Genomic DNA, 72089 nt, shown 5'->3' with positions numbered 1-72089 from the left:
GTGAGGCGGCGATGTATCATTTTCTCTAGGGTTTTGCTTAGACAGCTGGTAAGGGATATTGGTCTGTAATTTTGCGGAACAGAATGATCTTTACCGGGCTTTGCAATTGCTAGTACATAAGAATGACTCCAGGAACTTGGGAAGGTATGTTCGGAAAAAATGCGATTGAAAAATATGAGCAGTAATGAGAGTGATCTCTGATCCAAATTTTGCAACATTACATAGTATATCCCATCTGGGCCAGCAGCACTGTTTCTTGAGTTGTTAAGGGATTGTTGCAGCTCAAGCATGGTAAATGGTTTGTTATAAGGTAAAGCGGAATTGTCAGTGAAATTTAGTCTGGATTTCTCTGCAATTGTTTTAAGTTTTTGAAATGTTTGATCATAGGCGATAGAAGAGGACAGCTGAGAAAATGTGGTTCCCAGTGCATTTGATATTTCTGTAGGGGTAGAAAGCTCCTGTCCATTCCAGTTCAGTAGTGGGGTGGATAAAGGAGGAAATTTACTGTTTAAACATTTTATTTTTCTCCAGATTAATCTAATATCAGTATTTTTATTCACTGACGAGACGAATTTAATCCAGTTTTCTTTTTTCGCTTTACGTCTGATGTAACGAGCTTTTGCTCTAAGACGTTTATAACTAATAAGATTGAGGGTGGTTGGGTGTTTGCGGAAAAGGTTCCAGGCTTTGTTTTTCTCTTTTTTCGCATGGTTGCAGTCCTCATTCCACCAATAATTTGTTTTTCGTCTATTTCTTGCTTGATATTGAGGAATGGTAGCGGATGCGGCTGACAGAATTTCATTTGTGATGTGCTCAGTAACACTGTCGATGGAACAGGACTGAATAATGTAGTTGTCAAATGATATTTGCGTTCTGTATTTTGTCCAATCAGCTCTTGAAAATTTCCATTTCATTGGATTTTTTGTTGGGAAGGAACAGGATGTTTGAATTTTGCAGATTATGGGATAGTGATCACTGCTATAAGGATCGCTTAGAGTTACCCACTCTATACTTGGAAAGAGGATTGGGGAACAAATGGTAAGGTCTATTGTAGAGGTTGTACCTGTAGGGAGATGGATATATGTGGGAGTGCCAGTATTTAGTAAAGTTAAATTTTGCCTGTCTATCAACATTTCAATAAGCTTCCCTCGTTTGTCTGATATAGGTGAACCCCATATTGGATGGTGGGCATTAAAGTCTCCTAGGATACAAAAGGGAGATGGTAACTGCAAGACAAGATCTTCGATTTCTTGAATGGTATATTGATGATTTGGTGGAAGATAGATTGAAACCAGTGTCAGTGTAATACCATTTACAACGCGAGTGGCAACAGCTTCTAAGGAGGTTTGTAAATGGATGCGTCTGGAGGGGATACTTGAATCCACGAGTATTGCTACTCCTCCGTGAGCACTGTTAGTGTCAGCTCTGTCTTGTCTAAACAAGGTATAATTTTTGATTTTGATTGAGATCTGAGGTGTCAAATTCGTTTCCTGCAAGCACATTGCAAGAGGTCGGTATAGGTGAATTAATTCATGGACATCATCGATGTTGCTGCGAAGGCCTCTACAGTTCCATTGGATGATCTGTTCCATTATTTCGATTTGAAAGAGGGAGATGAATCTGACTGCTTTTTATAAGTGGGTTGTTTGTGACGATCCAGCTTAGGTTTTTCTTTTCTGGGGAAATTGGGGCGTGTTGAATTATTGCTATCTTCCATTTCATCATCTGCATGTAATTCAAGGAGGTCTTGGGTAGTCGTATCGTCGGTATCCATCCTTGTTGAGGGTGGTTGATTAACCTCGACAGGATCTGATTTTTGAGGTTTTTCTGTTACTTTACCTTGGGTTATGATTTGGGTTGGAACTGTGATAGGTGTATTCATACATTGGTCAACTGTGTTTGGCTTTGATGTAGGCTGGGTCGATAGAACTGATCGAGCCCAGTCTGCAATCGATTTATCTGGAGAGAGTGACACTTCCGTCTGACATGCTACTGATTGGTGAGAGTGGATAATCGAGGCATAAGAGCTATTTGGCATGGTTAGTTTAATTTGTTTCCTAGCTTCTTGATAGGAGACTTTATTTTCAGTCTTATATTTTTGAATTTTTTTGCCTATCTTCCAGAGGTCACATTCTTTAGAGTATGCTGGATGGCTTCCCCTGCAATTAGGACACTGTGGAGTTTGTGCTTTGCATTCTAACTGGGTATGAGTTGTGGAGCCACAGTTTGGACATGTTGAAACGCCACGGCATGCTGTCTGGGAGTGACCAAATTTCTGGCACTTGTAGCATCTCAGGGGATTTGGGATAAAGGGTCGAACACGGCAATTTAAGTAACCTGCTTTGACTGATGCTGGTAGATTCGGTGTATTGAAAGTTAGAATTATGTTACGTGTTGGGACTAAGGTACCATCTTTTCGTATCATGATTCTTTTTGCTTGAGTTACATTTTGTGACTTTAGTTCTTGTACTATTTCTTCTTCAGACACGTTCAGTAGATCCCACTCAGTAATCACTCCTCTGGATGAATTCAGGGTGTTATGCGGAGTGATTTGTATTGGAATTCCGCTTAGAGTGGTGAGTTTCAGTAGTTGTTCAGAGTGTCTTGGGAGAGAAGTCTCTATTAACAAGTCCCCGGATTGGAGACGTTTCACCATTTTTGGAGATGATGCTGCATGTTCAAGGCATCGTTGGATGATGAAAGGGGAGAGCTTGCTAACAGGCTGTGCCGACAGAGAATGGATAATCAGGAAAGCTGATGATTCCTGTCTGCCTTCATCTTTTTTTCATTCTCTTAGAGGTAGAAAAGTCATGGTCGGGTTCACGATTGTCATATTGAGCACTCTTGGGCTCTAGACGTGGAAATTCATTCGTTTCAATTACTGCTCCTTTTAGCCCCGAGGGTTGATTTATCCCCCAGGTTACCGGCCCCGCCACGTGGAGGCAGGAGCGGTGCCACCAGTGACCAAGCGATAAAAGGTTAGTGGTTAGTGTGTTAGAAAAGTAGTTATATATACAAAAGAAAGGTGTCTTTCCTTTCTTGTAGGAGGCTTCCTTCTTTATTTACAAAGAGCCAGAAAATAAATAACTTTGAAAGTAAAGCCTTTGGAAATCTCTTTATCAACTTCTCTTTAGAAAAACGCTTTCAAATTCGCTTTGTAAATCGCTAGATCACTCGCTTGGCACTCGGGGCCCCAGGAATTGAGACGATCAATGGCTTTCTGCAGTTGTCTTTCAATTACCCTCATGTTGCATGACTGACAAAATATGGTAAAGTCATCAACATAGAGGGCACTGTTTACAGTTGGAGGAAGTTGTTCTATGATGGAATTTATTTTGATGGCGAAAAGCGTGACACATAATACTGATCCTTGTGGTACTCCCTCCTCTTGTCTGAAGGAACGAGAGAGTGAGGATCCCACACGAACTTGGAAAGATCGATTGGCTAAAAATTGTTTAATAAAAATGGGGAGTTGCCCCCTAAGACCAAGGCTATGCAGATCTTTTAAAATGCCAAATCTCCAAGTTGTGTCATACGCTTTCTCCATATCAAAGAACACCGACACCAAGTGTTCGCGTTTTAGGAAAGCATCCCGGATGGATGTTTCCAATCTAATAAGATGGTCCAAAGTGGACCGGTTCCTTCGGAAGCCGCACTGGATGTTGGAGAGAAGGTCATTTGATTCTAAGTACCATATTAAACGAGAATTAACCATTCTCTCCAGGATTTTGCACAGACAGCTAGTCAGAGCAATAGGACGATAATTGGTGGTGACTTTTGGATCCTTTCCTGGCTTAGGAAAAGCAAGGACGATTGCCTTCCGCCAGGAGTCCGGAAACTGCCCTTCAATAAAGATTCTGTTATATAGAAGGAGCAGATAATCCATAGATTTTGGTGAAAGACGTTTAATCATTTCATAATGGATGCCATCTGGTCCAACAGCACTTGCATTAGAAAGAGTGAGGGCTCTCTTCAATTCCTGCATAGTGAATGCCCCGTTGTAGGGATAGAGGCCCTTGGACTTGAAATTAAGTGCCTGCTTTTCGATTTTATGTTTCAGGACCAGAAACTCTGTGGAATACGAAGATGTTGCGGAGATGTTAGAGAATGTTTCCCCAAGAGCATTGGCTATTGCAGTTGGATCTGCAATAGCGCATCCATTATAATCTAGGATTGAAGAAGGGTGGGATGTATATTTTCCCTTCATTTTCCGGATTTTATCCCAGACTACCTTAGAATTGGTAGCCTGGTTAATAGATGATGTAAAACGGATCCATGATTCCTTTTGACTCTGACGGCGAATGTATCGTGCTTTGGCTCGTGCACGCTTGAAGGCTATTAGATTAACAGTGGTAGGATATCGACGGAATATCCCCCACGCTTTGTTTTGAGCCTTTTTTGCTGCTGTGCATTGTGAATTCCACCGAGGTTTGGGAAATGGTGGAAACCGGGCAGATGTTTTTGGAACAGCATTCGCAGCTGCTTGGACAATGATTTCTGTGATGTACATTACTGCGTCATTGATAGGCTCCTGACTGACTGTACTCAGGTCAAAATTTGCCTGATGTTGGAAGGCATTCCAGTCAGCCTGATCAAACTTCCACCGTGGTAACCTAAAAGGAAGACATGGTCTCCCACTGTGTAACAAGGTTATCACAGGGAAGTGATCACTTCCGTATGGATTCTCCTCCACTTCCCAAGTGAGTGAAGGGAGTAGAGAAGGGGAGCAGATAGAGAGATCAATGGCAGAAAAAGTACGGGTAGGCATGTGGAAGGTGTTTGTTCCAGTATTTAAAAGGGAAAGGGCATTGTCATTGAGCAAACGCTCTATGACCCGTCCCCTTCCAGTGATGTTAGCATACCCCACAGGGTGTTATGTCCATTAAAATCCCCAAGTAGTAAGAAAGGGGGAGGCAACTGCGTTACAAGATCATCAAGGTCTTCCTGGGAGATGTCAGTCCCAGGTGGCAAATAAATAGAGCAGACCGTTAATAGAAATCCCACTGTAAGGCGAATTGCAACAGCCTCTATGCTGGTTGTAATTAGCAAGGGCTGAACTGGGGTCTGATTATTCACAAGGATAGCCACTCCTCCATGAGCAGGACCATCCGCAATTCTATCCTTACGAAAGATTGTGATGTTATGCATGGTGGGATCATCATTTGCCTTTAGATATGTCTCCTGCAAGCAAAAGCAAACTGGCTCGTGCTTTTGCAGGAGGGCCTTGATGTCATCTGTATTTCGCCGGAATCCACGACAATTCCATTGTAGGAATTTAGCCATTATTTTGGCTTGGTGGGTCCATCAGGCGGCTTCCGAGGTGCTGAGGGCTTACTTTTATCAGTCTTGGCTTTATCTTTTTTGGGGAAGAATGGACGCTGTCCCGTGTCCATTTCCTCCTCCGCAAAGAGTTCCAAGACTGATTCATCCTGTACCTCCTTGTTCTCTACATCCATTCTTTCTGTTGTTACTTGAGGCTCTTTACCACTTGGTTTTGGTAGTGGTGGAGCACTAGGAGGTACAGATATAGGAGTGGCAACTGACTGTGTTTTTTTGGTGGGCTTTTGAGAACCCAATAAATAGCGTGCAATTGGGGTGAATGACTCTTTTGGTGGTATAGTCATCTCAGTTTGTGTCCCGATAGTGCACTTAGCAGAAACCTTCTGGGCATATGAAGGTTCCCCGCTATTTACTGGTTGGAAACGTTTTCTGGCCTCTGGGTAGGAGATATTCAGCTCTGTTTTCAGTTTTTGTATTTCTTTTTCATCCTTCCACCGCTGGCATGCTCTAGAGTAGGCGGGATGTTCTTCTTGGCAATTGACACAGATAGGTTTGGGAGCTGAGCATTCCTTGCTCTCGTGGTCTTTAACACCACATCGAGCACAGGCAGGATTACCACGACAAGATGTTTGTGAGTGGCCGTATTTTTGGCATCTAAAGCACCGCAGTGGGTTTGGGATATAAATCCTCACTGGGCAGTTTAGATAGCCTGCCTTGATGGAACTTGGAGGCCGTGGGGTGTTAAACGTTAGGATGAGAACTCGGTTGGGACGAGATTCCCATCCTTTCTCATTGATATTCTTTTGACAGCTGTCACTCCTTGTTCTTTTAATTCAGAGCAGATCTCTTCTTCAGAAACATGAAGAAGGTCCCACTCTGATATGACACCACGTGAAGAATTTAGAGTTTTGTGAGGGGTTACGATGATAGGTATTCCCCCTATGGATGTAGACTTTATGATTTTTTCCGCTTGCTTGGTGGTAGAAGCTTCGACCAAAAGGTCGCCAGAACGCAGTCTTTTTACAGTTTTAGGTGAACCTGCCAACCCTTCTAATCCTTTCTGGATAAAGAAGGGTGACATCTTCCCAATGGACTGCTCTCCGGTGGAATGGAGAATGAGGAAAAGTGGTGTCACTGATGATGATGGTGTATCCTCAGTCCTGGCTCTTTTTGCAGAGGTGTTTTCTGCGTCTTCATTTCGATTAGGTAGGGGCCTTGTTGGGGCCCCAGAAGAAAGGGGATTTAAATTACTCATATGAGTAAAGAGAAAATGTCTGATGCCTAAGTACCTCACCCACCACGGAGCCCTACGAGGGGACGCCCACTCGTGAACTAGCAGGTACTGCGTACACGAATGGGACGCCGAGTTCGCTTAGAGCACCATACCCACGTTACCAATAAGTCTTTATCCCGTCCCAGGACCATAGGGAGGGAGACTTATTGGAACGCAGTTGACCCTAGCAGTATAATACCACCCGCCGATTGATCCCAGTCGAGCCGGTCCGGGACCACCCGTCTCGTCGAAGCAGGGGCCAAAGTGGTGTATTAAGGCTGGGCCCCTCAACCACCAGGATCCCCCTTTCCGCTTCCACGGGTCGCGGCGCACGGCTGCACACTCCGGATTCCAATGTTGTAACCCTGGAACCAAGGTATGGGCGTTGGATCCCAGCGATGCTAATCTGGAAAACCAGCAGCATCACTGGGAGGTCCCCTCACCACGTACAGGTGCCCACGTCGAGGGGAGTTTGGTGGAATTGATGTGTCAGTTTGGATGGATACTGAATGAAATTTTTTAGAGGCTTCGGCATATGTACGTCTAGGCATCTGTATTTGCAGTTGCTTTCGTGCTTCTGGGAACGAGACTTTGTTTTCTATTTTATATTTCTGGATTTTTTTCTCATATTTCCACTGTTCACAATTTTTGGAGAAGGCTGGATGGTTGCCTTTACAGTTGGGACAAAGAGAAGACTGGGCATTACAATCAGTTTGGGTATGCTCTTTCGATCCACAGTTTGGGCAGACTGGGTCACCTCGACAGACTGTTTGTGAGTGTCCAAATTTCTGACACTTATAACATCTTATTGGTTGTTGTTGTTGTTGTTGTTATTATTGAGTTTAACGACACATAGGCTGCTGGGGCCATATTGTGTCTTTCTAATGGTGACTATGAAACAATACCTATATTTTGTGGTATATTCCTATCTGTTTTAAGAAAGTAAATAGTTCCTTTTTATTAGGATCATCTCCCAGGATCTGCATCAAATTTACTGATGACTGTGTATTAGATATAGACTTAAAGATGCCTAAGCGAATGGTTTGAAGGTGGGGACAGTCCACTAGCAAATGGCGAATGGTCAGTTGAATTTGGCATGATGTGCATTGGGGTGCACTGTCATTATTTAATAGATACAGGTGAGTGAGGTGTGTATGCCCAATCCTTAGCCTTCCTAAAATTGTTTCTTCTCGTCTATTTTTCCGGAAACTGGAGAGCCACAGCTTTGGTTCTGGTTTTATTCTGTACAGTTTGTTTCCTGGATAACCTCTCCAGATCAGTGACCATCTATTGTAGCATGCTTTACGAATGATATGTTTGAAATCGGAATACGGAACTTGACAATTCTGTAAAATATTGGTATCTGGTTGTTTGGCTGCAAGATCTGCTCTTTCATTACCTGCTATTCCAGAATGCCCTGGTATCCAGCAGAATGTCACTGTTTGGTTTGACTCATTGCACACAAGTAATTTGGAATGGATTTGTTTGATAACAGGGTGAGAGGAGTTGGTACTGCTATTTATGGCAGAGACAGCACTGAGGGAGTCAGTGTATATTAAGGCAGGAGAAATCAGAAGTTGAGTAATGTGATCTAGGGCCATGTTAATGGCATAAAGCTCTGCAGTGAAGATACTGCATTCTACAGGTAATGAGATAGAAGTAGTGAATGAAGGGAAGATTGCCGCAGCGCCTACTTGGGTCTCAGTTTTTGATCCATCAGTATAGATCTTACAGGCCTGTGAATTAGAAGCACAATGAGTTTCGTGTAATTGTGCGATATTGAAGGGAGACAAGGTTTTCTTTCCCCACTGTTGGAAATAATCATCATAAATTGCACGGATATTAGTCCACGGTGGATCAGGCGGTGTTATGTCCTCATATATATTGCCGATGTCAATATTCCACGTTTGAGTTAGTTCTTTAAGTCTAAGTGCAGCAGGTCTGTTTTCATTTGGTTTGCTGTTGAAGAATGACTCCCATTCGGTATTGTACAGACATCTCCAATTCGGGTGAGAGGGAAGACTGCGGATTTTTGCAGCATACATCAAAAGCAATGTTTTCCTCCGAAGATGTAAGGGAGGTTCGTGGGCTTCAATATAAAGGCTCTGAACTGGGGAGGTTCTGAAAGCCCCTAGAGAAACTCTGAGAGCACTGTGCTGGATCGTGTTCAATCGCTCTAGAATAGTTTTCCTAGCAGAGTCATACACTGGGGAGCCATAGTCTAAACGGGACCTGATGAGAGCTCTATAGAGATGGATCAGGGTATGCCGATCAGCACCCCACGACATAGATGACACACACCGGAGGATGTTCAATTTCTTCAAGCAGATGGTCCGAAGGTAGGTCACATGTGCTTGAAAGTTTAGTTTCCTATCTAGCACCAGGCCAAGAAAACGGACAGTGTGAGTAAGAGGTATTGGCATGTTATTGATCTTTAGCTCAGGATCAGGATGAAGTGACCGTAGTTTGCAGAAGTGAGTAGTGGTGGATTTCTGTTCAGCAAGACTATATCCATTGCATAAGGTCCAGGTTTCTATTTTGTATAGAGCATTTTGCAACTGTCTTTCGATAGTATTCATACTTTGTGATTGGCAGGATATACTGAGGTCATCTGCATACATATAAATTTGAATGGTTTTTGGAAGATCTTCCAAAATTTTGTTGACTCGAATCGCAAATAGGGTAGCACTCAGTATTGAACCTTGTTGTTGTTGTTGTTGGTATGAAAATTTCACGACACAAGGGCAACTGTGGCCAATATGTGTCTGTCAGCGTCATTACGTTCATTTTAATGATTTAGGATGGATATATCAGAGTGTATTTATTATTCCTAGATGTTTAATATATATAAAGAGCTCAGTTAGGTTTGCCTTGTCACCGAGTACATGAGTGAGGGTTAGAGGTGCTTGCAAGTTTGCTAATGATTGGAAGGATCTGGCTCGAATGGCTGAATATGATGGACAATCAATCAGGATATGCCTTACTGTAAGTTGTATCTGACAGACAGAGCAGAGCGGTGGATCTTCTCTTAAAAGTAAATGTTTGTGAGTAAGGAAGGTATGTCCAATGCGCAGTCTGGTTAATATAACTTCCTCCTGTCTATTTGTACGTGAGCTAGAATTCCACAAACATAGATCTTTTTTTATTCTGCGAAGTTTATTGCATGATTGGTCCCTCCAAAGTTGTTTCCAGATGGAAGTATATTTGGTACGAAATACATCCCTATAATCTGTAAATTGTACAAACTGAAAGTTATCTTGTATATCAAGATCTGGATTTTTTGCGGCGTGGTCTGCATGATTATTTCCTAGAATTCCAGCATGGCTGGGAATCCAACAGATAGACACTTGTTTTCTTGCTTTATGAAAAACTCCGAGTTGTTTTTTGATATGCTGAATCAAGGAATTTGAGGAATGTTTGCTGTTCTGCAAAGCTGCTGCTGCACTAAGGGAGTCAGTATAGATTAGAGCAGGTAGAAGTTGATGCTGGGTAATATCATCCAGTGCTAGTTTAATAGCATATAATTCTGCTGTGAAAATACTGCAAACATGAGGCAAGGAGACAGATATAATATATTCCGGTAAAACTACTGCGGCACCTACTGAGTTGTTCGATTTTGAACCATCTGTGTAAATCTGATGACTGTTTCTATTTTCAAAACTGTGTAGTGCATGAAGCTTCTGTATAACGATTGGAGAGATCTCTTTTTTATTCCTGTTTGTAAGATGTGATATGGATAAAGGCACAGTCGGAGTCCAAGGAGGTTCTGAGTTTATATCTACTGCAGAAATGTGCTGGAAATGTTGTTGTTGTTGTTGTTGTGATGGGGGTTTAATGGCGCACGAGCTGCTGGGGCTATAGTGCGCCTATTCATAGGAAAATAATAAAACTCAAATTTTGGATAAAATCAATTTATGGCTTATTAGAGTGATGTTTTAAAATTTATGATACAATCCAATTTTTTTCAAAAAAGAGAAGAATTCATTGATGTTTGCATCGTCACCTATAATATTTTTTAATGTCTTCGGTTCCGGAAAATTTTTTAGGGAAAGGAGGATGGATATTCTGTCCTGATCATAGTGAGGGCAGTCAACGAGAATGTGTTTGACTGATAAGTTTTGATTTGATTTGGTGTTTATTGGCGCAAAAACAACTAAGGCTATACTGCGCCAGGAAACGATTAAAATAACACTAAAAATGAATTCTGGTAACCTTTAAAAAGGTTACCTCGTCAGATTATTTGTATATATATATCAATGTGTAAAAGCAGTATAAGTTTAAAAATAAATGATCCAATTTATATATGTGTGTATATATTAATAGCTTGTAAAAACTTAAAAACTGCTGACACGTGGTCGTTGTCTGATAAAATCTGACTGAGTGTATAAGGCTCAGTCGGATGAGTAAAAGCGGTAAAATATATATTGCGAATATCGGTAAAATTAACGCAATCTATTAAAATATGCTTTATTGATAAAATGGTGTCGCAAGACTCGCACATAGGAGGGTCATCAGCCCTCAGCAGAAAGGAATGTGTCAGATGACTGTGTCCTATGCGGAGTCGAGCAAGAACAACTTCCTCGCTCCGATTCCTGCGCAGACTAGACTGCCATGTTTCTATTACAGGCTTTATTTGATATAATTTATTTGTTCTCTGTCTCTGCCATAGTTCTTGCCATTGGGAATATATCTTTTTGCGTATTATTTGCCTGTAGTCTGTATAGGGGACTGACAGGCAACGATTATGAGTGGGTGTTGCTGATTTGGCTGCAGCGTCAGCCAAATCATTTCCCTTTATCCCAATGTGGCTAGGAATCCAGCAGAAGCGGATATCAAACTTGCATTCATGAAGAGAATGTCTCTTCTGCTGAACCCGACAAAGAACTGGATGAGAATTATATCTCGTAGATAATAAAGCCTGTAATACACTCAAAGAATCAGAATATATTATTGACCTTTGGAATTGACAAGTTCGAATGTGATCCAAGGCTAGCTCTATAGCATACAGCTCTGCAGTGTATATGCTGGATTCGGGAGGAATCTGCTGAGATATTATAGTGTCCGGAAAGACAGCAGCAGATCCTACGCACGATTCAGACTTCGAGCCGTCTGTGTAAACGGGCAGGAAGTCTGAGTGCTCAGCTTGGTGTGCAGAGTAGAGCTGCTGGTAGACTGATGAAGAGGTCTCAGACTTTACCCATTTCTTAAGGGAAAAGTCGCACGGTGGGGGATGAGCATGCCAGGGTGGAGTAGTTTCTTTTGGTGTTTGTGCCACCTTGTCTACCATAATGTTAAACTCACTGATTAGCTCTTGGATACGAATACCAAAAGGTCGGTTGGCAGTCTGACGGTTATTGTACAAGTTTTCCCAACGTGGCTCAAAAACCGATGTCCACGTAGGATGGTCTGGCAGGGATTTCAACTTTAAAGCATAGTTTAAAGACAACTGCTTACGTCGAAGGGATAACGATGGTTCGTTTGCTTCGACGTATAAGCTCTGGACAGGAGATGTTCGAAAAGCTCCAGTAGCGATACGGATAGCCTGATGGTGGACAGGGTCTAGCCATCGGAGGACACTATCTCTAGCTGAAGAGTATACCTGGGACCCGTAGTCTAATTTGGGTCGTACAAGTGCACGGTAGAGCCGTAGTAGGGTGCATCGATCTGCTCCCCAACGCGTTGAGGAGAGAGAGCGGAGGATATTGAGTCCCCTCGTGCAGTTTGTACGAAGTTGACGAATATGTTTGAGAAAAGTCAACTTTTTATCAAACACAAGTCCCAAGAATTTTGTGTCTGACACTACTGGGATAACATTTTGTCCGAGCCGTAATTCAGGTTCAGGATGAAGATTACGCTTGCGACAAAAGTGTACGCAAACGGTCTTCTCCGGCGAGAACCTGAAGCCATTACCAAGTGCCCAGGAATTAAGGCAATCAGTGGCTTTCTGCAGTTGTCTTTCAATAACCCTCATGTTGCATGACTGACAAAATATGCTAAAGTCATCAACATAGAGGGCACAGTTTACAGTTGGAGGAAGTTGTTCTGTGATGGAATTGACTTTGATGGCAAAAAGCGTGACACTTAATACTGATCCTTGTGGTACTCCCTCCTCTTGGCTGAAGGGACGAGAGAGTGAGGATCCCACACGAACTTGGAAAGATCGATTGGCTAAAAAGTTTTGAATAAAAAAGGGGAGATACCCCCTAAGGCCAAGGCTATGCAGATCTTTTAAAATGCCAAATCTCCAAGTTGTGTCATACGCTTTCTCCATGTCAAAGAACACCGACACCAAGTGTTCGCGTTTTAGGAAAGCATCCCGGATGGATGCTTCCAATCTAATAAGATGGTCCAAAGTGGACCGGTTCCTTCGGAAGCCGCACTGGATGCTGGAGAGAAGGTCATTTGATTCTAAATACCATATTAAACGAGAATTGACCATTCTCTCCAGGATTTTGCACAGACAGCTAGTCAGAGCAATGGGACGATAATTGGTGGTAACTTTTGGATCCTTTCCTGGCTTAAGAAAGGCAAGAACGATTGCCGTTCGCCAGGAATCCGGAAACTGCCCCTCAGTAAAGATTCTGTTATACAGAAGGAGCAGACAATCCATAGATTTTGGTGAAAGATGTTTAATCATTTCATAATGGATGCCATCTGGTCCAACGGCACTTGCTTTGGAAAGAGCGAGGGCTCTTTTGAGTTCCAGAATAGTGAAATCCCCGTTGTAGGGATAGATGCTCTTACATTTAAAGGTGAGTGCCTGTTTTTCGGTTTTGTATTTCAGGACCAGGAACTCTGGGGAATACGAAGATGTTGAAGAGATGTTAGAGAATGTTTCCCCAAGAGCATTGGCTATTGCAGTTGGATCTGCTATAGCGCATCCATTATAATCTAGGATTGAGGAAGGGTGGGATGTATATTTTCCCTTCATTTTCCGGATTTTATCCCAGACTACCTTAGAGTTGGTAGACTGGTTAATAGATGATGTTTTGTTTTTGTTTTGTTTTGTTTTGGTTTTATTGGCGCATTAGCTACTAAGGCTATAATGCGCCAAGACCATGTCATTTATAAAATAATTTAAACTTTCAGTGACCTAATTAGTTAGGTCACTATGTCAAGAAGTATAAGAAAAATGTAAATTTTATAAACGAGTAAAAATATTTATTGATTTTAAAAATCTAAAAATAGCAGACACATTGTCATTGTCGGATAAATCTGACTGAGTGTATATGGCTCAGTCAGATCATTAAAAGCGGTAAGACGGATACTGGTAAAAACTGGACATTCGATTAAAATGTGTCTAATTGATAAAACTGTGCCACAAGACTCACACATAGGAGGGTCATCAGCCCTCAGCAAAAATGAATGAGTTAAATGACTGTGTCCTATGCGGGTCCGGGCAAGAACAACTTCCTCCTTACGATTCCTGCGCAGACTGGACTGCCACGGTTCAATTACAGGCTTTATACGATATAGTTTATTTCCAGTCTGTCTATTCCACGAGTCCTGCCATTGGGAGTGTATTTTCTCGAGTATTCTTTGCCTGTAGTCTGTATAGGGGACTGACAGGCAGCGATTATTTCTGGGAATTGCTGAGTTGGCTGCGGTGTCAGCCAAATCATTTCCCTTAATCCCAATGTGGCTAGGAATCCAGCAGAAGCGGATATCATATTCACGTTCACGGAGGAAGTGAATCTTCTGCTGAATGCTAGACAGAACTGGATGAGAATTAAATCTCACGGTTATTAAAGCCTGTAACACACTAAGAGAATCAGAATATAAAATGAACCGTTGGTTTTGGCATTTACTGATGTGATCCAAAGCTAACTCAACAGCGTGCAGCTCTGCAGTAAATATACTGCATTCAGAGGGAATCTGCTCCGATGTAGTGGTGTCCCTAAAGACAGCAGCAGATCCCACATATGATTCTGACTTCGAACCGTCTGTGTAAACTGGCGCGAAGTCAGAATGTTCAGCTCGGTGTGCTGAATAAAGCTGCAGGTAGACCGATGATGGAGTGTCCGACTTTCCCCAATTTTTAAGGGACAAGTCACATATTGGAATACGAGCATGCCAGGGTGGAAGGGGTTGCTTCGGTGTTTGGGCAACCTTGTCTACCTTGATATCAAGTTCTATGAGTAGCTCTTGGAGACGAATACCAAAAGGACGATTAGCAGTCTTACGGGTATTGTACAAATTTTCCCATCGTGGCTCAAAAACGGATAACCACGTAGGATGGTCTGGCAGGGATTTCAGTTTAAAAGCGTAGTTTAGACACAACTGCTTACGTCGAAGCGATAACGGTGGTTCGTTTGCTTCGACGTATAAACTCTGGACAGGAGATGTTCTATATGCTCCAGTAGCAATACGAAGAGCCTGGTGATGGACAGGATCCAGCCATCGAAGGGCACTGTCTCTGGCTGAAGAATATACCTGGGACCCATAATCAAGTTTGGATCGCACAAGTGCACGGTAAAGCCGAAGAAGCGTGCATCGGTCCGCTCCCCAAGATGTAGAGGAGAGCGAGCGGAGAATATTAAGCCCGCGTGTGCACTTTGTGCGAAGTTGACGGATGTGGTGCAGAAAGGTCAACTTTTTATCAAATACGAGTCCCAAGAATTTTGTGTCCGCTGCTACTGGAATAGCATTTTGTCCGAGCATTAATTCAGGTTCAGGATGAAGATTACGCTTACGACAAAAATGTACGCAAACGGTCTTCTCCGGCGAGAACCTGAAGCCATTTGCAAGTGCCCAGGAGTTGAGGCGGTCAATGGCTTTCTACAGTTGTCTTTCAATAACCCTCTTGTTGCATGACTGACAAAAAATGCTAAAGTCATCAACATAGAGGGCACTGTTTACAGTTGGAGGAAGTTGTTCTGTGATGGAATTTATTTTGATGGCGAAAAGCGTGACACTTAATACTGATCCTTGTGGTTGTTGTTGTTGTTGTTGTTGGGGTTTAAAGTGCAATGGCTACTTAGGCCATATTGCACTTATGGAAGTGATGCATACTGTCTGCGTTTGTTGATTTGGAAGCAGTTAAATACGGTTGTACAATCTTATTCGTTTCAGAAAGGAGAAGAATTCTGCGAGATTTGAATTTTCGCCTATGATATGGCGAAGTGACAAAGGTTCCTTTAAATTTGACAGAGAACTGAAAGACATAAATCGGTCATTATTATATAGAGTACAGTCCAGAAGTATGTGTTTGATTGTGAGTGGTGTATGACAATGATTACACTGGGGAGGATCATTTCCTGACAAAAGAAACAGATGGGTTAAATGAGTATGACCGATTCTGGCTCTGGCTAGAATTACTTCTTCTTGTCTGTTTGCTATAAAGCTAGAAGCCCATAATTTTGGTAAGGGTTTTATTTGGCGTAGTTTATTATGGAGTTGTGTTTGCCACTGAAGAGTCCATTGATCCTTACATATTCTTTGTATATTCATTTTATAATCTGTGACGGGAACTAGCGAATTCATTGGGGCTTGGTTGGATGGATTTTTGGCAGCATCATCTGCAATTTCATTCCCTGGTATTCCGGTATGGCCTGGGATCCAGCAGAAGATAACCTTTTGTTGATGCTCTCTAAGACGAGTCAACTGTGTTTTGATGAGCTTTAATATTGGGTGAGTAGGCGGGGAATTGTTTTGCAATGCTAATATGGAACCTTGTGAGTCTGTGTATATTATGCTCTTTTGAGTTGACATATGGAAGACATTTTCTAATGCAAGGTTTATGGCAAATAATTCAGTTGTGTAGCTACTACACTCTGTCGGAAGAGATTGAGAAATTATTTTATCAGGGAGTACCACTGCTGCACCCGATCCACTCTCAGACTTCGATCCATCTGTATATATTTTAGTGAAGTCGGGATAATGTTGAGCATGTTCAATGTGTAGCTGTTGGATGGTAACGTCTGATAGAGAGTGTTTACCCCACTGGTGGAAATACTTGTCACAACATGGCATGATGGTAGACCATGGAGGGTCAGGATCTATAGGATCTTGCAAGATTTTATCAAAGTGTATATCCCAATCTTCTGTTAGTTGTTTTAGCCTAATACCAGCAGGCCGAACTGTCTGTGGTTTATTTCTATACAGGGTCATATACAGCGGATCATGAAGTATTGACCAATTAGGATGGGTTCTCTGGCTTTGGATCTTGATTGCATAGTTTAACAGCAACATCTTTCTCCTGATATTTAGAGGAGGCCCATGGGCTTCTATATATAAACTATGCACTGGGGATGTTCTGAATGCACCTAATGCTGATCTAAGAGCTGAATGTTGGATAGGGTTAAGGCGAGATAAAACACTCTCCCTAGCAGAATCGAAAACAGGCGCTCCATAGTCCAGGCGTGATCTAATTATGGTTCTGTATAGGTGAAGTAGGGTGTAACGATCTGCTCCCCATGTTGTCGCTGATAAAACTCTGAGTATGTTCAGTTTCTTTTGACAGTTTGTCCGGAGATATTCAACGTGTTTTTGGAAGTTTAGCTTGCTGTCAAAAAATAATCCTAGTAGAAGAATACAATTAGATATGGGAAGAGGATGGTTATTCAAGTGGAGCTCCGGCTCAGGATGCATATTGCGTCTGTTACAGAAGTGAATGGCAGCAGATTTCTGGCTGGAGAATCTATAACCATTTTGTGTCATCCATGTCACGATGCGATTAATTGATATTTGTAGCTGGCGTTCAATATAATGCATGTTTTGAGAATGACAGGATATTGAGAGATCATCTGCGAAAAGGTACGAATCTACAGTTTTCGGAATGAGTTCAATTATATGGTTCATTCTTATTGCAAATAAAGTCGCACTGAGAACCGACCCTTGCGGAATTCCTTCTTCTTGGGTAAAGGTCTTAGAGAGGGTTCCCCGGTAACGAACTTGAAAGGATCTCTGGTGTAGAAAATTTTTGATAAAGTATGGTAAATTACCTCTCAGGCCAAGAGAATGTAGATCTTTTAAGAGGCCGAATCGCCATGTAGTGTCAAAGGCTTTCTCAACGTCAAGACAGACCATTACGAGGTGTTCCTTCTTGACGAAGGCATTTCTAATGTTTGTCTCGGTTTTGATCATGAGATCCAATGAAGATCGATTTTTCCGGAATCCAAATTGGTTGTTGTGAATCATATTTTGGGACTCCAGGAACCAAGTGAGACGGCGATGTAACATTTTCTCGAGTGTTTTGCTTAGACAGCTGGTAAGGGATATTGGTCGGTAATTTTGCGGAACAGAATGATCTTTACCGGGCTTTGCAATTGCTAGTACATAAGAATGACTCCAGGAACTTGGGAAGGTATGTTCGGAAAAAATTCGATTGAAAAATATAAGCAGTAGTGAGAGTGATCTCTGATCCAAATTTCGCAGCATTACATAGTATATCCCATCTGGGCCAGCAGCACTGTTCCTTGAGTTGTTAAGGGATTGTTGCAGCTCAAGCATGGTAAATGGTTCATTATAAGTTAATGCAGAATTCTCAGTGAAATTTAGTGTGGATTTCTCTGCAATTGTTTTAAGTTTTTGAAATGTTTGATCATAGGTGATAGAAGAGGACAGTTGAGAAAATGTGGTTCCGAGTGCATTTGATATTTCTTTAGGAGTAGTAAGCTCCTGTCCATTCCAGTTCAGTAGTGGGGTGGATAAAGGAGGGAATTTACTGTTTAAACATTTTATTTTCCTCCAGATTAATCTGATATCAGTATTTTTATTTACTGATGAGGCGAATTTTATCCAATTTTCTTTTTTCGCTTTACGTCTGATGAAACGGGCTTTTGCTCTGAGACGTTTATAACTAATAAGATTGGAGGTGGTTGGGTGTTTGCGGAAAAGGTTCCACGCTTTGTTTTTCTCTTTTTTCGCATGACTGCAGTCTTCGTTCCACCAGTAATTTGTCTTTCGTCTATTTCTTACTTGATATTGAGGAATGGTAGCGGATGCAGCTGACAGAATTTGATTTGTGATGTGCTCAGTGACACTGTCGATGGAACAGGACTGAATAATGTAGTTGTCAAATGATATGTGTGTTCTGTATTTCGTCCAGTCAGCTCTTGAAAATTTCCATTTCATTGGATTTTCTGTTGGGAAGGAACAGGATGTTTGAATTTTGCAGATTATGGGATAGTGGTCACTGCTATAAGGATCGCTTAGAGTTACCCACTCTATACTTGGAAAGAGGATTGGGGAACAAATGGTAAGGTCTATTGTAGAAGTTGAACCTGTAGGGAGATGGATATATGTGGGAGTGCCAGTATTTAGTAAAGTTAAATTTTGCCTGTCTATCAACATTTCAATAAGCTTCCCTCGTTTGTCTGATATAGGGGAACCCCATATTGGATGGTGGGCATTAAAGTCTCCTAGGATACAAAAGGGAGATGGTAACTGCAAGACAAGGTCTTCGATTTCTTGAATGGTATATTGATGATTTGGTGGAAGATATATTGAAACCAGTGTCAGTGTAATACCATTTACAACGCGAGCGGCAACAGCTTCCAAGGAGGTTTGTAAATGGATGCGTCTGGAGGGGATGCTTGACTCCACGAGTATTGCTACTCCTCCGTGAGCACTGTGAGTGCCAGCTCTGTCTTGTCTGAACATAGTATAATTTTTTATTTTGATTGAGATCTGAGGTGTCAAATTCGTTTCTTGCAAGCACATTGCAAGAGGTTTGTGGTGGTGAATTAATTCATGGATATCATCGATATTACTGCGAAGGCCTCTACAGTTCCATTGGATGATCTGTTCCATTATTTAGATTTGTAAGAGGGAGATGAATCCGACTGCTTTTTATAAGTGGGCTGTTTGTGACGATCCAGCTTAGGTTTTTCTTTTCTGGGGAAGTTGGGGCGTGTTGAATTATTGTAATCTTCCATTTCACCATCTGCATGTAATTCAAGAAGGTCTTATGTAATCGTATCATCAGTATCCATCCTTGTTGAGTGTGGTTGATTAGCCTCGACAGGATCTGATTTTTGCAGTTTTTCTGTTACTTGGGTTATGACCTGGGTTGGAACCGTAAGGGGTGTATTCATACATTGATCTACTGTGTTTGGCTTTGATGTAGGCTGGGTCGTGAGAACTGATCGAGCCCAGTCTGCAATCGATTTATCTGGAGAGAGTGACACTTCCGTCTGACATGCTACTGATTGGTGAGAGTGGATAACCGAGGCATAAGAGCTATTTGGCATGATCAGTTTGATTTGTTTCCTAGCTTCTTGATAGGAGACTTTATTTTCAGTCTTATATTTTGGTATTTTCTTGCCTATCTTCCAGAGGTCACATTCTTTAGAGTATGCTGGATGGCTTCCCCTGCAGTTAGGACACTGAGGAGTTTGTGCTTTGCATTCTGACTGGGTATGAGATGTGGAGCCACAGTTTGGGCATGTTGAAACGCCACGGCATGCTGTTTGGGAGTGTCCAAATTTCTGGCATTTGTAGCATCTTAAGGGGTTTGGGATAAAGGGTCGAACACGGCAATTTAGGTAACCTGCTTTGACTGATGCTGGTAGATTCGGTGAATTGAATGTTAGAATTATGTTACGTGTTGGGACTAAGGTACCATCTTTTCGTATCATGATTCTTTTTGCTTGAGTTACATTTTGTGTCTTTAGTTCCTGTACTATTTCTTCTTCGGACACGTTCAGTAGATCCCACTCAGTAATCACTCCCTTGGACGAATTCAGGGTGTTATGTGGAGTGACTTGTATTGGAATTCCGCTTAAAGTGGTGAGTTTCAATAGTTGTTCAGAATGTCTTGGGAGAGAAGTCTCTATTAGCAAGTCCCCGGATTGGAGACGTTTCACCATTTTTGGTGATGCTGCTGCATGTTCCAGACATCGTTGGATTATGAAAGGGGAGAGCTTGCTAACAGGCTGTGCCGACAGAGAATGGATAATTAGGAAGGCTGGTGATTCCTGTCTGCCTGCATCTTTTTTCATTCTCTTCGTGGTAGAGAAGTCATGGTCGGGTTCATGATTGTCATATTGAGCACTCTTGGGCTCTATACGTGGAAATTCATTCGTTTCCATTACTGCTCCTTTTAGCCCCGAGGGTTGATTTATCCCCCAGGTTACCGGCCCCGCTACGTGGAGGCAGGAGCGGTGCCACCAGTGACCAAGCGATAAAGGTTAGTGGTTAGTGTGTTAGAAAAGTAGTTATATATACAAAAGAAAGGTGTCTTTCCTTTCTTGTAGGAGGCTTCCTTCTTTATTTAACAAGAGCCAGAAAATAAATAACTTTGAAAGTAAAGCCTTTGAAAATCTCTTTAACAACTTCTCTTTAGAAAAACGCTTTCAAATTCGCTTTGTAAATCGCTAGATCACTCGCTTGGCACTCGGGGCCGATCCTTGTGGTACTCCCTCCTCTTGGCTAAAGGAGCGAGAGAGTGAGGATCCCACACGAACTTGGAAAGATCGATTGGCTAAAAAGTTTTGAATAAACACGGGGAGATGCCCTCTAAGGCCTAGGCTGTGCAGATCTTTTAAGATGCCAAATCTCCAAGTTGTGTCATACGCTTTCTCCATGTCAAAGAACACCGACACCAAGTGTTCACGTTTTAGGAAAGCATCCCGGATGGATGTTTCCAGTCTAATAAGATGGTCCAAAGTGGACCGGTTCCTTCGGAAGCCGCACTGGATGTTGGAGAGAAGGTCATTGGTTTCTAAATACCAGATTAAACGAGAATTCACCATTCTCTCCAGGATTTTGCACAAACAGCTAGTCAGAGCAATGGGACGATAATTTCTAGCGACTTTTGGATCCTTTCCTGGCTTAGCGAAGGCAAGAAGGGTTGCCTTGCGCCAGGAATCCGGAAACTGCCCTTCGGTAAAGATTCTGTTATACAGAAAGAGCAGATAATCCATAGATTTTGGTGAAAGATGTTTAATCATATCATAATGGATGCCATCTGGTCCAACAGCACTTGCTTTGGAAAGAGTGAGGGCTCTTTTCAGTTCATGTATAGTGAATTCCCTGTTGTAGGGACAGTCGCTCTTGCACTTAAAATTAAGTGCCTGTTTTTCTATTTTTTGTTTCAGGACCAGGAACTCTGGGGAATAAGAAGATGTTGCACAGATTTTAGAGAATGTTTCCCCAAGAGACTTGGCTATTGCAGTTGGATCTGCAATAGCGCATCCATTATAATCTAGGATTGAAGTAGGGTGGGATGTATGTTTTCCCTTCATTTTCCGGATTTTATCCCAGACTACCTTAGAGTTGGTAGACTGGGTAATAGATGATGTAAAACGGATCCACGATTCCCTTTGACTCTGACGGCGGATGTAGCGTGCTTTGGCTCGTGCACGTTTAAACACTATAAGGTTGTTCGTGGTAGGATATCGACGGAATATCCCCCACGCTTTGTTTTGAGCCTTTTTTGCTGCTGTGCATTGGGAATTCCACCAAGGTTTGGGAAATGGTGGAAATCGGGTAGATGTTTTTGGAACAGTATTCGCAGCTGCTTGGACGATGATTTCTGTGATGTACTGTACTGCATCATTGATCGGCTCCTGACTGACCGTACTGAGTTCAAAATTTGCCTGATGTTGGAAGGCAGTCCAGTCAGCCTGATCAATCTTCCACCGTGGTAACCTGAAGGGAAGACATGGTCTCCCGCTGTGTAACAAGGTTATCACAGGGAAGTGATCACTTCCAAATGGATTCCCCTCCACTTCCCAAGTGAGTGAAGGGAGTAGAGAAGGGGAGCAGATAGAGAGATCAATGGCAGAAAAGGTACGGGTAGGCATGTGGAAGAAGGTGTTTGTTCCAGTATTTAGAAAGGAAAGGTCATTGTCATTGAGCATACGCTCTATGACCCGTCCCCTTCCATTGATGTTAGCACTACCCCACAGGGTGTTATGTCCGTTAAAATCCCCGAGAAGTAAGAAAGGGGGAGGCAACTGCGATACAAGATCATCAAGGTCTTCCTGGGAGATGTCAGTCCCAGGTGGCAAATAAATAGAGCACACAGTTAATAAAAATCCCACTGTCAGGCGAATTGCAACAGCCTCAATGCTGGTTGTAATTAGCAAGGGCTGAACTGGGGTCTGATTACCCACAAGGATAGCCACTCCTCCATGAGCAGGACCATCTGCAATTCTATCCTTACGAAAGATTGTGATGTTATGCAATGTGGGATCATCATTTGCCTTTAGATAAGTCTCCTGCAAGCAAAAGCAAACTGGCTCGTGCTTTTGCAGGAGGGCCTTGATGTCATCAGTATTTCGCCGGAATCCACGACAATTCCATTGTAGGAATTTAGCCATTATTTTGGCTTGGTGGGTCCATCAGGCGGCTTCCGAGGTGCTGAGGGCTTACTTTTGTCAGTCTGGGATTTATCTTTTTTGGGGAAGAATGGACGCTGTCCCGTGTCCATTTCTTCCTCCGCAAAGAGTTCCAAGACAGATTCATCCTGTACCTCCTTGTTCTCTACATCCATTGTTTCTGTTCTTACTGCAGGCTCTTTACCACTTGGTTTTGGTAGTGGTGGAGCACTAGGAGGTACAGATATAGGAGTGGCAACTGACTGTGTTTTTTTGGTGGGCTTTTGAGAACTCAATAAATAGCGTGCAATCGGGGTGAATGACTCTTTTGGTGGAATAGTCATCTCAGTTTGTGTCCCGATAGTGCACTTAGCAGAAACCTTCTGGGCGTATGAAGGTTTCCCGCTATTTACTGGTTGGATACGTTTTCTGGCCTCTGGGTAGGAGATATTCAGCTCTGTCTTCAGTTTTTGTATTTCTTTTTCATCCTTCCACCGCTGGCATGCTCTGGAGTAGGCAGGATGATCTTGTTGACAATTTACACAGATCGGTTTAGAAGCTGAACATTCCTTGCTCTCGTGGTCTTTCGCACCACATCGAGCACAGGCAGGGTTACCACGACAAGATGTTTGTGAGTGGCCGTATTTTTGGCATCTAAAGCACCGCAGTGGGTTTGGGATATAAATCCTCACGGGGCAGTTTAGATAGCCTGCCTTGATGGAACTTGGAGGCCGTGGGGTGTTAAACGTTAGGATGAGAACTCGGGTAGGGACGAGATTCCCATCCTTTCTCATTGATATCCTTTTGACAGCTGTCACTCCTTGGTCTTTTAATTCAGAGCAGATCTCTTCTTCAGAAACATGAAGAAGGTCCCACTCTGAAATGACGCCTCTTGAAGAGTTCAAAGTTTTGTGGGGGGTTACAATGATAGGTATTCCCCCTATTGATGTGGCGTTCAGGATTTTTTCTGCCTGTTTAATATTTGTAGCTTCGACCAAAATGTCGCCAGAACGCAGTCGTTTAACAGATTTGGGTGAACCAGCCAACCCTTCTAATCCTTTCTGGATGAAGAAGGGTGACATCTTCCCAATGGACTGCTCTCCGGTGGAATGGAGAATGAGGAAAAGCGGTGTCACTGATGGTGGTGGTTTATCCTCAGTTCTGGCTCGTTTTGCAGAGGTGTTATCTGCGTCATCATCTCGATTAGGTAGGGGCCTTATTGGGGCCCCAGAAGAAGGATTTAAATTACTCATAGGAGTAAAGAAAAAATGTCTGATGCCTAAGTACCTCACCCACCACGGAGCCCTACGAGGGGGCGCCCACTCGTGAACTAGCAGGTACTGCGTACACGAATGGGACACCGAGTTCGCTTAGAACACCATACCCACGTTACCAATAAGTCTTTATCCCGTCCCAGGACCATAGGGAGGGAGACTTATTGGAACGCAGTTGACCCTAGCAGTATAATACCACCCGCCGATTGATCCCAGTCGAGCCGGTCCGGGACCACCCGTCTCGTCGAAGCAGGGGCCAAAGTGGTGTATTAAGGCTGGGCCCCTCAACCACCAGGATCCCCCTTTCCGCTTCCACGGGTCGCGGCGCACGGCTGCACACGCCGGATTCCAACGATGTAACCCTGGAACCAAGGTATGGGCGTTAGATCCCAGTGATGCTAGTCTGGAAGTACAGCAGCGTCACTGGGAGGTCCCCTCACCACGTACAGGTGCCCACGTCGAGGGGTAATAGATGATGTAAAACGGATCCACGATTCCTTTTGACTCTGACGACGGATGTAGCGTGCTTTGGCTCGTGCACGTTTGAAGGCTATAAGGTTGTTCGTGGTGGGATATCGGCGAAATATCCCCCACGCTTTGTTTTGAGCCTTTTTTGCTGCTGTGCATTGTGAATTCCACCAAGGTTTAGGAAATGGTGGAAACCGGGCTGATGTTTTTGGGACAGCATTAGCAGCTGCTTGGACAATATTTTCTGTGATGTACTTAACTGCATCATTGATAGGCTCTTGACTGACTGTACTAAGATCAAAATTTGCCTGGTGTTGGAAGGCAGTCCAGTCAGCCCGATCAATCTTCCACCGTGGTAACCTGAAGGGAAGACATGGTCTCCCACTGTGTAGCAAGGTTATCACGGGGAAGTGATCACTACCGTATGGACTCTCCTCCACTTCCCAGGTGAGTGAAGGGAGTAGAGAAGGGGAGCAGATAGAGAGATCAATGGCAGAAAAAGTACGGGTAGGCATGTGGAAAAAGGTGTTTGTTCCAGTATTTAGAAGGGAAAGGTCATTGTCATTGAGCATACGCTCTATGACTCGTCCCCTTCCATTGATGTTAGCACTACCCCACAGGGTGTTATGTCCATTAAAATCCCCAAGAAGTAAGAAAGGGGGAGGCAGCTGCGTTAGAAGATCATCCAGGTCTGCCTGGGAGATGTCAGTCCCAGGTGGCAAATAAATAGAGCATACAGTTAATAAGAATCCCACTGAAAGGCGAATTGCAACGGCCTCTATGCTGGTTGTAATTAGCAAGGGCTGCACTGGGGTCTGGTTACCCACAAGGATAGCCTTTCCCCCATGTACAAGGCCATCCGCAATACTATCCTTTCGAAAAAATGTGATGTTGTGCATGGTGGGATCATCATTTGCCTTTAGATATGTCTCCTGCAAGCAAAAGCAAACTGGCTCGTGCTTTTGCAGGAGGGCCTTGATGTCATCTATATTTCGCCGGAATCCACGACAATTCCATTGTAGGAATTTAGCCATTATTTTGGCTTGGTGGGTCCATCAGGCCGCTTCCGAGGTGCTGAAGGCTTACTTTTGTCAGTCTTGGATTTGTCTTTTTTGGGGAAGAATGGACGCTGTCCCGTGTCCATTTCCTCCTCCGCAAAGAGTTCCAAGACTGACTCTTCGGGTACCTCCTTCTGCTCGACATCCATCTTTTCTTGGGTAGTAGGGGGGACTTCCCCTTTTTTATTCTTTTCTTTCGCAGTTACCTTTGGAACTTGTGGAGCATTAGGAGGTACCCATATAGGAGTGGCAGCTGATTGGTCCTTTTGTGCAGGTTTTTGAGAACTTAATAGATATCGCGCGATGGGAGTGAAAGACTCCTTTGGGGGAATGGTCATGTCCGTCTGAGTTCCGACGGAACATCTCCCTGCTACCTTCTGGGCGTAGGTAGGTTTGTTGATATTCAGGGGTTTGACCGATTTCCTTGCCTCCTGGTATGATATGTTAAGCTCTGCCTTCAGCCGTTGAATCTCTTTTTCTTCGTTCCACCTCTGGGATGCTCGTGAGTAGGCGGGGTGTTCGCCCTCACAGTTAATACAGGTGGGTTTTGTGGCTGAACATGCTGTTGTTTCGTGGTCCTTTGCACCGCATCGAGCGCAGGCAAGGACTCCACGGCAGGCCATTTGAGAATGTCCATACTTCTGGCACTTAAAGCACCGTAAAGGGTTGGGAACCTATGGACGCACTGAACAGTTGATGTATCCAGCTTTAATCTCGTCAGGAGGTTTAGGAGTGTTAAAAGTCAGGATAACGCTCCTGGTTTTAACAATTTTTCCATCCCTTCGCGCAGTGATTCTCTTGACGGCAATGACTCCCTGTGGTTTTAATTCGGAGCAGATTTCCTCCTAGTATACGTCAAGAAGGTCCCACTCCGAAATGACACATCTAGAATAATTGAGTGTTCTGTGTGGTGTCACTGTTATAGGGATTCCTCCGATTGATGTTACTCGGAGTAGATGTTCGGATTGCCTGTCATTTTTAGTTTCAATTATGAGGTCTCCAGAACGGAGCCTCTTAACTGATTTGGGAGAACCTACTAACCCATCTAACCCTTTTTGAATAAAAAAGGGCGACATTTTACCAATCGGTTTTTCACCGGTTGAGTGCATAATTAGGAACCTGGGTACAGGCCCTGATGTTACTTCTGTTCGCTGCCTCTTTGTACTAATAGTACTATCTGGATCTTCATCTATGTTTGCAGATAGGGACCGGGTTGGGGCCCCTGAAGAAGTTAGTTTATCAGGATTCATGAGTTTTTTTAAGTGGTTCAGTGCCCGGGCTCCCCACCCACCACGGAGCCCAAAGGGACGCCCACTACCCGGCATGCAATAAATGCGCTCGGGAGTGGGACGCCAGGGCTACCCAGACACCATACCCGCACCGCCGCCAGCCTGAATCCTGTCCCTCGGACCATGAGGGTAGGGGCATGGCTTTGACACGTTTGACCCTCGCAGGCGAACCTACTAGCCGATTGATCCTAGCCGGGCCTTCCAGGACCACCCGTCTTGTCGAAGCAGGGGCCAAAGTGGTGTATTGAAGCTGGGCCCCTCAACCACCAGGATCCCCCTTTCCGAATTTCCACGGGTCGCAGCGCACGGCAAACACGCCGGATTCCATTGATGTAAGCCCGGAACCTAGGCTGTGGGCGTTGGATCCCAGTGATGCTAGTCTGGAAGTCCAGCAGCGTCACTGGGAGGTCCCCTCACCACGTACAGGTGCCCACGTCGAGGGGTTTGTGGTAGGTCGTGTGTTATAGAATTCATTATTATATTAAAGAGAGTAGCACTTAGCACTGACCCTTGTGGTACTCCTTCTTCCTGGATGAATTTTGAAGATAAGTGGTTGTGAACTCTAACTTGAAATGAGCGGCAATGCAGGAAGTTTCTGATAAACTGTGGTAGGTGTCCGCGAAATCCCAGATCGTATAGGGTTCGCATAATACCATATCTCCAAGAAGTGTCAAAGGCTTTTTCGATGTCAAAGAAGACCATTGCAAGATGTTCTTTTCGGACGAAGGCATCCCGGATGTTTATTTCTGTCTTGATCAAAAGGTCAAGAGTGGATCTACCTTCCCGGAAACCACATTGCACAGGATTTAGGAGATCATTTTGAGCTAGAAACCAGGTTAGTCGGCCGTTAACCATTTTTTCCATGACCTTGCTCATACAGCTAGTGAGTGCAATAGGTCGATAATGTTGCGGATTTGTAGGGTCTTTGCCTGGTTTTGGTTTGATTTGATTTGATTTGGGTTTTATTGGCGCATAAGCAACTTGGGCTATAATGCGCCAAGACCAGGCCATGTATAAAAGAGTAAACTTTCAGTGACCTAATTAGTTAGGTCACTATGTCAAAAAATTTAACAAAGGTATAAAAAACAGAAAATCACAATAAAATGTAAATTTTATATATAAGCAAAAACGTTTATTGATTTTAAAAAGCTAAAAACAGCTTGTTTGTTTGTTTGTTTGTTTGGTTTTATTGGCGCATTAGCTGCTAAGGCTATAATGCGCCAAGACCATGTCATTAATAAAAATTTAAACTTTCAGTGACCTAACTAGTTAGGTCACCATGTCAAAATAAATAATAACAAATGTGTAAAAGATAAATCAATGGAAAAGAACAATAAAATGTAAATTTTATATGGCAGTAAAAATGTTTATTGATTTTAAAAAGCTAAAAACAGCAGACACATGGTCATTGTCAGATAAAATCTGGCTGAGTGTATAAGGCTCAGCCAGACGACTAAAAGCGGTAAAATAAAAATCACGTTCAGGGGTAAAACATGGACATACGGTTAAAATGTGATAAATAGATAAAATGGTTGTTGTTGTTGTATTGGGGTTTTTTGGCACAAGGGCCTCTTGGGCCATATTGTGCCTATTCAGGATTTGTTTGTCACTTTGATCACAGTCTATCATACAGATTTATGTGCTTCAAATAATTAAACAGTTCCTCGAAATTTGCTTCATTGCCAAGAATATCAAATAACGTTAATGGTTCCTTTAAGTTGGACAGGGAGCTAAAGCTTGATTTTCTGACTGTTGAAAGTTGGGGACATTCTATGAGGATGTGTTTTATTGTGAGCTGCGACTGACAGAAGAAACACTGAGGAGGATTCTCTCCCATAAGCAAAAACAGGTGAGTTGGGTGCGAATGGCCGATGCGGAGCCTTGCTAGAATCACTTCTTGTCGCCTGCTTCTCCTGCAACTAGATGTCCACAGTTGTGGCTCTTTTTTTATCTGCAGTAATTTATTATTGGTTTGAGTTTTCCAAAGGAGAGACCATTGTTTCCTGCATGTTGTTTTAATGACAGATTTGTGATCGGTGTAGGGAACTTTTATTTGTCTGGAAGATCCAGCGCCGGGATGCTTTGCAGCAGCATCCGCATGTTCATTGCCTGAGATGCCAACATGACCAGGGATCCAGCAGAAGGTAACCTTCTGATTGACTGTTTGATAGTGAAATAACTTAGATCGGATCTCTTTAAGAATGGGGTGAGAGGGACAAAAAGTAGATTGAATGGCAGTGATAGCGCTTAAGGAGTCTGAATATATCAAGGATTCCTTGATATGGTACTTGTTTATATTATCTAGAGCCAGTTTTATTGCGAATAATTCTGCAGTATAAATACTGCATTCAGTGGGAAGAGAAACAGCTACTGAGAAGTTGGAGGAGACTGCTGCAGCACCTACGGCTGTATCCGTTTTGGAGCCATCAGTATAGATATGTACTTTTGCTGAGTTTTCCAAGGAATGCGATTTATGGAGCTGTTGAAAATTTGTATTAGCCAGGGATGTCTTCCCCCATCTTAAAAAGAAATTGTCACAGAGAGGTACGAATTCAGTCCAGGGAGGTTCGGGAGTACCAAGGTCTTGGAAGACATTATGAAAATTAATGTTCCAACTGATCATGAGCTCTTGCAGTCGAAGCCCTGCTGGGCGATTCTCATTAGGTTTATTTTGATATAGCATGGTGTATTTAGGGTCGAACAAGTGCTGCCAGCTAGGATATGATGGAATACTCTTAATCTTTAGTGCATAGTTACATAATAAGGATTTTCTCCTTAGGTGCAGTGGAGGTTCATTTGCCTCAATATACAGGCTGTGGATCGGAGATGTTCTAAAGGCTCCCACAGCTATCCTAAGGGCACTATGCTGTATGGTGTTCAGTCGTAATAGGGAACTGTTCCTAGCGGAGTCATAGACAGGTGATCCATAATCTAAGCGTGATCTTATTAAAGCTCTATAGAGATGGAGAAGAGAGCTTCTGTCAGCACCCCAGGACATGGCGGAAACGGCTCTTAGGATGTTCAGTTTTTTAAGACACGTGGTTCGAAGGTAAGATATATGGGAAGCAAAATTAAGTTTATTATCTAAATGTAGCCCCAACAGACGAAAATTGTTAGTGACAGGTATCAGGCTGTTTTTTAAAAATATTTCTGGATCCGGGTGGAGTTTTCGTTTTTTACAAAAGTGAATTGCAGTGGATTTTTTTTCGGCTAAAGAATAACCATTCCGCAGTGCCCATGATTCTATTTTAGCTATGGAAATTTGAAGTTGTCTTTCAATGATGTTCATAGTTTGGGATTGACAGGAGATAATGAGGTCATCGGCAAACATATAGGATTCTACTGTATTTGGTACTTCCCGTGTCATGTTTGTAATTCTTACTGCAAATAATGTTGGACTTAGAATAGAACCCTGCGGTACACCCTCCTCTTGTTCAAATGATTTGGATAAATTGTTCATATACCTTACCTGAAACGTTCTGTTGCCTAGAAAATTTTGTATGAATTGAGGTAACTGACCTCTCAAGCCGAAAGAATGGAGATCTTTTAGTACACCATATCGCCAGGTGGTATCGAAGGCTTTCTCAATATCGAGATTGATCATGACTAGATGTTCTCTCCTTATAAAGGCATTTCGGATGTTTGCCTCAGCTTTTATCATCACATCTAGCGTGGACCGGTTCTTTCGAAATCCATACTGGCTGCTGTTTAGTAAGTTGTTTGCTTCCAGGAACCACGTTAGCCGCCTGTGAACCATTTTTTCAAGGACTTTTCCTAGACAACTAGTCAGTGATATTGGTCTGTAGTTATGCGGAAAGGTACGATCCTTTCCTGGCTTCGGGAAGGCTAGAACAATTGAGTGACGCCAGGAGAGTGGGTAGGTATTTTCTAAGAAAATACGGTTGTAATATTTTAACAATGTTGTTTTTGCTCTGTTGTCAAGTTGCTTTAACATTATATAATAGACCCCATCTGGACCAGCAGCACTATTTGGTGTTTTATTGAGTGCCCCTACTAATTCTGCGAATGTGAATGGATGGTTGTATGGATGTGAAACTGCCGTAGAAAAATTAATCTTACGCTTTTCTGCAGATTCTTTAATTCTTTGAAAGGTTGGGTTAAAGGTGGATATTGCTGATATGCTGGCAAATGATTCAGCTAAGGCATTTGCTATATCTGCTGGTGATGACAACTCCTTCCCTTCCCAATTTAGTATTGTAGCTGGGGACTGGACATATTTGCCATTGAGCGTTTGAATTTTCCTCCAAATGATTCTACTATCTGTGTCCTTATTTATACTTGAGGAGAAGCTGATCCAGGCTTCTTTCTTTGCATTTCTTCTTATTTTGCGGAACTTGGCTCTTAGTCTTTTGAAGTTAATTAGGTTACTAGTTGTGGGGAATTTACGAAATAAATTCCAAGATCTGTTTTTTTCCCGTTTCGCATGCGTACAATCTTGGTTCCACCAGTAGTTACTGTGTTTCCGTTTCCCTGGTAAAGATTTTGGTATTGCAATGGTGGCAGCTAGTAATATTTGAGTAGTAATGTGTTCCGTGACATTTTCTATGGTCTGAGATTGTATAATTTTATCATCTAATTGAACATGAGAGGCATATTCACTCCAGTGTGCCCTACGGAATATCCAAATGGAGCGACGTGGGGAAGGGGAGTTTGCTCGTGTTTGGAGTTTGCAGAGGATTGGCAGGTGATCACTGTTCATTGGATTGTTAAGAACAGACCACTCCATAATAGTATATAAGGAGGGAGAACAGATCGAGAGGTCTATTGAACTCATGGATCCAGTCGAAAAATGAATGTAGGTTGGTTCGCCAGTATTTAAAATGGTGAGTTGATAAGCATCAAGAAAGGATTCTATTAGCTTACCTCTCTTGTCAATTGTTGGAGATCCCCACAGCGAATGATGTGCATTGAAATCTCCGAGCAAGCAGAACGGAGATGGTAGCTGGTCTATTAGATTTTCTAGGTCGTCTGAAGTGAATAAGAAATTAGGAGGGATATATATTGACGCTATTGTAAGAGTGATGCCAATTTCAATACGCACTGCCACAGCTTCAAAAGGGGTCTGAAGAGCAATATGTTTCGATGGAACGTTGTTTCTAACAAGAATTGCCACTCCTCCACAGGCTGGCGAGTCTATTCTCCTATCTCGTCTGAAGATGGTGTAATTTTTAATGGTGGGACACACTCGTGCATTTAAGTAGGTTTCCTGTAGGGCTATGCCTGCTAGATCATACCGGTCGATGAGATCATATAAATCGTCTTTTGTATTGCGAAAGCCTCTACAATTCCATTGGAGGAATCTTTCCATTAAGTGGTTTTATTGTTTATTTTTGTTTCTGACTGCTTTTTAGTTGAAACTTGCTTAGATCGATCCAATTTCCCTTTCTCTTTTTTTGGAAAGTAGGGACGTGTGACATCCATCTCATCAGTCGCATGCAGTTCTAATATACCATCATCTGATTCATTGCGTTGGTCAACATCCATGCCCGTAGCTACTGGTGGGTTCAGAACTTTAGTTTCTGCCACTTTTGGTTTTGCTGTTTGAGGCACGTCGGTTGGAATGGTAATTGGGGTGTTACTGGCTTGTTCAGCTTTTTGCTGTGAAGGACACTGTTTGGAAGCAGAGAGCAAGGAACGTGCCCAATCGGCGATGGATATATTTGGAGGAACTGTAACATCTGTTTGAATACCTACTGACTGACATTGTTTAGCAGCAGTGGCATATGTACGCTTTGGTTCTGTTATGAGTATTTGTCTTCTTGCCTCTGAGTATGTGACTTTATTCTCGACTTTATATTTTTGGATTTTTTTCCCTTGTTTCCATAGTTCGCATATTTTGGAAAAAGCTGGGTGATTACCTTTACAGTTTGGGCAATGAGGAGTAGCAGTGCATTCAGATTGATTATGTTCCTTTGATCCACAATTTGGACATATTGCCTCACCTCTACATGCAGTTTGGGAGTGTCCATATTTTTGGCACTTATAGCACCTGATTGGATTCGGGATGTAAGGACGCACACGGCAATGAAGATAGCCAGCTTTGACAGATGTTGGTAGGATAGGAGAACTAAAAGTGAGTATTATACTCCTTGTAGGAACAAGAATACCATCTTTCCGAGTCAGGATTCTCCTTGCTTGGATTACTTTTTGTTCTTGAAGCTCTTGGACTATTTCCTCTTCTGATACATTTACTAAGTCCCATTCTGCAATTACACCCTTCGAGGAGTTTAGGGTGGCATGGGGAGTGACTTTTATTGGTTGTCCACCAAAGGTAGTCTGCTTTAATAACTTTGCAGAGTGTTGCGCTTTACTGGTCTCTACAAGAATATCCCCGGACTGAAGTCGCCTTACCATTTTCGGTGAACCTGCAACAGACTCAATACATTTTTGGATAAGGAATGGCGATAACTTACTCAGAGGCTGCTCTGAGAGAGAGTGTAGAATGAGGAATGATGGTATCTCCTCTTGAGGGGTTGTTCTCAGCCTCTTGGGTTGAGAGAAGTCATTATCATTGTCATTTATATTGTCTCGTCTTGAGCTCAATGGCTCTATAGGTGGATATATATTTTTATCCATCTTTGCTCCTTTCAGCCCTGGGAGAGTGAATTTCTCCTCCCAGGTTACCGGCCCCGCCACGGGGAGGCAGGAGCAGTGCCGCTAGAGTGACCAAGCGGTATAAAAGTTAGTACGTTAATTTAAAGAAAAAAAGAAAGGTGTTTTTCCTTTCTTAAACTAGCTTACGATTTGTAAGACTAAGTTGCCTAATAATAGGAAAGTAAGAAAACTTTTATAACTGAAACAGAACTATATCTTTGAGAAAACGCTCTAATAATCACTCAGGAAATTGCTTGATCAGATAAAATGGTGTCACAGTTCTCGCACATAGGACAGTCACCTGCCCTCAGCAGAAAAGAATGTGTAAGATGACTGTGTCCTATGCGGAGACGAGCTAGAACAACTTCCTCCTTACGATTCCTGCGCAGACTAGACTGCCACGGTTCAATTACAGGCTTTATACGATATAATTTATTCGCAGTCTGTCTATTCCACGAATCCTGCCATTGGGAATGTATCTTTTGATGTACTATTTGCCTGTAGTCTGTATAGGGGACTAAGAGGCAGCGGTTATTATTGGGAATTGCTGATTTGGCTGCGGCGTCAGCCAAATCATTTCCCCTAATCCCAATGTGGCTGGGAATCCAGCAGAAGCGGATGTCATATTCGCGTTCATGGAGAACGTGAATCTTCTGCTGGATGCTAGACAGAACTGGATGAGGATTATATCTCACAGATATTAAAGCCTGTAACATGCTAAGAGAGTCGGAATATAAGATGAACCGTTGGTATTGGCATTTACTAATTTGATCCAAGGCTAACTCAATTGCGTGCAGCTCTGCAGTAAATATGCTGCATTCAGAGGGAATCTGCTCTGATATAGTGCTGTCTGTAAAGACAGCAGCAGATCCCACATATGATTCCGACTTCGAACCGTCTGTGTAGACTGGCGCGAAGTCAGAATATTCAGTTCGGTGTGCTGAATGAAGCTGCAGGTAGACACATGATGGAGTGTCCGACTTTCCCCAGTTTTTAAGCGACAAGTCGCATGCCGGGACACGAGCATGCCAGGGTGGAAAGGGTTGCTTTGATGTTTGGGCAACCTTGTCTACCTTGATATTAAGTTGTTTGAGTAGCTCTTGGAAACGAATACCAAAAGGACGATTGGCAGTCTTTCGAGTATTGTATAAATTTTCCCACCGTGGCTCAAAAACGAATGGCCACGTAGGATGGTCTGGCAGGGATTTCAGTTTTAAGGCGTATTTTAGAGACAACTGCTTACGTCGAAGTGATAACGGTGGTTCGTTTGCTTCGACGTATAAGCTCTGGACTGGAGATGTTCGAAATGCTCCAGTAGCGATGCGTATAGCCTGATGATGGACGGGGTCCAGCCACCGCAGGACACTGTCTCGGGCTGAGGAATATACATGGGACCCATAATCTAATTTGGATCGCACTAGTGCACGGTAAAGCCGAAGAATGGTACATCGGTCTGCTCCCCAAGATGTAGAGGAGAGCGAGCGGAGAATATTAAGTCCACGTGCGCACTTGGTGCGGAGTTGACGAATGTGATCCAAAAAAGTTAGTCTTTTATCGAATATGAGTCCCAAGAATTTTGTGTTCGCTGCTACTGGAATTGCATTTTGTCCGAGCCTTAATTCAGGTTCAGGATGAAGATTACGCTTGCGACAAAAGTGTACGCAAACGGTCTTCTCCGGCGAGAACCTGAAGCCATTAGCAAGTGCCCAGGAATTTAGACTATCAATGGCTTTCTGCAGTTGTCTTTCAATAACCCTCATGTTGCAAGACTGGCAAAAAATGCTAAAGTCATCAACATAGAGGGCACTGTTTACAGTTGGAGGAAGTTGTTCTGTGATGGAATTTATTTTTATGGCAAAAAGCGTGACACTTAATACTGATCCTTGTGGTACTCCCTCCTCTTGGCTGAAGGGAAGAGAGAGTGAGGATCCCACACGAACTTGGAACGATCGTTTGGCGAGAAAGTTTTGAATAAAAAAGGGGAGATGCCCTCTAAGGCCTAGGTTATGTAAATCTTTTAAAATGCCAAATCTCCAAGTTGTGTCATACGCTTTTTCCAAGTCAAAGAACACCGACACCAAGTGTTCGCGTTTTAAGAAAGCATCCCGGATGGATGCTTTCAATCTAATAAGATGGTCCAACGTGGACCGGTTCCTTCGGAAGCCGCACTGGATATTGGAGAGAAGGTCATTTGCCTCGAGATACCATATTAAGCGAGAATTAACCATTCTCTCCAGGATTTTGCACAGACAGCTAGTCAGAGCAATAGGACGATAGTTGGTGGTGACTTTTGGATCCTTTCCTGGCTTAGGGAAGGCAAGAACGATTGCCTTTCGCCAGGAATCCGGAAACTGCCCTTCAGTAAAGATTCTGTTATACAGAAGGAGGAGACAATCCATAGATTTTGGTGATAGATGTTTAATCATTTCATAATGGATGCCATCTGGCCCAACGGCACTTGCTTTGGAAAGAGCGAGGGCTCTTTCCAGTTCCTGAATAGTGAAATCCCCATTGTAGGGATAAATGTTTTTAGAGTTAAAGCTAAGTGCCTGTTTTTCGATTTTATATTTCAGGACCAGGAACTCTGGGGAATACGAAGATGTTGCAGAGATGTTAGAGAATGTTTCCCCAAGAGAATTAGCTATTGCAGTTGGATCTGCAATAGCGCATCCATTATAATCTAGGATTGAAGAAGGGTGGGATGTATATTTTCCCTTCATTTTCCGGATTTTATCCCAGACTACCTTAGAGTTGGTAGACTGGTTAATAGATGATGTAAAACGGATCCACGATTCCTTTTGACTCTGACGACGGATGTAACGTGCTTTGGCTCGTGCACGTTTGAAGGCTATAAGGTTGTTCGTGGTAGGATATCGGCGAAATATCCCCCACGCTTTGTTTTGAGCCTTTTTTGCTGCTGTGCATTGTGAATTCCACCAAGGTTTAGGAAATGGTGGAAACCGGGCTGATGTTTTTGGGACAGCATTAGCAGCTGCTTGGACAATATTTTCTGTGATGTACTTAACTGCATCATTGATAGGCTCTTGACTGACTGTACTAAGATCAAAATTTGTCTGGTGTTGGAAGGCAGTCCAGTCAGCCTGATCAATCTTCCACCGTGGTAGCCTGAAGGGAAGGCATGGTCTCCCACTGTGTAGCAAGGTTATCACGGGGAAGTGATCACTACCGTATAGATTCTCCTCCACTTCCCAGGTGAGTGAAGGGAGTAGAGAAGGGGAGCAGATAGAGAGATCAATGGCAGAAAAGGTACGGGTAGGCATGTGGAAAAAGGTGTTTGTTCCAGTATTTAGAAGGGAAAGGTCATTGTCATTGAGCATATGCTCTATGACTCGTCCCCTTCCGTTGATGTTAGCACTACCCCACAGGGTGTTATGTCCATTAAAATCCCCAAGAAGTAAGAAAGGGGGAGGCAGCTGCGTTAGAAGATCATCAAGGTCTGCCTGGGAGATGTCAGTCCCAGGTGGCAAATATATAGAGCATACAGTTAATAAGAATCCCACTGAAAGGCGAATTGCAACAGCCTCTATGCTGGTTGTAATTAGCAAGGGCTGCACTGGGGTCTGGTTACCCACAAGGATAGCCACTCCCCCATGTACAGAGCCATCCGCAATTCTATCCTTTCGGAGAACTGTGATGTTGTGCATGGTGGGATCATCATTTGCCTTTAGATATGTCTCCTGTGTGTGTGTGTGTTATGGGGGTTTAATGGCGCATAAGCTGCTGTGGCTATAATGCGCCTATTCACATGAAAATGCTAAACACAAAATTTAAGCATAGCTAAAAACATAATTAGGCATAACAGCTTGGTTGCGTTTACAGAGATACTTTAGAATTTATCATAAAGTCCAATTATTTTCAGATAAGAGAAAAACTCGTTGATGTTTGCATCATCTCCAATAATATGTTGCAATGTCATTGGTTCTCGTAGATTTCTCAGGGAACAGAGGACGGATGTTCTGTCCTGTTGATATTGAGGGCAGTCTATCAGAATATGTTTTACTGTTAAATTTTCTGAACAGTATGGACATTGAGGAGGATCTTCGCCTCTGAGCAGATGGAGGTGGGTCAGATATGTGTGTCCAATACGTGCCCGTGCAAGAACCACTTCTTCTCTTCGCACTGTTTTGGTGCTAGAGCGCCAATGCTTTGGATCCTGTTTCAACTGATAGAGTTTATTATTCTTTTGTGTGTGCCATAGCTCTTTCCACTTCGCGAAACCTGCTGTTCGTATGATGTGACAGTAGTCAGAGGCTGGAACCGGACTGGAGGTTAAATCAAAGGTTGACGGATTTTTAGCATTTTCATCAGCAAGTTCGTTACCCTTTATCCCCGAATGTGCTGGGATCCAGCAAAAGGTCACTGATTGATGACGTTCTTCAATTTGTAATAGGAGTCTTCCGATTTGATTTAACACAGGATGAGCCTTGTAGCAGGAGTTTTGCATTGCAGTTATTGAGCTGAGAGAGTCTGTGTATACAACATATTTTACAGATGGGTTGAGATTCAGGTTTTCTAAAGCTAATTTTATTGCATGAAGTTCTGCGGAGAAGCTGCTGTACTCAGGTGGAAGGGCAGCTGAGATGATAGTAGAGGGAAATACTGCCGCTGCTCCAACGGCTGAATGTGATTTGGAGCCATCAGTATATATGGGCAAAAAATCAACGTATTTCTGAATATGGCTTGCATGGAGTTGCTTCATATTGAGTGTTGGTAGACGATTCTTTCCCCATTTGTCAAGATAAGTATCGAAATATAACTGAGGAGGCGGAATCCATGGCGGTTGGGAGTAATTCATTAAATGTTGCCTGTTGAAAATCTGAACATTCCAACTCTGCATTAACTCAATGAGGCGTAAGCCTGCTGGTCTTATTTTACTGGGTTTATTTCTATAGAGGTTTTGAAGTGGTGGATTAAAGAGGTATGGCTGAACAGGATGATGACCACAATTTTGTATTCGGGCTGCATACTTTAGAAGCAGCGTTTTTCTGCGGAGGTGAAGGGGGGGCTCATCAGCTTCAATGTACAAGCTATGAGTAGGAGATGTCCTGAAAGCACCAAGTGCAATCCGCAATGCGCTATGCTGTATAGGATCCAGCCATTTCAATGTACTCTTACGGGCGGAATCATAAAGAGGAGCACCATAATCCAATCGGGATCTGATCAATGCTCTATATAAGAGCAACAAAGATGTACGATCTGCTCCCCAAGACAAGGCAGATAAAGCTCTTAGTATGTTCAGCTTTTTGAGGCAGGATATACGCACAGATTTAATGTGCTCAAGGAAATTCAGTTTCCTGTCAAGGATTAAGCCCAAGAATTTGATGCTGTTAGTCACTGGAACAGTAAAGTTTTGCATCTGAAGTTCGGGATCTGTATGCATTTTCCGTTGATTACAAAAGTGGATTGCAACAGTTTTCTGCTGTGATAGATGATAGCCATTTAACTCTGCCCACCTTTGGACTTTATTTAAACATATCTGCAGCTGCCGTTCAATGGATCTCATATTCAGAGAATGGCAAGAAATAGAGAGATCATCGGCATAAAGGTAGGTCTCAACAGTATTTGGAAGATCTTTTGTGATCGAATCGATTCTTAGGGCAAACAGGGTTGCACTAAGTATGGACCCTTGTGGCACTCCTTCTTCCTGTAAAAATGTCATAGAAAGCGAGTTGCGGTATTGAACTTGGAACGAACGAGTCCTGAGAAAGTTCCTGATGAATATAGGAAGGTTGCCTCGTAGACCTAGAGCATGGAGGTCACTGAGAATGCCACGACGCCAGGTAGTATCAAATGCCTTTTCTATGTCTATGGAAACCATAACAAGATGTTCGTTTTTCACAAAGGCATTACGAATTGCAAACTCAGCTTTGATCATGAGATCTAAGGAGGACCTGTTCTTTCGAAAGCCATGCTGATTATTGCTAATTAGTTGTTGCGTTTCGATGATCCAAACAAGGCGATTATGGATCATTTTTTCAAGTAATTTACCGAGGCAACTGGATAGAGAAATAGGTCTATAACTGTTAGGACTGGTAGGATCTTTACCGGGTTTCAAAAAGGCAAGAACTGTGGCATGATGCCAAGAGCTGGGATAAATGTTTTCCATAAATATCCGGTTATAATAGACCAGCAGTATTTGTAAATTTCTCTCACCAAGGTGTTGTAACATAATGTAAGAGATTCCATCTGGTCCAGCGGCACTGTTGCGTGTTGTTTTAATGACATGTATAAGTTCATGATATTGCAGAGGCTGATTATATGGAAAGAAAACTGAAGTTCGAAAGTTGATGGCTCGTTGTTCAGTCTGGGTCTTTATTTTCTGGAAATCCGGAGAATAATTTGATGCCGCAGAAACTTCGGCAAAAGTTTTAGCCAAGGCATTTGCAATGTCTTGAGGAGCAGATAGTTCTTGCCCATTCCATGAAAGAATTGGTGAAGGGGTGGTTGGAAATTTTCCAGAAATCTGCCTGATTTTCTTCCATATTAACCTGGAGTTAGTGTTTCTGTTTATGGTGGATGCAAACCGAATCCAAGAATTCTTCTTTGCTTCTCTTTGAGTGCGACGTGCTTTTGCTCTTAGTTTCTTGTAATTGATAAGATTAGCTGTGGTTGGGGATCTACGAAATAAATTCCACGCTTTATTTTTTAACTTCTTAGCTATTGTGCATTCTTGATTCCACCAATAGTTAAGGTGCCGTCGGGACTGGGGATTCGACAATGGAATCGAACATTTAGCTGCAGATATTATATGTGAAGTGATATACTCTGTGGCTTCATCTATCGACTGTGTTTGTATATATTGTTCATCCAGGGTGACAACTGATTGAAATTTGACCCAGTTGGCTTGAGAGAACTTCCATTTCCTGCAGGGTATGATTAATGGTGGTTGTGCAGTGAGCAGGTCGCAAATAATCGGAAAATGGTCGCTGCCCATGGGATCGTCTATAACAGACCATTCTATAATTGGATACAGAATCGGGGAACATATTGATAGATCGATTGCAGAGGTTTGTCCAGTTGGTAGTTGTATGTGAGTAGGTGCACCAGTATTAAGAACAGTAAGGTTTTCCTTATCCAGAAAGGTTTCAATTAAGCGGCCATGGATATCTAATTTTGTCGATCCCCATAAGGGGTTGTGGCCATTGAAATCACCCAAGAGACAGACAGGGGGTTCTAGTTGCATTAGCAGGTTTTCAAGGTCTTGGTAAGAGAAGGTATGACTTGGTGGGAGATAGACTGATACCAGTGTTAAAGCAATCTGGGTTATCAAACGTACGGCGACAACTTCAATTGTAGTTTGCAAAAAAATTTGCTTGGTCGGGATATTTGAGCTGACTAAGATGGCCACACCCCCACGGGCAGTATTTGAATTATTACGATCGTGCCGATAGATTACATAGTTCTTTATGTTGGTGGAAATTTGCGGAGTTAGATAGGTTTCCTGTAGACAGAAACCAACTGGAGAGTAGCGGTTAATTAAGACTTGAATATCGTTAAGGTTGCTACGAAATCCTCTACAATTCCATTGTAGAATGTAAGGCATTACTGATGTTTAGTAGAAGAAGCTGCTTCTGACTGTTTTTTTAATGTGACTGTCTTGTGACGTTCAGGCCTTGGTTTATCTTTTTTTGGGAATAATGGTCGACCGGTGTCCATTTCTTCTTCCGCATATATTTCTAAGATCGGTTCTTCCTGTCTGGATGAGTCAATAGTATCCATAGACGTTTCTTGGATATTCTTTTTTAAATTTGAGTTGCGATTATTCGGTATAGAAGAAATCACTGGGGAAGGAGAAGAAGTTGTAGCTGGTACTGTAAGTGCAGTATTACTTGCCTGGTTCAACTGTTTCGGGACATTGGACTGTTGCTGAGAGAGAACAGTCCGAGCCCAGTCAGAGATTGAGGTGGTAGAAGGGACTGTAACATCAGTTTGAGTGGCTACTGATTGATATTTTTGCGTAATATTGGCGTACGTACGTTTATTCATACTGGGAGCAATTAATTTCCGTGCTTCCTGAAAGCTCACTTTATTTTCAATCTTATATTTAACGATTTGCTTTTCAGTTTTCCATCTATCGCACGTCCTTGAGTAGGCAGGATGGTTTCCCTTACAGTTGGGACAAGTCATTTCTTTTGCCAAGCAGTCAGTTTGGGTGTGGTCAGCGGACCCACAATTAGGACAAACCTGGTTTCCTCTGCATGCCGTTTGAGAGTGGCCATACTTCTGGCACTTAAAACATCTCAATGGGTTAGGAATATATGGTCTAATGCGGCAGAGTAGGTAGCCTGCTTTTATCGATGGTGGTAGATTTGGCGTGTTAAAAGTTAGAATAATATTCCTTGTAGGTGTGAGTATATTTTCTCTTTTCACCATAATTCTTTTCACAGCAGTGACATTTTGATCTTTAAGCTCTTGTGTTAACTCCTCCTCCGTGACATTCAATAGATCCCAGCTGGATATAACACCCTTAGATGTATTTAGGGTGGCATGGGGAGAAACCTTTACTGGAATTCCAGCAAAACTTGTAAGTTTTAGCAGTTTCTCTGAATGTCTACTGTTCGCTGTTTCCAATAGCAGGTCGCCTGATTGTAATCTCCTGACTGTCTTAGGAGATCCTGCCAAACTTTCCAGTTGTTTCTGGATAAGGAACGGAGAGAGCTTACTGAGAGGCTGATCTGCAAGAGAGTGCATTATAAGAAATGCAGGACAATTTGTCGCTGAGGAAGTGGTTTTCAACCTCTTGGGTTGCGACGTATTATGGTCAGGGTCTAACTCTGGCCGAGAGCTTGTCGGCTCGAGAGGCGGAAAGGCATGTTGATCCATGTTTGCTCCTTTTAGTCCTTGGCAGATGAGCTTTTCTGCCAAGACTTCCGGCCCCGCCACGAGGAGGCAGGAGCAGTGCCCGGTGTGACCAAGCGTAGAGTATTAAGTGTTAGTAAAAGAAGTATGAAAAATAAAGAAAGGTAGCTTTTCTTTCTTGCTCTGTACAAGTACTTTTTGTGACAGTAGCTGATATAAAAAATAAATTTCTTAAGGGCAGTAACTTAATATAACTTTAAATCGCTTTAACCCCCACCCACCACGGAGCCCAAAGGGACGCCCACTACCCGGCATGCAATAAATGCGCTCGGGAGTGGGACGCCAGGGCTACCCAGACACTATACCCGCACCGCCGCCAGCCTGAATCCTGTCCCTCGGACCATGAGGGTAGGGGCGTGGCATTGACACGGTTGACCCTCGCAGGCGAACCTACTAGCCGATTGATCCTAGCCGGGCCTTCCAGGACCACCCGTCTTGTCGAAGCAGGGGCCAAAGTGGTGTATTGAAGCTGGGCCCCTCAACCACCAGGATCCCCCTTTCCGAATTTCCACGGGTCGCAGCGCACGGCAAACACGCCGGATTCCATTGATGTAAGCCCGGAACCTAGGCTGTGGGCGTTGGATCCCAGTGATGCTAGTCTGGAAGTCCAGCAGCGTCACTGGGAGGTCCCCTCACCACGTACAGGTGCCCACGTCGAGGGGTATGATTATAGTCATAGATTGGAATAGGAGCAAGGGTTAAGTCATAAGTTGATGGATTTTTGGCAGTTTTGTCAGCGAGTTCATTCCCTTTTATCCCCGAATGGGCTGGGATCCAGCAAAAGGTCACTGATTGATGACGTTCCTCAATTTTTAATAATAGGCTTCTGATTTGGTTTAATATAGGATGAACCTTATAACGAAAGTTTTGTATTGCTGTAATTGAGCTTAGAGAGTCAGTATATACAATATATTTTAGAGATGGGTAGAGATTCAGGTTTTCTAAAGCTAACTTTATTGCGTGAAGTTCTGCAGAGAAGCTGCTATACTCAGGCGGCAGGGAAGCAGAAATGATTGTAGAGGGAAATACTGCTGCTGCTCCAACAGCTAAGTGTGATTTGGAGCCATCAGTATATATTGGCAATAAACTAGCATATTTCTGAATATGGCTTGCATGGAGTTGTTTCATGTTCAGTGACGGTAAAAGATTCTTTCCCCATTTTTGAAGGTAAGTATCACAAGTTAATTGTGGAGGAGGTGTCCAAGGTGGGTGAAAGCATTTCATGACGTCTAGCCTGTTGATATTAGGAATATTCCAACTCTGTGTTATTTCAATTAGGCGTAAGCCTGCCGGTCTTATTTTACTGGGTTTGTTTCTATAAAGGTTTTGCAGTGGTGGATTAAAGAGATACGGCCCAATAGGATGCTGACAGCAGTTTTGGATTCGGGCTGCATACTTAAGAAGTAGTGTTTTCCTGCGGAGACAAAGAGGGGGCTCATGTGCTTCAATATATAAACTTTGGGTAGGGGATGTCCTGAATGCGCCAAGGGCAATCCGCAGTGCACTATGCTGTATAGGATCTAACCAGCGTAGTGTACTCTTTCGGGCAGAATCGTAGATTGGAGCACCATAATCCAAACGGGATCTGATCAATGCTCTATATAGCAGAAGCAAAGATGTACGGTCTGCTCCCCAAGACATTGCAGATAAAGCTCTCAGTATGTTCAGTTTTTTAAGGCAGGAAGTACGTAGCGATTTAATGTGTTCAAGGAAGTTTAATTTTCTGTCAAGGATTAATCCCAGGAATCTGATATTGTTGGTCACTGGAATGGTAAAATTTGACATCTGAAGTTCAGGATCTGTATGCATTTTTCGTTGATTACAAAAGTGGACTGCAACAGTTTTCTGCTGAGATAGACGATAGCCATTGAGTCCTGCCCAACTTTGCACCTTATTCAAGGATAACTGCAGTTGCCGTTCAATGGATCTCATATACTGAGAATGGCAAGAAATGGATAGATCATCCGCATAAAGATAGGTCTCAACTGTATTTGGGAGTTCTTTTGTTATAGAATCAATTTTAAGGGCGAAGAGGGTTGCACTCAATACAGAACCTTGTGGCACTCCTTCTTCCTGTAAAAATGTCTTAGAAAGAGAGTTGTGGTATCGGACTTGGAACGAACGGTTCCGAAGAAAGTTTCTGATAAATATAGGAAGGTTGCCCCTTAGACCAAGGGCATGGAGGTCGCTGAGAATGCCATGACGCCAGGTAGTGTCAAATGCCTTCTCTATGTCAATGGAAACCAAAACGAGATGTTCATTTTTTACGAAGGCATTGCGTACTGCAGACTCTGCTTTAATCATGAGATCTAAGGAGGACCTGTTCTTACGAAAGCCATGCTGTTTATTACTCATTAGGTGTTGTGTTTCGATGGTCCAAACAAGTCGATTATGAATAATTTTTTCAAGTAATTTACCGAGGCAACTGGAGAGGGAAATTGGTCGGTAATTGTATGGCCTTGTAGGATCTTTTCCAGGTTTCAAAAAGGCAAGAACTGTGGCATGATGCCAGGAGATGGGATAAATGTTTTCCATAAATATTCTGTTATAGTAGACCAGTAGTATTTGTAAATTTTTGTCACCAAGGTATTGTAACATGATATAAGATATGCCATCTGGCCCAGCAGCACCGTTGTGTGTCGTTTTCATGGCATGTAGGAGTTCGTGATATTGAAGAGGCTGGTTATACGGAAGGAAAACTGAGGTTCGAAAGTTTATGGCTCGTTCTTCAGCCTTGGTCTTTATTTTCTGAAAATCCTCCGAATAATTTGACACCGCTGAAACTTTAGCAAACGTTTTGCCCAAAGCATTTGCTATGTCCTCAGGAGCTAAGAGTTCCTGCCCATTCCATGAAAGAATAGGTGAGGGGGTTGTAGGGAATTTTCCAGAAATCTGTCTGATTTTCTTCCATATTAACCTGGAGCTGGTGTTTCTGTTTATGGTAGATGCAAAATGAATCCAAGAATTCTTCTTGGCTTGCCTTTGAATGAGACGTGCTTTCGCTCTTAGTTTCTTGTAATTGATTAGATTAGTCGTGGTTGGTGATCTGCGAAATATATTCCATGCTTTATTTTTTAACTTCTTTGCTTTAGTGCAGTCTTCATTCCACCAATAATTATGGTGCTGTCGGGAATGCGGATTCGACAATGGAATTGAACACTTAGCTGCAGATAGTATGTGTGAAGTGATATAATCTGTGGCTTCATCTATCGACTGTGTCCGTATATATTGCTCATCCAGGGTGACTAAAGATTTAAATTTGACCCAGTTGGCTTGAGAAAACTTCCATTTCCTGCAGGGATTGACTAATGGTGGTTGAGCAGTGAGCAGATCACAAATAATGGGAAAATGATCACTGCCCAAGGGGTCATCTAAAACAGACCATTCTATGATTGGATACAGAGTCGGGGAACATATTGATAGATCAATTGCAGAAGTTTGTCCAGTTGGCAATTGTATGTGAGTGGGTGCACCAGTATTAAGAACAGTAAGGTTTTGTTTGTCTAGAAAAGTTTCAATTAGTCGGCCATGTGTATCTACTTTTGTTGATCCCCATAAGGGATTGTGGCTATTGAAATCACCCAACAGACAGACCGGGGGTGGCAATTGCATTAGCAGGTTTTCAAGATCTTGGTAAGAGAAAGTATGACTTGGTGGGAGATAGACTGATGCTAGTGTTAAAGCAATCTGGGTTATCAGACGTACGGCAACAACTTCAATATCAGTTTGCAAAACAATTTGTTTGGTCGGGATCTTTGAGCTGATGAAGATGGCCACACCTCCACGGGCAGCATTTGAAGTATTACGATCTTGTCGATAGATGACATAGTTCTTAATGTTGGTGGAAATTTGTGGAGTTAGGTAGGTTTCCTGTAGACAGAAACCAACTGGAGAATAGCGGTGAATTAGGACTTGCTACGATATCCTCTGCAATTCCACTGTAGAATATAAGGCATTATTGGTGTTTAGTAGAAGAAGCTGTATCTGACTGCTTTTTTAATGTGGTTGGCTTGTGACGTTCAGGTTTTGGTTTGTCTTTTTTGGAAAAGAATGGTCGACCGGTGTCCATTTCTTCTTCCGCATGTAATTCTAATATAGGTTCTTGTCTAGATGAGTCGAATGTATCCATAGATGTTTCTGGGATATTCTTTTTTAAATGTGAGCTCCGATTATTTGATGTAGAAGCAGTCACTGTGGGAGGAGAAGGAGATGTTGCTGGTACTGTAATTGCAGTATTATTTGCCTGGTTCATCTGCTTAGGGGTATTGGACTGTTGCTGGGAGAGAACAGCCCTAGCCCAGTCAGAAATTGAAGTGTTTATAGGTACTGTAACATCGGTTTGGGTGCCCACTGATTGATACTTTTGCGCAATACTGGCGTACGTACGCTTAGTCAAACTGGGAGCAATTACTTTCCTTGCTTCTTGAAAACTTACTTTATTTTCAATCTTATATGTCACAATTTTCTTTTCAGTTTTCCATTTCTCGCAAGACCTGGAATAGGCAGGATGGTTGCCTTTACAGTTGGGGCAGGCCATTTCTTTTGCTGAGCAATCACTTTGAGTGTGTTCAGAGGACCCACAATTGGGGCAAACTTGATTTCCTCTACATGCCATTTGAGAGTGACCATACTTTTGGCACTTAAAACATCTCAAAGGATTAGGGATGTAGGGCCTAATTCGACAATGTAGATAGCCTGCTTTTATCGATGTTGGTAGATTTGGTGTATTGAAAGTGAGGATAATGTTCCTTGTAGGTGCAAGTATATTGTCTTTTTTAGTCTTAAACCTTTTGACTGCAATGACATTTTGGTCATTTTGGTCATTTTGCAAAATGTCATTTTGCAATGACATTTTATATTTTGGTCTTGAAGTTCTTGCATTATCTCCTCCTCCGTGACATTCAAAAGATCCCAGCTGGATATAATCCCTTTGGATGTATTTAGGGTAGCATGGGGAGAAACCTTTACTGGAATTCCAGCAAAGTTGGCAAGGTTTAGTAGTTTCTGCGAATGTCCATGGTTTATTGTCTCCACTAGTAGGTCGCCTGATTGCAGCCTCTTGACTGTCTTAGGCGATCCTGCCAGACTTTCCAGATGTTTTTGGATAACAAACGGAGAGAGCTTACTGAGAGGCTGATCTCCAAGAGAGTGCATTATTAGAAATGCAGGACAATTTGTCGCTGAGGAAGTGGTTTTCATCCTCTTGGGTTGCGACGTGTTATGCTCGTTGTCTAACTCTGGCCGAGAGCTTGTCGGCTCGAGAGGCGGAAAGGCATGTTGATCCATGTTTGCTCCTTTTAGTCCTTGGCAGATGAGCTTTTCTGCCAAGACTTCCGGCCCCGCCACGGGGAGGCAGGAGCAGTGCCTGGTGTGACCAAGCGTAGAGTATTAAGTGTTAGTAAAAGAAGTATGAAAAATAAAGAAAGGTAGCTTTTCTTTCTTGCTCTGTACAAGTACTTTTTGTGACAGTAGCTGATATAAAAAATAAAATTATTAAGGACAGGAACTTAATATAACTTTAAATCGCTTTTAGATAATCACTTTTTCAGCACAGAGAAAACGCTCGATCACATTCGCTTGGCACCCGGGGCCGCTGGAAATGTATTTCCCAAACTTGAGCTAAGTGTCTGAGGCGCAGTCCTACTGGTTTATTTTCATTTGGCTTGTGATCATAATTACTCGTCCATGGTGGATTGTGAATAATGGACCAATTTGGATGTGATGGCTGACTGTATATTTTTGCCGCATACATGCACAGTAAATAATCTCGTCGAAGATGCAGCGGGGGTTCCGAAGCATCTGCATACAGGCTGTAGATTGGTGAAGTTCTAAATGCTCCTAAAGCTATGCGGAGAGCATTATGGTGAATGGTATCTAGACGACGTAAGATGCTCCTTCTTGCTGAAGCATATACAGGAGATCCATAGTCTAAACGAGATCTAATCAAAGTTTTATATAATAGTAATAATGTGGACCTGTCGGCTCCCCAGGCCATTGAAGATACTGTGCGCAAGATGTTAAGTTTTAGGAGGCAACCGGTTCGAAGTCTTAGTATATGTTCCTGAAAGTTTAGTTTTCTATCTATTGTTAAGCCCAAAAAGGAGAAATTTTGAACAACAGGTAGAGCAATTTTATTTAAGTATAAGACCGGTTCAGGATGAAGACCACGCATTTTACAGAAGTGGATAACAACAGATTTTTTCTCAGATATTCTATAGCCATTATTTTGAGTCCATACTTCTATTTTGTTTATGGATAATTGCAGCTGTCTTTCAATGGTGTTCATGCTTTGTGATTGAAATGAAATGGAAAGATCATCTGCATACATATATATTTGCAATGATGGGGGTATAACCTTTGTGATATTGTTCACCCGCAGTGCAAACAGGGTTGCACTTAATACTGAGCCCTGGGGAACCCCTTCCTGTTGTATATAGATTGTAGAGAAACAGCCTTTGTATCGTACCTGAAATGTTCTGTCGGCAAGAAAGTTTTCTATAAATTGTGGAAGTTGTCCTCTGTATCCTAATTGAAATAGATCTCGTAGAATTCCGAATCTCCATGTTGTGTCAAAGGCTTTTTCAAGATCTAGATTTACCATCACCATATGCTGCTTTCTTATAAACGAGTTTCTAATATTTGTTTCTACTTTGACATGTAGATCAAGTGTTGATCTATTTTTCCTAAATCCAAATTGGTGGGGTGATAAAATATTCTCTTTTTCCAGCAACCACGTAAGTCTATTATGCACCATTCGTTCAAGGATTTTTCCCAAGCAGCTGGTCAGTGAAACCGGGCGATAATTATATGTATAGGAAGGATCTTTTCCGGGTTTGGGAAATGCAAGGACAATTGCATGCTTCCATATGGATGGATACAGGTTGTTCAGAAAAATTCTATTATATAGAGCTAGCAGGATTTCCAGACCATCAGAGTTTAGGTGTTGTATCATAGTATAATAAATGCCATCGGAACCTGGTGCGCTATTTGGTAATTTTGTAATGGTTGTAAGTAATTCCTCTTTTAGAAATGGTAGATTATAAGAATGAGATATCTTGGTAGAGAAATTCAATTTACTCCGTTCAGCTTGCTCTTTATATTTTTGAAAGTCAGTGCTGTAGCTTGTAACTGCTGATATGGAAGCGAAAGATTCAGCCAAAATTTCTGATATCTGGTCTGTTTGAAAAACGTCCTGCCCTTTCCAATGGAAGATCGGAGATTGTGTGATTGGATATCTTCCACTTAAAATCCGAATTTTTTTCCACACCGAACCAGGATTCGAGTTCCTAGTAAGTGTAGAAGCGAACACGATCCAAGACTTTTTCTTTGCTTTTTTCCGAATTCTCCTTGCTTCAGCTTTGGCTTTTTTATATGCAATTAAATTGGCGGTAGTTGGGTATTGACGGAATCTATTCCATGCTCGATTTTGTTTTGTTTTTGCTGTTGCACATTCTGCATTCCACCAAGAGTTGTACCGTGCCTGCCTTGCCTTACTTATTTCAGGTATTGTAGCTTTGGAAGCTTCTAGCAGTTGATCGTTGATATATAAGACAGCATCATCTATTGGCAGGGTTTCTATTAATTGCTTATCCAGTTTGATTAATTGCATATATTTACTCCAATTAGCTTTTTTAAAATTCCATACTGTTCTGGTTCCTTCTGTAAGAGTTGATTGTGTCTGTATGGAACATACTATCGGAAAATGATCACTGTTGTAAGGATCATTCAACACGAACCATTCTATACTAGGAAAAATTGATGGAGAACATATTGTTAAGTCTATTGCAGAGGTGATACCTGTAGACAAACTGATATAAGTGTGAGATCCGGTATTCAGTAAATTCAGTTGTTGATCATCTATGAGAGTTTCGATTATGTTACCTCTATTGTCTGTGTGAGTAGATCCCCACAAATGATGATGGGCATTCATATCTCCCATAAGGCAGTAGGGAGGTTGGAGCTGCATAGTAAGATCATTTAATTCCGATCTGGAGAGGGGTTGTTGTTGTTGTTGTTGTGGGGGTTTTCTGGCGCATAAGCTGCTTTGGCTATAATGCGCCTATTCCTTTATTGTAATAAAATATTAGAAATTCCTGTCACGTCAGAAAAGGAGAAATCAGAAATGAGTAAAAAGTCCAATTTTCTTCAGAAAATTAAAAAATTCAGGAATATTTGCATTGTCACCAATGACATTCTCTAGGGTTATTGGTTTCCGAAGGTTAACCAAAGATAGTAGGGTTGTATTTCTGTCTTGATTATAGTGTGGGCATTCAATGAGAATGTGTTTCACAGTCAAATTTAGAGAACAATGTGGACACTGTGGTGGATCATCTCCTGTGAGTAAATGAAGGTGAGTCAAATGTGTATGGCCTATTCTTGATCTTGAAAGAAGTACTTCTTCTCGTCTTGATGAACGGACACTGGAACGCCAAATTCTAGGATCCTGTTTAAATTGAAAAAGTTTGTTATTTGTTTGAGAGTGCCAGAGTGCTGTCCATTCTGTTAGGCATGCACAACGAATGATTTGTGGATAGTCTGATGCTGGAACAGGTATATTGGTTAAATTTAAGGTAGATGGATTTTTGGCAGCTTTATCAGCCAGTTCATTACCAGAGATTCCAGAATGTGCCGGAATCCAGCAGAAGGTGATCAGTTGGTGGCGCTCTTCAATCTGCAGTAATAATCTTCTAATTTCATTTAGAAAAGGGTGATCTTTATCTGCGGAGTTAGATAATGCCATAATTGAGCTGAGGGAGTCAGTGTAAATAACAAATTTTAATGAGCAGTCAGAACAGAGATTTTCTAAGGCTAGTTTAATTGCATATAATTCTGCTGAGAATATGCTGAATTCAGGTGGAAGGGATGCTGAAATAGTGGTATTTAGGAACACTGCTGCTGCTCCAACGTTTGAGTTAGATTTAGTTGTTGTTGTTGTTGTTGTGGGGGTTTTATGGCGCATAAGCAACTTTGGCTATAATGCGCCTATTCTTTTAATGTAATAATATATAAGAAATTCTTGTCACGTCAGAAAGGGCAGTAATCAGAAATGACTAAAAACTCCAATTTTTTTCAGAAAGTTAAAAAATTCCGGAATGTTTGCATTGTCACCTATGATATTCTCTAGAGTTATTGGTTTTCGATCGTTAACCAAAGATAGCAGGATTGTATTTCTGTTTTGTTTATAGTATGGAAGTTAGATTTAGAGCCATCTGTATAAATTGGAGAAAAGTCAAAATATCTGTGAGTGTGAATTGCATGAAGTTGTTTCACATTTGATGCTTGAAGAACATTTTTTCCCCACTGGCTAAGGTAAGTGTCACAGGTGGGTAGAGGAGTACACGTCCATGGTGGTTGAGCGCATGTTACTACTTCTTGTACAGAATGTATGGGGACATTCCAAACCTGCATCAGTTCAAGAAGGCGAAGACCAGCTGGTTTTACTATGCTAGGCTTAATTCTGTAGAGGTTTTCTAATGGTGGATTGAATAGGTATCGCTGAATTGGATGCGAGGCACAACTTTGTATTTTAACGGCATACTTCAGTAGCAGTGTTTTCCTACGTAGAGTTAAAGGGGGCTCATGTGCATCGATGTAGAGGCTATGTGCTGGTGATGTTCTTAAAGCCCCAAGTGCAGTCCTCAAGGCGCTGTGCTGAACTGGATCAAGCCAGCGCAAAGCACTTGCTCTGGCAGAATCATAGACAGGTGCACCATAATCGAGACGGGATCGGATTAATGCCCTGTATAACCGAAGTAAGGAGGTGCGATCTGCACCCCAGGTTAGGGCGGATAACGTTCTCAGTATATTTAACTTTTTTAAACAGGATGTACGTACATTTTTAATATGGTCTAAGAAATTTAATTTGTTGTCAAGGATTAATCCTAGAAATCTGATGTTAGTAGTGACTGGGATGGAGACATTGGAAATTTGAAGTTCAGGATCCAGATGGAGCTTGCGTTGTCGACAAAAATGGATAGCAACTGTTTTCTGTTGTGAGAGTCGATAGCCGTTAAGGTTGGCCCATTGTTGTATTTTGTTCAGTGATATCTGAAGCTGCCTTTCAATTGATCTCATGCTTTGGGAATGACAGGAAATGGAAAGGTCATCCGCGTAAAGATATGATTCAACTGTGTTTGGAAGCTGTTTAGTGATGGAGTCGATTCTAAGAGCAAAGAGAGTGGCACTCAGTACAGATCCCTGAGGAACACCTTCTTCCTGAATGAAAGTTGTAGAGAGGTCGTTTTGGTATTTTACTTGAAACGATCTAGTGTATAAAAAGTTCTGAACAAATATGGGAAGATTGCCCCGTAGACCGAGAGAATAAAGATCACTAAGTATGCCATGTCGCCAGGTGGTGTCAAAAGCCTTCTGTATATCTATAGAAACCATTACCAGATGCTCATGTTTAACGAAAGCATTGCGAATGGCAAATTCAGCCTTGATCATGAGATCTAAACATGATCTGTTTTGTCGAAAGCCATGCTGACTATTGCTCATGAGATGTTGTGACTCTATTATCCATACAAGTCTACTGTGGACAATTTTTTCAAGGATTTTGCTGAGGCAGCTGGACAGAGATATTGGTCTATAGTTATGGGGATTGGTTGGATCTTTTCCAGGCTTCAGGAAAGCCAAAACAATAGAGTGGTGCCAAGAAGCTGGATACACATTTTCTAAAAAAATACGGTTGTAAAAGACCAGGAGAAAGCGCAAAGCTTTGTCATCAAGATGTTGCAGCATGATATAATAGATGCCATCTGGTCCTGCGGCACCATTACGAGCTGTTTTAATGGCATGCAATAGTTCAGAATATTGTAGAGGTTTGTTATATGGTAGAAAGAGGGGAGTTTGGAAGTTAACAGAATACTGTTCTCGACTGTTTTTAATTCGTTGGAAAGATGTAGTATAAGCTGATGTTGCTGAGATCTCAGCAAAAGTATTGCCCAGAGCATTAGCTATATCCGAGGGACTAGATAATTCTCGCCCATTCCAGGAGAGGACTGGAGAAGGTATGGTTGGAAACTTACCAGAAAGCTGTCTAATTTTTTTCCAAATTAATTTGCTGTCAGTGTTTCTGTTAATTGTTGATGCAAAACGGGTCCAGGATTCTTTTTTGGCTTGCCTCTGTATGTAACGTGCTTTTGCCCTTTCTTTCTTATAATTTATCAGATTGGCTGTGGTTGGATATTGCCGAAACAAATTCCACGCTTTATTTTTTGCCTTTTTTGCTTTGGTGCATTCCTCATTCCACCAATAATTATAGTGTTTACGGCCCGGTGGATTTGATAATGGTATTGTATCTTTAGCCACGTTTAGGAGATGCGACGTGATGTAATCTGTCACATCATCAATACGCTGGAGACGGATTTTTTTCTCATCGAAACAGATTGATGACTGAAATTTTGCCCAGTTTGCTCTTGTAAATTTCCATTTCCTGCAAGGTTTAGTTAAAGGAGCTTGTGCTATCAATACCTTGCATACGATTGGGAAGTGATCACTGCCCATAGGATCGTTTATAACATACCACTCTATGGTCGGGACCAGTACTGGAGAACAAATGGAAAGATCTATTGCCGAAGTATCTCCAGTTGGGAGCTGAATGTGAGTGTGCGTGCCAGTATTCAGTAAGGCAAGATTTAGTGCTTCTAATAGGCTTTCAATGAGTCGACCTCGTCTATCTAATTTAGTAGAGCCCCATAGTGGGTGGTGACCATTAAAGTCTCCTAAAATACAGAAAGGTGGAGGTATCTGTATGATGAGGTCTTCAAGTTCTTTTAAACAGTATGTATGGTTTGGCTGCAAGTAAATTGACACAAGTGTTAATGAAATATGGAGCGTTATACGAACAGCAACAGCTTCTATTTCAGTTTGCAGTGGGATATGCTTTGTTGGGATCTTTGAATTTATCAGAATTGCAACACCACCATGGGCAGCAGTTGCTGTATTACGGTCTCTTCGATAAAGACAATAGTTCTTTATCGAAGGAGAAATTTGTGAAGTTAAGTAAGTTTCTTGGAGACAAAGAGCAACTGGCGAATACCGATTTATCAGGTCATGAATATCGTCTGTATTGCAACGAAAGCCTCTGCAGTTCCATTGCAAAATACAAGGCATTATTTGTGTTTAACTGATGGAGCTGTATCTGACTGTTTTTTGAAGGTGACTGGCTTATGACGTTCTAATTTTGATTTATCTTTTTTGGAGAAAACTGGCCGACCAGTGTCCATTTCTTCTTCTTCAGCGTGAATTTCTAAAATTGGTTCTTCCTGTATAGATGTGCTATCTGTATCCATGGTTGTGTTCTGGGTATTTTTCATTGCATTTGAGTTTGTAATATCGGACGTAGTAGTACTCATTGGAGGAGGAGATGCTGCTGGTATTGTCAGAGGAGTATTATTTGCCTGGTCTGAGACTTTGGGCTGTTGTTTGCGTACACTTGGTTGTTTCTCAGAGAGGACAGTTCTAGCCCAATCAGAAATTGATTTATTAGTGGAAACGGTGACATCTGTTTGAGTGGAGACTGTTTCATATTTTTTTACTGCATTGGCATAGGTTAAATTTTTGTTTATAGTAGGTGTAACTTGTTTTCTTGCTTCTTGGTAGCTGACTTTATTCTCAACCTTGTATTTTACGATTTTTTTCTCTGTTTTCCATTTTTCGCAAGTTTTGGAATATGCAGGGTGGTCACCTTTGCAGTTAGCGCACGTCATTTTTGTAGCCGAACAGTCACTTTGATTGTGTTCAGAGGACCCACAATTGGGGCAGACTGGAACTCCTCTGCACACAGTTTGCGAATGGCCATACTTTTGGCATTTGTAACATCGTAAAGGATTGGGAATATATGGGCGAATGCGGCATAGCAAATAACCTGCTTTTACAGAGGTGGGTAAGTCAGGGGTATTAAACGTGAGGATAATGTTTCTGGTAGGTGTAAGTTGATTGTCTTTTTTAGTCATTATGCGCTTTGCTTCAATGACATTTTGTCCCTGCAGCTCTTGGGTTATTTCTTCCTCGCTGACATTTAGAAGATCCCAACTGGATATCACACCCTTCGATGAATTTAGGGTTGCGTGAGGAGATATTTTTACTGGGATACCAGCAAAATTACTTAGTTGCAAAAGTTTCTCCGAATGTCTGTGGTTATTGGTTTCCACTAATAGGTCTCCTGATTGCAGTCTCTTAACAGTCTTTGGACATCCTGCAATACTTTCCAGATGTTTCTGAATCACAAAGGGAGACAGTTTACTCATAGGTTGACTAGATAGCGAGTGGAAAATTAGAAAAGATGGGCAGGGTTGCTCCATCCTATCAGTTTTCAGTCTTTTGGTGTTGTTACCTATATCGTGATTTGTGTCATGGTCATTGTAATTTTCTGCCCTGGAGCTCGAAGGCTCTAATGGTGGATAAGTATTTTTATCCATGTTGGCTCCTTTTGGCCCTGGGGGTTTTTCTTTACCTCCCAGGTTACCGGCCCCGCCACGGGGAGGCAGGAGCAGTGCCACGAGGTGACCAAGCGGCTGTTAGTTGAGTTAGTACTAAAGGAAAAAGAAACAGAAAGGTGTCTTTCCTTTCTGGGCCTTTGCCTACTACTTGTAGAACGAAAGAGCTACTGAAATATAAAATGAAATGAAGAACACGCTATTCAGAAATAAACAGAATATGTATTGGCAAAAGCTCTTTAGATAGTTCACTTGTATAAACGCACTGAAATCGCTTGGCCACGGAACGCTTGGCACCCGGGGCCCTGGAGAGGGGGTTGTTGTTGTTGTTGTTTTGGGGGCTTTACGGCGCAAGGACAGCAAAGGTCATAATGCGCCTAACTATGGTGATGTTAAATCTTGAATTGCATCTGTATAGATGCTATTCAAATTTATATTGTGTTGTATAGTTTTATATGTTTGAGGAAATCAAAAATTTTGGACACATGTGGTGTGTCTCCTAGTAGATCAGAAATGCTGAGAGAGGTGTTCGTCCTGGGAAATGAGATAAACATAGCTTGTCGCTGAATACTGTACTTGGGACAATCAATAAGTAGATGGTGGACAGTGAGCTGAGTGTTGCAGTTTGTACACAGTGGTGGGTCAGTGGCTGCCAGCAAATAAAGATGTGTCAGGTGTGTGTGGCCTATCCTTAATCGGGCTAATACAACTTCTTCATGACGGTTCTCACGGATACTAGATCTCCATGGTTTTAGATATTTTTTTACGCCAAGTAGCTTATTGTTGGCTTGATTCTGCCAGATATGTTGCCATAGTTCAAGGCATCGCTTATTTATAATGCACTTATAGTCAGATATAGGTGTAGTGAAGGATTGGTCTATAGGATCGGTAGCAGTTTTGGCAGCTAGGTCGGCCTGTTCGTTTCCGGAAATGCCAGCGTGACCAGGGATCCAACATAACAGAACCTGTTGTTTCTTCTGGTTTAACTTGGTCAGACTATTCCAGATCTGTCTAAGTAAGGGGTTATCATTTTTTGTATTGTGTTGTATAGCTTGGATAGTACTAATGGAGTCGGTATAAATAACGCTGTGGAGTATAGTTCTTGAGAGTGTGTAGTTTAAGGCTATGTGGATAGCACAGAGTTCTGCAGTATAGCTGCTACATTCGGTGGGGAGTTTTTTGGACAAAGTGATGTTAGGAAATACTGCTGCTGCACCGACATGCTTTTCAGTTTTAGATCCATCTGTGTAGATCGGTGTGTACTGGCCGTGCTGGGTTCTCAGTGTGGCATGTATTTGAAGCAAGTTCTGTTGGGACATGGTGTGTTTTCCCCAGGCTGTGAATGAAAAGTCACACGGCGGTATATGATACATCCATGGCGGGACTGCATGAGAGGCAGTAGGCTGTATCTTACTCAGGTCAATTTGCCAGTCAGCTTGTAGTGAGCGAAGACGTATCCCAATTGGTGGGTTTATTGATGGGTAGGCTCTATAAAGGTTTAACCATTTTGGATGGAAAACACCATTCCAAGTGGGGTGGTTTGGATGCCCTTTGAGTTTTGCAGCATAATTTAATAAAAGCATTTGTCTCCGTAGCTGTAAGGGTGTTTCATGCGCTTCGGTATATAGGCTCTGAACCGGTGATGTACGGTACGCCCCCAGTGCAAGACGAAGAGCGCTGTGGTGTACAGGATCAAGCCAACGTAGAGCGCTTGGTCTAGCAGAGCTATATACGACAGAACCATAATCCAGACGTGACCGTATTAGTGCACGGTAGAGATTTAGCAGCGTGTAACGGTCAGCTCCCCACGTTGTGCCCGATAGAACTCTTAGAATGTTAAGCTTTTTAAGACAGTTAGTCCGGAGCGTTTTTATATGATCAAGGAAAGTGAGTTTTTGGTCGAATATCACACCCAGAAAGCGAACACTAGGGACCACTGGTATGACCTGATTTTCTAGTCTAAGTTCCGGATGTTGGTGTAGATTACGCTTTCTACAGAAGTGTATCCCAACTGTTTTTTGGTGTGAGAGACGAAAACCATTGTTTTGGGACCATTTAGCTATTTTGTTGATAGCACATTGCAACTGCCTTTCTATCATTCGCATGTTAGGCGAATGGCAGGCGATACTGAAGTCATCAGCGTACAGGGTAGTGGATATCGTTTGTGGTAGGTTTGTTTGTTTGTTTGTTTGTGTTTTATTGGCGCATCAGCAACTGAGGCTATAATGCGCCAAATACCGGTCATATATAAAAGGTAAAAGATTCAGTGACCTAAGTAGTTAGGCCACCATGTCCATATGTATAATAACAAAGATATAAAAAGTAAACCAATAAATACGTAACAATAACGTAAATTTTTATATACAATTAAAAACTTTTATTAATTTGAAATAGCTAAAAACAGCAGACACGTTGTCGTTGTCGGATAAAATCTGACTGAGTGTATACGGCTCAGTCAGATGATTAAAAATGCTAGAACGGATATTGCTAAAATCTGGACATTCGATTAAAAGGTGTCTAATTGATATAATTGTGCCACAAGACGCACACATAGGAGGGTCATCAGCCCTCAGCAGAAAAGAATGTGTCAAATGACTATGTCCTATGCGGGTCCGGGCAAGAACAACTTCCTCTTTACGATTCCTGCGCAGACAAGACTGCCACGGTTCAATAACAGGCTTTATACGATGTAATTTATTCGCAGTCTGTCTATTCCACGAATCCTGCCATTGGGAATGTACCTTTTGATGTACTGTTTGCCTGTAGTCTGTATAGGGGACTAACAGGCAAGGGTTATTATTGGGAATTGCTGATTTGGCTGCGGCGTCAGCCAAATCATTTCCCCTAATCCCAATGTGGCTAGGAATCCAGCAGAAGCGGATATCATATTCACGTTCATGGAGAACGTGAATCTTCTGCTGAATGCTAGACAGAACTGGATGAGGATTATACCTCACAGATATTAAAGCCTGTAACATGCTAAGAGAGTCGGAATATAAAATGAACCGTTGGTATTGGCATTTACTAATATGATCCAAGGCTAACTCTACAGCGTGCAGCTCTGCAGTAAATATGCTGCAATCAGAGGGAATCTGCTCTGATATAGTGCTGTCTGTGAAGACAGCAGCAGATCCCACATAAGATTCCGACTTCGAACCGTCTGTGTAGACTGGCGCGAAGTCGGAATATTCAGTTCGGTGAGCTGAATGAAGCTGCAGGTAGACACATGATGGCGTGTCCAACTTTCCCCAGTTTCTAAGCGACAAGTCGCATGCCGGGACACGAGCATGCCAGGGTGGAAAGGGTTGCTTTGATGTTTGGGCAACCTTGTCTACCTTGATATTAAGTTCTTTGAGTAGCTCTTGGAAACGAATACCAAAAGGACGATTGGCAGTCTTACGGGAATTGTATAAATTTTCCCATCGTGGCTCAAAAACGAAGGGCCACGTAGGATGGTCTGGCAGGGATTTCAATTTTAAAGCATACTTTAAAGACAACTGCTTACGTCGAAGTGATAACGGTGGTTCGTTTGCTTCGACATATAAGCTCTGGACAGGAGATGTGCGATATGCTCCAGTAGCAATACGTAGGGCCTGATGATGGACGGGGTCCAGCCATCGCAGGACACTGTCTCTGGCTGAGGAATATACATGGGACCCATAATCTAGTTTGGATCGCACAAGTGCACGGTAGAGCCGAAGAAGGATACATCTGTCTGCTCCCCAAGATGTAGAGGAGAGCGAGCGAAGCATATTAAGGCCTCTTGTGCACTTTGTGCGGAGCTGACGAATATGATCTAAAAACGTCAGTTTTTTTATCGAATATGAGTCCCAAGAATTTTATGTTCGCTGCTACTGGAATGGCATTTTGTCCGAGCCTTAATTCAGGTTCAGGATGAAGATTACGCTTGCGACAAAAGTGTACGCAAACGGTCTTCTCCGGCGAGAACCTGAAGCCATTAGCAAGTACCCAGGAATTCAGACTATCAATGGCTTTCTGCAGTTGTCTTTCAATAACCCTCATGTTGCACGACTGGCAAAAAATGCTAAAGTCATCAACATAGAGGGCACTGTTTACAGTCGGAGGAAGTTGTTCTGTGATGGAATTTATTTTTATGGCAAAAAGCGTGACACTTAATACTGATCCTTGTGGTACTCCCTCCTCTTGGCTAAAGGAGCGAGAGAGTGAGGATCCCACACGAACTTGGAACGATCGATTGGCTAAAAAGTTTTGAATAAAAAAAGGCAGATGCCCTCTTAGGCCAAGGCTATGTAAGTCTTTTAAAATGCCAAATCTCCAAGTTGTGTCATACGCTTTTTCCATGTCAAAGAACACCGACACCAAGTGTTCCCGTTTTAGGAATGCATCCCGGATAGATGCTTCCATTCTAATAAGATGGTCCAAAGTGGACCGGTTCCGTCGGAAGCCGCACTGGATGTGGGAGAGAAGGTCATTTGATTCTAAATACCATAGTAAACGAGAATTGACCATTCTCTCCAGGATTTTGCACAAACAGCTAGTCAGAGCAATAGGACGATAATTGGTGGTGACTTTTGGATCCTTTCCTGGCTTAGGAAAGGCAAGAACGATTGCCTTTCGCCAGGAGTCCGGAAACTGCCCTTCAGTAAAGATTCTGTTATACAGAAGGAGCAGACAATCCATAGATTTTGGTGAAAGATGTTTAATCATTTCATAATGGATGCCATCTGGTCCAACGGCACTTGCTTTGGAAAGAGCGAGGGCTCTTTTCAATTCCACAATAGTGAAATCCCCGTTGTAGGGATAAATGCCCTTAGTTTTAAAGTTAAGTGCCTGTTTTTCTATTTTATATTTCAGGACCAGGAACTCTGGGGAATACGAAGATGTTGCAGAGATGTTAGAGAATGTTTCCCCAAGAGCATTGGCTATTGCAGTTGGATCTGCAATAGCGCATCCATTATAATCTAGGATTGCAGAAGGGTGGGAGGTATATTTTCCCTTCATTTTCCGGATTTTATCCCTGACTACCTTAGAGTTGGTAGACTGGTTAACAGATGATGTAAAACGGATCCACGATTCCTTTTGACTCTGACGACGGATGTAACGTGCTTTGGCTCGTGCACGTTTGAAGGCTATAAGGTTGTTCGTGGTAGGATATCGGCGAAATATCCCCCACGCTTTGTTTTGAGCCTTTTTTGCTGCTGTGCATTGTGAATTCCACCAAGGTTTGGGAAATGGTGGAAACCGGGCTGATGTTTTTGGGACAGCATTAGCAGCTGCTTGGACGATGATTTCTGTGATGAACTTTACTGCGTCATTGATCGGCTCTTGACTGACTGTGCTAAGATCGAAATTTGCCTGTTGTTGGAAGGCAGTCCAGTCAGCCTGATCAATCTTCCACCGTGGTAACCTAAAAGGAAGACATGGTCTCCCACTGTGTAACAAGGTTATCACAGGGAAGTGATCGCTTCCGTATGGATTCTCCTCCACTTCCCAGGTGAGTGAAGGGAGTAGAGAAGGGGAGCAGATAGATAGATCAATGGCAGAAAAAGTACGGGTAGGCATGTGGAAGAAGGTGTTATTTCCAGTATTTAGAAGGGAAAGGTCATTGTCATTGAGCATACGCTCAATGACTCGTCCCCTTCCGTTGACGTTAGCACTACCCCACAGGGTGTTATGTCCGTTAAAATCCCCGAGAAGTAAGAAAGGGGGAGGCAGCTGCGTTAGAAGATCATCAAGGTCTGCTGGGGAGATGTCAGTCCCAGGTGGCAAATAGACAGAGCACACAGTTAATAAAAATCCCACCGTAAGGCGAATTGCAACAGCCTCTATGCTAGTTGTAATTAGTAAGGACTGCACTGGGGTCTGGTTACCCACAAGGATAGCCAGTCCCCCATGTACAGAGCCATCCGCAATTCTATCCTTACGAAAAATTGTGGTGTTATGCATCGTGGGATCGTCACTTGCCTTTAGATATGTCTCCTGCAAGCAAAAGCAAACTGGCTCGTGCTTTTGCAGGAGGGCCTTGATGTCATCTATATTTCGCCGGAATCCACGACAATTCCATTGTAGGAATTTAGCCATTATTTTGGCTTGGTGGGTCCGTCAGGCGGCTTCCGAGGTGCTGAGGGCTTACTTTTATCAGTCTTGGATTTATCTTTTTTGGGGAAGAATGGACGCTGTCCCGTGTCCATTTCCTCCTCCGCAAAGAGTTCCAAGACGGACTCTTCGGGTACCTCCTTCTGCTCGACATCCATCTTTTCTTGGGTACTAGGGGGTACTTCCCCTTTTTTGTTCTTTTCTTTAATAGTTAACTTTGGAACTTGTGGAGCATCAGGAGGTACCGATATAGGAGTGGCAGCTGATTGGTCCTTTTGTGCAGGTTTTTGAGAACTTAATAGATACCGCGCGATGGGAGTGAAAGACTCCTTTGGAGGAATGGTCATGTCCGTCTGAGTTCCAACGGAACATCCCCCTGCTACCTTCTGGGCGTAGGTAGGTCTGTTGATATTCAGGGGTTTGACCGATTTCCTTGCCTCCTGGTATGATATGTTAAGCTCGGCCTTCAGCCGTTGAATCTCTTTTTCTTCTTTCCACCTCTGGCATGCTCGTGAGTAGGCCGGGTGTTCGCCCTCACAGTTAATACAGGTGGGTTTTGCGGCTGAACATGCTGTTGTTTCGTGGTCCTTTGCACCGCATCGAGCGCATGCAAGGACTCCACGGCAGGCCATTTGGGAATGTCCATACTTTTGGCATTTAAAACACCGTAAAGGATTTGGTATGTATGGACGCACTGAACAGTTGATATATCCAGCTTTAATCTCCTCAGGAGGTTTAGGAGTGTTAAAAGTCAGGATAACGCTCCTGGTTTTAACAATTTTTCCATCCCTTCGCGCAGTGATTCTCTTGACGGCAATGACTCCCTGTGGTTTTAATTCGGAGCAGATTTCCTCCTCGTATACGTCGAGAAGGTCCCACTCCGAAATGACACCTCTAGATGAATTGAGTGTTCTGTGTGGTGTCACTGTTATAGGGATTCCTCCGATTGATGTTGTTCGGAGTAGATGTTCTGATTGCCTGTCAGTTTTGGTTTCAATTAAGAGGTCTCCAGAACGGAGCCTCTTTACTGATTTGGGGGAACCTGCTATCCTATCTAACCCTTTTTGAATGAAAAAGGGCGACATTTTACCAATCGGTTTTTCACCGGTTGAGTGCATAATTAGGAACCTGGGTACAGGCCCTGATGTTACTTCTGTTCGCTGCCTCTTTGTACTAATAGTACTATCTGGATCTTCATCTATGTTTGCAGATAGGGACCGGGTTGGGGCCCCTGAAGAAGTTAGTTTATCAGGATTCATGAGTTTTTTTAAGTGGTTCAGTGCCCGGGCTCCCCACCCACCACGGAGCCCAAAGGGACGCCCACTACCCGGCATGCAATAAATGCGCTCGGGAGTGGGACGCCAGGGCTACCCAGACACCATACCCGCACCGCCGCCAGCCTGAATCCTGTCCCTCGGACCATGAGGGTAGGGGCATGGCTTTGACACGGTTGACCCTCGCAGGCGAACCTACTAGCCGATTGATCCTAGCCGGGCCTTCCAGGACCACCCGTCTTGTCGAAGCAGGGGCCAAAGTGGTGTATTGAAGCTGGGCCCCTCAACCACCAGGATCCCCCTTTCCGAATTTCCACGGGTCGCAGCGCACGGCAAACACGCCGGATTCCATTGATGTAAGCCCGGAACCTAGGCTGTGGGCGTTGGATCCCAGTGATGCTAGTCTGGAAGTCCAGCAGCGTCACTGGGAGGTCCCCTCACCACGTACAGGTGCCCACGTCGAGGGGTTTGTGGTAGGTCGTGTGTTATAGAATTCATTATTATATTAAAGAGAGTAGCACTTAGCACTGACCCTTGTGGTACTCCTTCTTCCTGGATGAATTTTGAAGATAAGTGGTTGTGAACTCTAACTTGAAATGAGCGGCAATGCAGGAAGTTTCTGATAAACTGTGGTAGGTGTCCGCGAAATCCCAGATCGTATAGGGTTCGCATAATACCATATCTCCAAGAAGTGTCAAAGGCTTTTTCGATGTCAAAGAAGACCATTGCAAGATGTTCTTTTCGGACGAAGGCATCCCGGATGTTTATTTCTGTCTTGATCAAAAGGTCAAGAGTGGATCTACCTTCCCGGAAACCACATTGCACAGGATTTAGGAGATCATTTTGAGCTAGAAACCAGGTTAGTCGGCCGTTAACCATTTTTTCCATGACCTTGCTCATACAGCTAGTGAGTGCAATAGGTCGATAATGTTGCGGATTTGTAGGGTCTTTGCCTGGTTTTGGTTTGATTTGATTTGATTTGGGTTTTATTGGCGCATAAGCAACTTGGGCTATAATGCGCCAAGACCAGGCCATGTATAAAAGAGTAAACTTTCAGTGACCTAATTAGTTAGGTCACTATGTCAAAAAATTTAACAAAGGTATAAAAAACAGAAAATCACAATAAAATGTAAATTTTATATATAAGCAAAAACGTTTATTGATTTTAAAAAGCTAAAAACAGCAGACACGTGGTCATTGTCGGATAAAATCTGGCTGAGTGTACAAGGCTCAGCCAGACGACTAAAAGCGGTAAAATAAAAATCACGTTCAGGGGTAAAACATGGACATACGGTTAAAATGTGATAAATAGATAAAATGGTGTCACAGTTCTCGCACATAGGACAGTCACCTGCCCTCAGCAGAAAAGAATGTGTAAGATGACTGTGTCCTATGCGGAGACGAGCTAGAACAACTTCCTCCTTACGATTCCTGCGCAGACTAGACTGCCACGGTTCAATTACAGGCTTTATACGATATAATTTATTCGCAGTCTGTCTATTCCACGAATCCTGCCATTGGGAATGTATCTTTTGATGTACTATTTGCCTGTAGTCTGTATAGGGGACTAAGAGGCAGCGGTTATTATTGGGAATTGCTGATTTGGCTGCGGCGTCAGCCAAATCATTTCCCCTAATCCCAATGTGGCTGGGAATCCAGCAGAAGCGGATGTCATATTCGCGTTCATGGAGAACGTGAATCTTCTGCTGGATGCTAGACAGAACTGGATGAGGATTATATCTCACAGATATTAAAGCCTGTAACATGCTAAGAGAGTCGGAATATAAGATGAACCGTTGGTATTGGCATTTACTAATTTGATCCAAGGCTAACTCAATTGCGTGCAGCTCTGCAGTAAATATGCTGCATTCAGAGGGAATCTGCTCTGATATAGTGCTGTCTGTAAAGACAGCAGCAGATCCCACATATGATTCCGACTTCGAACCGTCTGTGTAGACTGGCGCGAAGTCAGAATATTCAGTTCGGTGTGCTGAATGAAGCTGCAGGTAGACACATGATGGAGTGTCCGACTTTCCCCAGTTTTTAAGCGACAAGTCGCATGCCGGGACACGAGCATGCCAGGGTGGAAAGGGTTGCTTTGATGTTTGGGCAACCTTGTCTACCTTGATATTAAGTTGTTTGAGTAGCTCTTGGAAACGAATACCAAAAGGACGATTGGCAGTCTTTCGAGTATTGTATAAATTTTCCCACCGTGGCTCAAAAACGAATGGCCACGTAGGATGGTCTGGCAGGGATTTCAGTTTTAAGGCGTATTTTAGAGACAACTGCTTACGTCGAAGTGATAACGGTGGTTCGTTTGCTTCGACGTATAAGCTCTGGACTGGAGATGTTCGAAATGCTCCAGTAGCGATGCGTATAGCCTGATGATGGACGGGGTCCAGCCACCGCAGGACACTATCTCGGGCTGAGGAATATACCTGGGACCCATAATCTAGTTTGGATCGCACTAGTGCACGGTAAAGCCGAAGAATGATACATCGGTCTGCTCCCCAAGATGTAGAGGAGAGCGAGCGGAGAATATTAAGTCCACGTGTGCACTTGGTGCGGAGTTGACGAATGTGATCCAAAAAAGTTAGTCTTTTATCGAATATGAGTCCCAAGAATTTTGTGTTCGCTGCTACTGGAATTGCATTTTGTCCGAGCCTTAATTCAGGTTCAGGATGAAGATTACGCTGGCGACAAAAGTGTACGCAAACGGTCTTCTCCGGCGAGAACCTGAAGCCATTAGCAAGTGCCCAGGAATTTAGACTATCGATGGCTTTCTGCAGTTGTCTTTCAATAACCCTCATGTTGCAAGACTGGCAAAAAATGCTAAAGTCATCAACATAGAGGGCACTGTTTACAGTTGGAGGAAGTTGATCTGTGATGGAATTTATTTTTATGGCAAAAAGCGTGACACTTAATACTGATCCTTGTGGTACTCCCTCCTCTTGGTTAAAGGAGCGAGAGAGTGAGGATCCCACACGAACTTGGAACGATCGTTTGGCGAGAAAGTTTTTAATAAAAATGGGGAGTTGCCCCCTAAGACCAAGGCTATGCAGATCTTTTAGGATGCCAAATCTCCAAGTTGTGTCATACGCTTTCTCCAAGTCAAAGAACACCGACACCAAGTGTTCGCGTTTTAGGAAAGCATCCCGGATGGATGCTTCCAATCTAATAAGATGGTCCAAAGTGGACCGGTTCCTTCGGAAGCCGCACTGGATATTGGAGAGAAGGTCATTTGCCTCGAGATACCATATTAAGCGAGAATTAACCATTCTCTCCAGGATTTTGCACAGACAGCTAGTCAGAGCAATAGGACGATAGTTGGTGGTGACTTTTGGATCCTGTCCTGGCTTAGGGAAGGCAAGAACGATTGCCTTTCGCCAGGAATCCGGAAACTGCCCTTCAGTAAAGATTCTGTTATACAGAAGGAGCAGACAATCCATAGATTTTGGTGATAGATGTTTAATCATTTCATAATGGATGCCATCTGGCCCAACAGCACTTGCTTTGGAAAGAGTGAGGGCTCTTTTCAGTTCCTCTATAGTGAATGCCCCGTTGTAGGGATAGAGGCCCTTGGTCTTAAAATTAAGTGCTTGTTTTTCCATTTTATTTTTCAGGACCAGGAACTCTGGGGAGTACGAGGATGTTGCGGAGATGTTAGAGAATGTTTCCCCAAGAGCATTGGCTATTGCAGTTGGATCTGCAATAGCGCATCCATTATAATCTAGGATTGAAGAAGGGTGGGATGTATATTTTCGCTTCATTTTCCGGATTTTATCCCAGACTACCTTAGAGTTGGTAGACTGGTTAATAGATGATGTAAAACGGATCCACGATTCCTTTTGACTCTGACGACGGATATATCGGGCTTTGGCCCGTGCACGTTTAAAGGTTATAAGGTTCGTCGTGGTGGGATAGCGGCGGAATATCCCCCACGCTTTGTTTTGAGCCTTTTTTGCCGCTGTGCATTGGGAATTCCACCAAGGTTTAGGAAATGGTGGAAACCGGGCTGATGTTTTTGGAACAGCATTCGCAGCTGCTTGGACAATATTTTCTGTGATGTACTTAACTGCAACATTGATAGATTCTTGACTGACTGTGCTAAGATCAAAATTTGCCTGATGTTGGAAGGCAGTCCAGTCAGCCTGATCAATCTTCCACCGTGGTAACCTAAAAGGAAGACATGGTCTCCCACTGTGTAACAAGGTTATCACGGGGAAGTGATCGCTTCCGTACGGATTCTCCTCCACTTCCCAAGTGAGTGAAGGGAGTAGAGAAGGGGAGCAGATAGAGAGATCAATGGCAGAAAAAGTACGGGTAGGCATGTGGAAGAAGGTGTTTGTTCCAGTATTTAGAAGGGAAAGGTCATTGTCATTGAGCATATGCTCTATGACTCGTCCCCTTCCGTTGATGTTACCACTACCCCACAGGGTGTTATGTCCGTTAAAATCCCCGACAAGTAAGAAAGGGGGTGGCAGCTGCGTAAGGAGATCATCAAGGTCTGCCTGGGGGATGTCAGTCCCAGGTGGCAAATAAATGGAGCACACAGTTAATAGAAATCCCACTGAAAGGCGAATTGCAACAGCCTCTATGCTGGTTGTAATTAGCAAAGGCTGCACTGGGGTCTGGTTACCCACAAGGATAGCCACTCCCCCATGTACAGGGCCGTCCGCAATTCTATCCTTTCGAAAAAATGTGATGTTGTGCATGGGGGGATCATCATTTGCCTTTAGATATGTCTCCTGCAAGCAAAAGCAAACCGGCTCGTGCTTTTGCAGGAGGGCCTTGATGTCATCCATATTTTGCCGGAATCCACGACAATTCCATTGTAGGAATTTAGCCATTATTTTGGCTTGGTGGGTCCATCTGGCGGCTTCCGAGGTGCTGAGGGCTTACTTTTATCAGTCTTGGATTTATCTTTTTTGGGGAAGAATGGACGCTGTCCCGTGTCCATTTCTTCCTCCGCAAAGAGTTCCAAGACTGATTCTTCGGGTACCTCCTTTTGCTCGACATCCATTTTTTCTTGGGTAGTAGGGGGGACTTCCCCTTTCTTATTCTTTTCTTTCGTAATTACCTTTGTTAATTGTGGAGCATTAGGAGGTACCGATATAGGAGTGGCAGCTGATTGGTCCTTCTGTGTAGGTTTTTGCGAACTTAAGAGATACCGCGCGATGGGAGTGAAAGATTCCTTGGGAGGAATGGTCATGTCCGTCTGAGTTCCGACGGAACATCTCCCTGCTACCTTCTGGGCGTAGGTAGGTCTGTTGATATTCAGGGGTTTGACCGATTTCCTTGCCTCCTGGTATGATATATTTAGCTCTGCCTTCAGCCGTTGAATTTCTTTTTCTTCTTTCCACCTCTGGCATGCTCGTGAGTAGGCCGGATGTTCGCCCTCACAGTTAATACAGGTGGGTTTTGCGGCTGAACATGCTGTTGTTTCGTGGTCCTTTGCACCGCATCGTGCGCATGCAAGGACTCCACGGCAGGCCATTTGAGAGTGTCCATACTTCTGACATTTAAAACACCGTAAAGGGTTCGGAACGTATGGACGCACTGAACAGTTGATATATCCAGCTTTAATCTCATCAGGAGGTTTAGGAAAGTTAAAAGTCAGGATAACGCTCCTGGTTTTAACTATTTTTCCATCCCTTCCCGCAGTGATTCTCTTGACGGGAATGACTCCCTGTGGTTTTAATTCGGAGCAGATTTCCTCCTCGGTGACGTCGAGAAGATCCCACTCCGAAATGACACCTCTCGATGAATTGAGTGTTCTGTGTGGTGTCACCGTTATAGGGATTCCTCCGATTGATGTTACTCGGAGTAGATGTTCGGATTGCCTGTCATTTTTAGTTTCAATTAAGAGGTCTCCAGAGCGGAGCCTCTTAACTGATTTGGGTGAACCTACTAACCCATCTAACCCTTTTTGGATAAAAAAGGGCGACATTTTACCAATCGGTTTTTCACCGGTTGAGTGCATAATCAGGAACCTTGGAACAGGCCCTGACGTTACTTCTGTTCGCTGCCTTTTTGTACTAATAGTACTATCTGGATCGTCGTCAATGTTTGCAGATAGGGACCGGGTTGGGGCCCCTGAAGAAATGAGTTTATCAGGATTCATAGAGTTTATTTAATTGTTCAGTGCCCGGGCTCCCCTCCCACCACGGAGCCCAAAGGGACGCCCACTACCCGGCATGCAATAAATGCGCTCGGGAGTGGGACGCCAGGGCTACCCAGACACTATACCCGCACCGCCGCCAGCCTGAATCCTGTCCCTCGGACCATGAGGGTAGGGGCGTGGCATTGACACGGTTGACCCTCGCAGGCGAACCTACTAGCCGATTGATCCTAGCCGGGCCTTCCAGGACCACCCGTCTTGTCGAAGCAGGGGCCAAAGTGGTGTATTGAAGCTGGGCCCCTCAACCACCAGGATCCCCCTTTCCGAATTTCCACGGGTCGCAGCGCACGGCAAACACGCCGGATTCCATTGATGTAAGCCCGGAACCTAGGCTGTGGGCGTTGGATCCCAGTGATGCTAGTCTGGAAGTCCAGCAGCGTCACTGGGAGGTCCCCTCACCACGTACAGGTGCCCACGTCGAGGGGCCTGGTTTTGGAAAAGCCAGAATGTACGCATGGTGCCATTTGTCGGGGAACGTGTTTTCTTTGAATATTCTGTTATAGAGGAGTAACAGAGTCTTGAGAGCCGGTTCGCTGAGTTTTGCTATCATGATGTAGTGGATTCCATCAGGCCCTGCTGCACTGAGTTTAGTAGACGATAGAGCATGATGCAACTCTGACATTGTGAAGGGGAGATTGTACGCAGAAATTGATACTGATTCAAAATTGATACGTTTTTTTTCAGCTTGTGCTTTGTGTGCCTGAAAATATTGCGAGTGTGATGTTGCGGCTGATATGTTCATGAAAGTTTTACCCAGCGTGTTTGCGATATCCTCAGGTTTTGTAATATCATGGCCATTGACAGTGAGCATGGGACAGTTGACACGTGGGTGTTTTCCGTACATCCGCTGTATTTTTGCCCATATTGTTTGAGTTTTTGTCGTGCTTGTAATTGTGGATGCGAAGCGTCTCCATGCTTCCCTTCTACTAGTCTGCCTGACTCGTTTTGCCTTTGCTCTTGCCTGTTTAAAGCGGATGAGGTTTTCTGTTGTTGGGAACTTCCTGAAGACGTTCCATGCTTTGTTCTTCTGTTTTTTAGCTGCATTACATTCATCATTCCACCACACTTTTGATTTGGCCGATATTTTTGTGGATTGTTTTGGAATTGCTTTGTCTGCTGCCTGCAGTATTTGATTAGATATGTATTCTACTGGCAGGTTTATGGATGTCTGTTGGATCTGGTTTTCTTCTAGTATTGCTAGCTGCTTGTACACATCCCATTCAGCTTTTGAAAAGTTCCATTTAGGGATCCGATAAGAAAGGTGGGGAATGCTTGTGTTAATGCGACATATCACAGGATAATGATCACTGCCCAGCGGATTGCTGTGAATCGTCCATCCAAATAGTGGATATATGGTTGCTGTGCACAGGGAGACATCAATAGCTGATGTAGATCCTGTCGGAAGATGTGTATAGGTGTGAGCCCCATTATTCAGAGTTATCAGATTCTGTTGATCGAGTAATTTTTCAATTATTTGTCCACGCTTGTCCAGATTGTGGTTTCCCCACAGCGGATGGTGACTGTTGAGGTCTCCTAAGATACAGTAGGGTTTGGGAAGTTGTATTACTAATTCTTCTAAATCGGCATAGCTTATATTTTGGTTAGGTGGCAAGTATAGTGAGACTATGGTTAAATCAAAGTTAATATTGACTCGTGCAGCAACTGCCTCAAGGTTTGTTTTTAGCGGGAGTGGCTTTGAGGGTATCTGGGCATTGATGATCAATGCTACTCCTCCATGGGCAGGATTGTTTGAATTTTGTGCAACACGATCTTGACGATGTATTATGTATTTCCGAAGGGAAACATTTATATTTGGTGTCAGATTGGTTTCCTGTAAGCAAAAGGCAATAGGGTCATATTGTGAAAGAAGATCTTGGATGTCGGACAAGTTACTGCGATAGCCTCTGCAGTTCCACTGTAAGAAAGAAAGCATTATTTGGGTTTAATGGAACCCTCGACTTCTTTTCGAGGGACAGAAGATTTGCCTCGGTCAAGTTTAACTTTCCCCTTCTTTGGGAAGTAAGGTTTCCCTGTATCCATGTCCTCATTGGAGAACAGTTCTAAAACCTGTTCGTCGTGATTCAAATTGTCTTCTGAGTCCATGTATTCTGTTTGATTTGAGTCAGGAGTAGTAGATACTGTGGTATTCTGTTGAATGGCATCAGGTTGTACTGAGATTGGCGTATTTATGGCTTTGGTATGTTTGTTTTTCGTATGGGGCGTTGGTACTGGGGACAGCAATGACCTTGCCCATTCAGCTAGTGATTTGCTTAGTGGTATAGTTACTTCCGTTTGGGTAGAAATTGATATGTGTTTTGTGGTTATTTGTGCATAAGTGGGCTTACTAGTATTTGGAACCGGTAGGGATTTTTTGGCCTCTTGGTAGGTTACGTTATGTTCGGTTTTGTACCGCTGTATCTTTTTTTCACGCTGCCAAAGGGAACACTCTTTGGAATATGCTGGGTGTGCCTCTTTACAGTTCAGACAGATTGGTCTTGTGGCTGTGCAGTCAGTACTAATGTGTTCAGTGGATCCACACGTGGCACAGGCAGCTACTCCTCTGCAGACTGTCTGTGAGTGCCCAAATTTTTGGCATTTATAGCAGCGTAGCGGGTTCGGGATGTACGGTTTAACTCGGCAGTTAAGGTAGCCTGCTTTTATCACTGTTGGTGGCTTGGGATTGTCAAAAGTAAGTATTATGTTCCGTGTAGGAAC

The sequence above is a fragment of the Mastigoproctus giganteus genome, unplaced genomic scaffold (genome assembly GCF_048544385.1).
Source record: "Mastigoproctus giganteus isolate SK-2022 unplaced genomic scaffold, ASM4854438v1 scaffold_17, whole genome shotgun sequence".
In the NCBI taxonomy this organism is placed as follows: domain Eukaryota; kingdom Metazoa; phylum Arthropoda; class Arachnida; order Uropygi; family Thelyphonidae; genus Mastigoproctus; species Mastigoproctus giganteus.
This window is presented reverse-complemented; position numbering follows the sequence as displayed.